This window comes from Elgaria multicarinata, chromosome 1, assembly GCF_023053635.1.
Source record: "Elgaria multicarinata webbii isolate HBS135686 ecotype San Diego chromosome 1, rElgMul1.1.pri, whole genome shotgun sequence".
In the NCBI taxonomy this organism is placed as follows: domain Eukaryota; kingdom Metazoa; phylum Chordata; class Lepidosauria; order Squamata; family Anguidae; genus Elgaria; species Elgaria multicarinata.
The window spans coordinates 140374148-140446236 of NC_086171.1; the positions used below are offsets into that span (position 1 = coordinate 140374148).

General features: G+C 41.2%; 1 protein-coding gene and 1 long non-coding RNA gene across 2 annotated transcripts in view; one reads left to right on the forward strand and one right to left on the reverse strand.

Annotated features, from left to right (window-relative positions):
• Nucleotides 1-1336: 1336 nt before the first annotated feature.
• Nucleotides 1337-33091, reverse strand: AK4 (adenylate kinase 4). The gene is made up of 7 exons (XM_063137825.1): nucleotides 33048-33091; nucleotides 32811-32965; nucleotides 18113-18232; nucleotides 9746-9918; nucleotides 7789-7907; nucleotides 4348-6084; nucleotides 1337-2697 (listed from the first exon to the last, which is right to left on the reverse strand). Exons 2-6 carry the CDS (start codon nucleotides 32953-32955, stop codon nucleotides 5970-5972), a joined length of 672 nt encoding a protein of 223 aa, XP_062993895.1. The 5' UTR covers nucleotides 32956-32965; nucleotides 33048-33091; the 3' UTR covers nucleotides 1337-2697; nucleotides 4348-5969.
• A 10647-nt stretch (nucleotides 33092-43738) lies between these two features.
• LOC134393152 (uncharacterized) overlaps nucleotides 43739-72089 on the forward strand; it is a 35229-nt gene continuing 6878 nt past the window's right edge. The window contains exons 1-2 of the long non-coding RNA XR_010025082.1: nucleotides 43739-43846; nucleotides 44439-44572. This is a non-coding gene — a long non-coding RNA (uncharacterized LOC134393152). The remainder of the gene's footprint in view (nucleotides 43847-44438; nucleotides 44573-72089) is intronic.

Sequence of the window (72089 nt, forward strand, 5' to 3'; positions counted from 1 at the left end):
CACTCTACAATTACTTTGCATTACAACAGGGATTACAGCTCTATATTGTTGCTGAGAAAAAATCTTTCTCCCACCCTGGTTACATGAGGATTGCAGCAAAACTCAGTGACTAGGAAATTCTGAGGGGTAGTGGTGGTGGCAGATAACAGCATTGCTGCTAATCTAGCAGATCAGTCCCAAGACCCATGTCATCATTAAGTCATTGGATGAGGACTTGCTGGTTGTACCTTAAGGTTGCCATCTGGCGGCAACCCAGAAGTGGACATTCTCCATGGTGGTGACCACCTTATGAAATTACCTTCCCCTGGTATCCAGGCGATGTCAACTCCAATTACTTTTAGGCTTGGCACCTAGCAAATGGGAATTGGTGTTGGATAAAAGGAACAACTTTGCATGGGGCAAACACTAAGGGGCAATAGAGAATGTCCTATAGCTTGGTCAGTTCCTATTTTCTGCTCCCTCCCCTTCCTTCTTCCTCTTGCCTTTGCAGCGAGTGCCGTGCAGTCTCTCCCTAAAGGAAGCAACAACCATATCTCATGCCTTTGCTCATTTACACTCACACACCCAGTGTTAGGGGGTGCTTGTAGTTAAACAGTGTTAGATAGCCTTCTCCAACAGTGTGTATACAAGCACTTATAAAGTTAGTTTGAACTGCTTTTAAACTGGCTCTAGCCTGCATTTATTTCTTCCAGTATTAAATACTGTGTTGTCACGCTTTCTCTGTATAAAGCAACTCTGCTGTATCTCACACCAGACTTTCCAACTATTAGTATCTACCCACAGTTCTGCTGCATCCTCTGCACATATCAAACACATTGTGTGTCAATTTCTTATGAAGATGGTAGGGTTGCATTAATGCAATCCATGGGAATAAGTTTCTTTAGAATGGCTAAGAGTGACAAAACACAAGTGTGCCAGCAAAAAATTGGCAACCCCACATTGCATTCTCCCCTTTTGCATGGATTAATGGACCAATGAAGTGATTGTTATGTCATGTGCTTATGTATTACCCTCCACAAGCTTGTCTACATTTGTTTTAGGGGGTTAGTATGACGTGATCCATAATGCTACACAAGTTCATTACTGCACACTACAATGAAGAGAAGGGTGAACTCAGAGTTTCTGTTTTTGACAGTAGTGTTCTTCATTGTGTCTCATTCCTCCATTATTGTGGGAGAAAGTTACAGTTTCTCTTCACTTATGTGATAACAGTTTAGAAAACTAGACTTGCCTTTTGTCATTTAAAGAAAAGGGAAAGCCATCTTTATTATTTTCAGAATTGGAGTGGACTAAAATAATTGGCTAACTATATGGAATACATTTGAGAAGACATGAAATAAGTCCAAGATAACTTTATTTACATATATCAAATGGTAGTACAGCTGTAGAATTTGGGGAGGCAGGAGGAGAGACTATTAAAAATGAAAGAACAAAATACCCCCACCTCCCTCTATTACAATACATACATACAAAAACTGTTGCCTAGAACTGGCTAAACAGAGAACCCCCTTTTACTCCCAAGATACAGTCATTACAAAAACAGGATCATAACTTCAAAAATGCATCAGATTCACAGTAAAGTGCCAACATCATGAGGTGAAAATTGTGGTGCATTAGGGAAGATTGTGATTCTGGGAAAAAGCTAAGACCAAAACAATAGACAGTAACTTCTGGATAGCCTCTGGTAGGAGTATTTTTGCTCAGCTACTCAGAGTAGCAAAGAGAAGGTGTTTTAAGCCTGGAATAAAAGTATACATATTTAAATACATATTTGAAGAAAATTCACACAGCAATATAGCAGTTTCATACTAGATCAATTTTCCATGTGCTACAAAAATGAGTTCTGGGACTGAAACCACAAGACATGTTTCTCAGAACTGTTATAGACCATTTCAAAGAGCATTTCAAAGCTCCTCCATGGGTCTTCTCCAATGTTATGCTTCCAACTACAGGTCATCAAGCTGCCTTGGATATTTCTCTAGAAAGTCCCCCAACTTATTTATGTAGCATTTAATCATACACTATACCTTACAAAAAAGAATGAAACTGCAAGCCATTCCCTATCCAAAGTGGCTTGCAATTTAAAAATGAGCAGACAGAAGAATTACAAGTACCACATTTCTACTGACATATAGACTTGTAACAGAAGTGGAGGATTTTTTGCATACTTCCAAAATGGTCTCCAACCAATCTGAAGCCATGCAGCAAAAATTGGTTAAATATATAGTTGTAGCTTTAAAAAAAATAGGAGAAAAGAAACAGAACAAATGAAAAATCTATCTATATCAGATTTCTGGCCTTCTCTCTAGAGGTTCAGAAGAATATGGAACATTATGGCATCATCTGTCTTTAAGTTTTCACTCTCAGCCTGTGGCACAGAAGAGATGTAGAAGACCACTCTTCTGCTCATATAGGCTAATTGCCATAAATTTGTAGATGTACAAGTGGACAGGAAATGTTTAGGAGAGAGCAATAACCTGGGCCAAATTGCATTAAAATGTAAAGTGGGGGGATGAATAAATGCACAACCCCTTAGAAAACATTTTAAAATTCTAATGGTATAAATAGGGAGAGGGTTCCCTGCAAACAGCCTAGGGTGCACCATTCCAATTGTCCACCCCGAGGCTGGAATGCTTAAGGTTTGGGTGGTTAAAAAACCTCCCCAGCAACAGCACCCCACCAAACCAAGGCTACGATCTGTACTGCTTTTCTGTCTTTTTCCTTAATGCAGAAAATTCATTGAGAGAGGGAGAGAGATAGAAAAGCTGCACAATGCCTTCAGATTTGTAGCACTAGTGCTCCTCCACCCATGCCTACATGGAGGCTTAGCAACTTCAATTGTTCAAACAGTAATGGCATTGCTACTTTTTCTTGTGTAGCCCCAAATGTAGCGCGTGTATAAAATGGCATCTCCAATCTTGCACCATTAAAGTCAAAGGGTATTTGTTCTATTTCACCCTGTGTGGCATTAACTAATGCAGAAGCCCATTCCCAATATAAGTCAGTATAATTTGGTTATTAAATGAGCATGGTTTAAGGCAGGGGGGCGGGGAGGATCTAATCAGTAGAATTCAGATTAATTTCACCAAAATTAATTCCCTCCCCCTTTTAAAAGTGCATCAAATAAGGCAACTTGAGACTTGGATCAAGATAGGCAAGTTCTTGTCTTCGAGCATGGGGTTGGACTTGATGGCCTTATAGGCCCCTTCCAACTCAACTATTCTATGATTCTGTATTACAAATTGAACAGTGTAACCCTAACGCCCCACAGACAGTCATCTGAGGGTGGTCAGGATGGGGTGGGGGTTCCTTTTCATGCTGGCAGCCCACACTATGCCCACAGAAGGTTCCATGGGTGTAGATCTACTGCTGGTGGGGACATGACTGGCGGGAGGCTCCAGTGGTGAATCAGAAAGTTGCAGTCTTTGCTTGCAGTTTAGGAAAGCTCCTAAACAAACTCTGCCCATTGCAAAATAGAGACAGGTTGTTTTTTCCTCTTCAAAATAGCACTTATGACCTTTAAAAACATGGACAACTCCTAAATAGTTTTAATTCATCCATTTAAAAATGAAATAGTTTTTAATTCTTAACTGACTGCAAGCCTTTACTGTTGTATTGACTACAGAATATGGCTGGAGGAAAGGAAGGCAAAACACAGGAAGTGGAAGGAACCATTTGATTATTTTTAGAGCAAGTTAATTGCACTTGTACCATTAATTTCAATGGGTTCTAAGTTAGCCACGTCTAACTTTTTGCTTTGATTTCAGTGGGCCTGTTCAGACAATATGCTAAGCCATGGTTAGGCCACTAGCCCCTTTGAAGCAAATGGTTAATGAGTTCAAACCATGGTTATGGAATAGTTCACACGACACGCTAACTCATGGTTCTCACAACACACTAAGCCATAATGTTTAGCTCAAAACGCTTAAGCACTGTGGCTTAGCATATTGTCTGAACAGAATTAATGGGATTTAAGTTGAATCAGATAACTGAGGCCAATTTTATTTGATGGGTTGAATCTACAACAGTGGTTTACCAACTGTGTTCTGGTAAACTCTGGGGTTACTTGAAAGCTTACTACAGGGTCTATTGTAAAAAGAACTGTAATGTTAGACCAGATTGCCCATCGCTACTGATCTTCCTGTGCAATGCACAGTCAGAGAGAGAGGGAAAAAAAGGAGAGACTGTGAGTGAGTTGGATAGACATGAGGCCTGGCTGGCACTCACATATACACTAAACAAGAGCCTAAATCCTATGCATGGTGCAAGGGGAGTTTCCGACATTCCTCATAAGTCAATTCAATACAGAAATTGGTTCATCCAGGAAAGGAAGTTTTAAACTACTACTTTAGAAAAAAGGATATTTCTGTTCTACTTTTGGTCTAGAATTATTTGGCAGGAATTTGTTCAATGCTCGTATTAGCTGCACTCTTAGTATATAACTTCAAGAACAATCTATAACAGAACAGCTATCAAAGAATACATATATAGCAGAATGTTTTGTTTTTATTCACAGACTGAAAGTGCTTGCTGACCTTCAGTTTAAGTCTGATTCTGGTGCATGACACATTGCAATGTACAAGGAAGGGTAAAATACATTGGAACTGCAAGATGAAGGGATAAAAGTAACTACTCTCACTTTATTATGTAGTCAAAAACTGACCAGGTAGTCCTTGAAAACTAGACAAAAGGGGAAAATGTAAAACAAAATAATCCTACTCAGGAGGGGAGAAAGGATCTCAGTTATAAAGCCAATACAAATCATCCTCTACAGAGGTGGTAAACAAAACAAGCAAACAAAAAGAGACCAATTGAACTCAGGATGCTCCCAACTGAGGTGGCCTACCACTAACAATCAGAGAGCATTATACAGCTATTCATTTGTACTTACTTAATGGATTTTCCATGGTAGGAAAAAAGATGGAAGCAGTGGAAAAATATGGGAGGGCTATGAATGGAAGTCCTCTGGGTCCTCGTAAAATTCCATGAATGAGGCAGGGTGATGGTGTGATAAAATCCTCGTTTGGAAGCACCCCAAGTCTTTGGTTCAGTATATGCAATACTAGTATGCACACATGAGCAATCCTGACACAACTTACATGGACAAACCTAACATGCACAGACCTAAGTCAGCAGCAACTTCTACAATTGCGGTGACATTTTTTTTCAGCCTCTGTAGTCATGGGAATTTGCTGTTTGCTATATCAGTGATCACCTGGATCTGATATTACGTTTGAACGCATGATCATTTCCTTGAAACAATTTTGCATGTACAGAAGTTACAGACTGCAATATTGAACAATATTAAAGCTATAGAAATACTAATCAAGTAGTGCAACTTTTCTTAAATCCAGAATAGGTCTCCTCTAGAAACCTGGCTTACAGGATGGCCTAAAGCCAGGCCACCAAGTTAAAAAAAAATAGTTCCATCATCCTACAGCAGCATTTTTATAATAGATATTCTTTAATGTTGGTTTTGTCTGAGAACCAAAACATTTAAACCATCATGAATTTCATTCTCCATTTCTTAAATACTCAAACATACATTTATTTGTCCTCTATAATGTACATATTTTCCAGAGTGCTTGTTGTATTGCACATACATTCAGGGTAGTGTGTGTACTTTTAAATTACCGTGGAGTGTTAGAAAAAGTTTCCAAATGTTCATAAAATGTGGAAAAAATTGTTGTGTCTGGAGGGATGGAATGAGCAACAGGTTCTATAGAATATCTGTTTCTGCATAGCCAATTACGATTACTTGAAGTCTATGCACAAATATTTTATATACTGAGAACTAGGAATCCATATATAGCAATCTTTCAAAGAAGACGTGTTTCCACAGCTATTCTCCAGTAAAACCAGGGAGAAAAGCAAGTTTCTAAAAAGGGCAGAACACAGATACAGCACACCATAAACAAAGCAAAAATTAAAAATGAGTATATTAACTCCTGTTCCTGTTTTGGAGATGCTCAATTTGCTTCTTCAGCCTGGATTGGAGGAATCTTGCTGGATACCAGAGTGTATACATAAGGCCAGATTTTGTTTGTCTCTGTCCCAGAGAATGAGTGTAGGATCCCTCTGTTTCTGAAAAGTGGGATAGAAATCTATATGAGCAAATGAAGATTTTAAAGAAAACCTAGCACTGCAGTTCTATAACATTTTCTAGTTAAAAATAAGGGAATAAAACAGAGGTGCTTCACAATAAGCTACCCCTAAGCCACCATGAGAATTGCAGCTAAGCTCAGAGGGAACAGGGAATTCTTAAGGGGGTTGAAGATGACATCAATGTCCCTGCTAATAATAATAAAAAAGTGCCAGTGCTGTGTCCCGTGAACCCTGGCTCCACTACACCACTGCCCCAGTTCTGCTGACCATGCCATTTCCATACATCTATTACTTCCATTAAAACTAATGGTGCCTTCAGGGCAGGATTTGGGGGTAAAAATTCAGGGTCCCACACAGCAGAATAAGCAGAAGCTCCCCAAACTCAGCAGGGCTGCCTTACAGCATTTTGAAGTAATATACATTGTCATCTAAAGGGGGTGGGGGGCATTGGAATTTTTTCTCCCTCTCCCATAATACTAGAATCCAAAAGGGTCATCCCATGAAGATGATTGGTGGCAGATTCAGGACAAATAAAAGGAAGTACTTCTTCACACAGTGCATAGTTAAACTATAGAATTCCAAGATGCAGTGATGACTGGCTTTAAAAGGGGGCTAGACAAATTCATGGAGCAGAAGGCTAACAATGGCTAACTAGTCCTGATGGCTCTTTGCTACCTCCAGAGCAGAATGCCTACGTACACCAATTGTAGGGGCAACTTGCGTGGGTGCTCCTGCACTCAGATCCTGCTTGTGAGTTTCCCATGGGCAGCTGGTTGGCTCTGTGTGAAGAGAATGCTGGACTAGACAAACCCTTGGTCTGATCCAGCAGGGCTCTTCTTATGTTCTTATGACCATTACGCCTAGAATCCAAAATTACCTAACTGTACCACTGATTAAAATGCTTAGGGAGATGACCCGGCTTCACCAGCATATTATAATACTAAGTCACTCGACAAGTTCAAGCCTTGTACACAATTAACCAGCCTTGTAAATTTGTCCACAATAATTACTAATCTGCCAAATTTTTTTTTACTAGCATGCCAAAAGACTAGTAGCTTGCATTTCCACATTGGCTGCAGAAGAGGTGAAGCCCAGAAACACAGGCTTCTAGCACTGGCTAGCTATTAAAAAAGAAACCGTTGTCTTTTATCAAAGAAACAATTCACTCCATCTTTCCTTCACCAGACCGCAGTGTTTCTGTGCTGGTCTTCCCTTCCTGCAGGCCTCACACAGAAACCAAGCAGGCTGACTGAGGAAAGATAGGTCAGTCTGTTCCTCCTCTGCCAGCTAATTCACTCACCTGAATAGAATTCCTGGTCACCAATGGCTACCAGGCAAAGTTGTTAAATTCAAGGCTGTTCTTAACAATAGTATATGAATTCTAAAAGGTGATGATCTCTCCAAACCAAAGGCCTGTAGGGCACTTCTCGCTAACGGCATGCAGACCGAACTCTTCTGTCAAATTAAAACCATTATACTTCTTTCATTCAACATACACAGTTGTGGACTGCACAGTTCCATTAGCCAAAGTTCAAACAAGCAAAATAAGTTTAATGGTTTTAGAAGGCAAGAAGTTGGGCAAAGAAAGAACTTTCTAATTAATATGAAAATTCTACTGACATGCTGCATACCTTTTTGTACCATTTTAATATATGCTTATATGGAGTTTGGACTTCAACTCACTTGTACAATTCCATTACAGGCTTTGCAGCATCTTTGTATTTTCTTAGCCTGGCAGCAACAGCTTCAGGTTGATCATCCTCTCGCTGGATTAATGGCTCACCAGTAATATCGTCAATCCCCTGCATAGTAAAATGACATGAAAAATCAAGAGCATGCAATGTATCTAGGGCTGTGGTCACTGTAGTGGAGAAAGGCATAAGGTTAATATGCCTGCCACTTAAAAAAAATCTTTTATCTTTGGCCCAGTGATCTATATCTCCATAATAGAGGACCTGTTTTTTCACATCACAAAACATCTTCATAGTACACAGGTGGGAATTTCCTTCTAATGCGTCATATCTACCAGGAGTAAAGAGAAAGTCCTACTTCTATCTTCCAGGAAAATGTTCATAGCCCATCTTCACAGACATTCTGTGCCTACATGCTGGATATATCAAGCTTTCTTGCCACTTCTGATTGGAGGCTTCCCCTCCCCAGGGTCTACAGGAATAAAAGTGGGGTTTATTCCCATTGCAATTTATCATTTTTGAGGCCATCATTATGTACTCAACTGAGCAACATGGATGACCCGTGCATCTTGTATATATGTTTTGGGACTCTTTAAGACTGTCTAGTTTAGGAAATAAACTCTTTCGTTTCTACCTAATTGCTTTCTTCTTCATCTCTTATCCCTCATGTTAACAAAGGCCTCTTAAATTTGGACCCTGGGTTTGACATTTGTCCACCCAAGGATTATTCTTCTTTATTGCGTTGGATCATTTGTTCATGCTGCACACTTTGCTAAAGGGAGGCAGAAAGTAAAGAGGCTGAATTTGACCAGAAGCAGCAGCTGCAGTATGAGCTAGCAGTTGCCTCTTTCGATATAATAACTCACAAATGTTGAAGTTCCCCTCACTCAAAATCTAGGGTCAAATAGAGGAGTAGTGGCAGTAATAAGACAGCTGGGAGCTTCTTCACACTTTACACTAAACATAAATCAGAATTCGCTAACATTCTGATCAAAACTATGGCACTTTTGAGCCTATTTTGCTGGCATATGAGTTTAGGAACTTGGAACAAAATCCGGCCAAACTCAAGCATCTTCACATCCTATTTATTTTAACTGGAAAAATTAAGTACAGACTTAAAATCTCTTTCATTGAAATCAATGGGATTTAGAAGTGCCTAGGTTAGGTGGGATTGTGCCCTTTCTTCAAATAACACAAAACAAACAAACAAAAATCCACAAGATGAAATGCTAAAACTTGTTTGACTCCAGCAGAAGGGAAATTACACCCCAATTTAGACCTCACCCTCTTTCCTTGCTTGCTGGGATAAGCCACCCTGAATGCCTGTTGACAGACAGCCTATTCTGCAGGAGAGCTACACACAAAAGGTTCTGAGACAAGATGCTTTACTCAAAAATTCCATCCGCAATTTGGCAATAAGAGCTTCACGCCTTTTGCCAACTGCTGGATAGAAGGCAGCATGCGTGTGAGCGTAGAACTGCAAGGGAGATTTGCCATGATAAAGATCAATGCCAAAATGCATTAGTAATTCTTATAATATTGGAACTACTTAATAGTATAAAACCACAACTTTTGTGCCCCCACTGGCTTGGCCTTTCCTGCCTCTCTCCAGTATTTGCACCCTTTTCACCACTTATTTAGTTAGATGTTATCTAGAAAATATAAGCACTAAGTTAATTCACCAATTATATTTATCTATTACTTTTTTATATATCCTACCTTCCTTCCTCTTGCAAGGAACCCAAGGCGGCTTACACTATCCTACTCCTCTCCATTTTATACTCACTACAACCCTGCGAGGTAGCTTAAGCTGGGAGTCAGTGACTAGCCCAAAGTCACCCTGCAATCTTAATGAGATTCAGTGTGGTTTAAAGTAGAAGACATCTTGACTCATGGATGAATTGCCCGTGCTTTCTCTTATCAAGTCACACTGTCATGGTAGGACTTACGTGTACATGAGGTGGGTTGAATTCCATATTATATACTCTCCCACTAGCTGGATGAATCCAACGTGTGCTTAGGCGGTCTTTTAGGGTCTCAAATGGGATGTTCAAACTTATGACTAGATCCAGTTCACATATTCTGTCAAGTGCTTCAGCTTGGCCTAATGTTCTAGGAAAACCTATATTCAAAAGAGATATATTTAAAACAAAAAAACAAAAAAACCTTTAACAAAAGTTTGGAGCAAGTTTGGAATTTATTAACAAAAGAAGACCCCAGTTTATAGAACTGCTATAGGATTCAGAAACAACATAATCAGCTTTGGATGGCTGCTCCCCACACCATTGATACAAAAGAATGAGGGTGCTTGAATTACCATGTGAAACTTATCTTGCCTCATATGCAATGAAATAAAAAAAATGGTATGTTGCTTTATCCATCATTGTCTGAAGAGCAGCAAATTCAAAGGAATAGCCACATTCAAAGATGACCTATTACTGTTTCGATCCTCACACCAAATGCAAAATCTCTTATATAAGAAGAGTCCAGACCAAAGGCCTATCAAGTCCAGCACCCTGTTTGCCACAAGTGACCAACCAAATGCCTCTGGGAAGACAACGAACAGTACAAGAGGGTGATAGCCCTCTCCCACTGTTGTTACCTATTCAGAGGCATGTTACACTCCGTGCCTAGTAAGAACTTCAGGCAGGAATCATCAGTCTCTAGAACTGGTTCATAACAGACTGCAGTTTTCTATACCACACCAAAATACTCAGTCATAGACTGAATGTACACATAAAGCAGGTGATGGTAAGACTAGTCTGTAACACTTTGGACTGAAGGTAGGGCATAACTAATTGGTATGTTTCTGCATCTTAAAGAAACACACACATACTTCCATTCAAACACACCAAAACTAATCTCAAGTAGAAAAGTAGCATAGCGGAGATAATTATTCTAGACTAGCCCAATCTCTGTAGCCTATTTCTACTTGGAGATTTGTTTTTCTATGCAAGAGAGCATTCCAAAATGTAGTTTCCCTTCTGAACTGGTAGAGCCCCATGAGTCCTTCATTCTACTACAAATCCAACCTTAAATCACACAAGAGCTGTACTTTTCCAACTGGAGGTATATTTTCCAGGCAGAAGACTATGTCACAGCAGCTGGGGTCTGTCTCTGAGCTTGGCCTGACATAGACCTCAAGGCCGAACAACTTATTACACAGAAATAAATAAAAAGTGCAAGTCTGTACTTATTGCACAGCCCACTTGATCTTGAGAAGAAAAAGTTAGCTGAAAGGGCATACTTACAATATTGCACTCGCTCAAGCATGGCTCTAAGGTCCATTGATCAACATGAAGTAAAAATCTAAGTCAGAAATCCTATACTCATTTACCTGAAAGTAAGTCCCATTTAATCTAATGGGTCTTATTTCTAAGTAGGCACGGATAGAATTGCACTCAAAATGATATTTGCTTAATGTTCAGAGCAGTAAAGAAATGCTAAGTAATCTTCAGTAGTCTAAATTCTGTTTGTTCTGTATTGGAAGCGAGCAGCCTCCGATACCTTTCAAAAACCGACCAGAGAGCTTCAGCTATAGGGCAGTATAGAAATGTAATAAGTAATAATAAATAATAATAAAAAAATCCAGGGCTATGAATCTTGCTTTGGGTGCAGGAGGTCCCCAATTTCATTGCCCAGACATGCCCAAGGGAAAGCGCATACTCAGTGGGAAAACAAATGCTTTGCATGCACCACCTCTAGATTCAATGCCTAGCATCTCAAGGTAGGACTGTGAAAGACCCTTGTCTGAAACTCTGCTGCCATCAGTGCAGATAATACTAAGCTACGCGGACTACTTGGTATATAGCAGATTCCTATGCTCCTATCTCGAATGTTACTCAATATCTGACTGATTACCATAATGTTTCCCAGATCAGATAGGCCAATGATACCAAGGGGTTTTCTGTCACCAGTACAGGCTGCTGACCTTGTACCTTCGATAGCTTCTTTAGAGTTCTGACCAGTTCTGATTGAAACCTGGAGCTGGATTCACCAACCCACTGAAATGGATCCACCAGTCTGCATGGTCTGGCAGCCTTTCCACCATAAAGTTCAATTTATGCCAGGGAGAACATCTTATAACAGTTGGTCTTAAAAAAAATCCTAGTTAATTTAGGGCTGCTTCACATGTTTCACTTCTAGAATATCTAAGGCATTTTAAATGTGAAGGTAAATCACAAAGGATTGGCTGCTGCTCCCTTTTAAAGTATACATTCTGCGGCAAACACAGGTTTGTATTTGCATGTGTGAAAGGGCCCACACATTCAAAAGGCAAGGATATACCACTTTATGATTGCATAACATCGACAAACTAGGAAGTTAATGGTGAAGCAAAGGTAAAACCACAGAGAGCTGGTGAAAGAACAAACGGATTTTTTCTTCGATAAATATACAGTGCTTTCTTTTTCTACCAGCAGGCTTGACTACATTTATACATTTCCTTTAAAACAGCGAACATCACTATAAGAGAGGTGAAGCTTTAGTTCATGTCATTCATAAGGAAACAACATGATCTTTCACAGAAGTACCACAAGCCATGTGCAACTGCGCCTGGGGCCTGAAGCCTACACTGCTTTCTTTATGTCGCAGGGTCGAACACTCTAGAACCTTGGCAACAATTTATTTCCCATTCCACAAACTGCAGTATTTCAAGAATGACACATTTATTCAAGTCACTGGCTGTTTCAGCCCATGCAAACCACCCCCTTTATATCACTGCCCGACAGATATGTAATTTAGTGGGGGATGTTTAAAAGAGGGGAGGCAAATATTGACTAAATCATAATCATGTAAAAATGAGCAAATAGTGTTTGTATAAATCCTGGCCATGCTCATGCTCAGATAGAACTCTTGCACTTGAACGCATTAGATCCTTCTAAGCTTCCATTTGGCACCAAAAAAATTCTCACAAGTACCTCTCCCTATTCCTGGCAGTAATAATAAATTAAATGACGAACAATTTGCTGCCACTTCATGGCATTTCCTTTTTAGACAATTGCCACTGCTGATGTTCCACCAATGAGACAAGGATACAAAGGAGTTTATTATTGGCTCTGCACCTTTGATAACAAACAGGTTCCTTAATTGGCTTCTGTTAAGACGGGGTTAGCAACCCAGTGCCCGCAGGTGCCAGTGTGCCCCCAGGCCCCTGCCAAGGCCCCTGTCAAAGCCCCTGAATTATCTTTTATTTTATTTTAAACACTCTTAAAATAAATATTTATTATCCCTTGACAGCCATTTTGTGATGGTGGACGCAACACTTAATATAAAAAGGCTCTGTTCAGGCAACATGACCGTTAAGCATTTTGAACTAAGCATTATGTCTTAGTGTGTCATGTGAACCATTCCTAACCATGGTGGCTACATAACCATGGTTGAAACATGCTCACTAACTACTTGCTGCAAAAGGGTTAGCAGCCTAACCATGGCTTTGCGTGTTGTCTGAACAGGCCCAGCAGGGAGACCCCTATCTATTTTAAGTTGACAACAATATATTGCCACTTGGTCTTTTTCTACTAGACTGATGTGTAGAGTAATCATTTCCAGAATCATTTTTTCCACAAATAATAATAATAATAATAATAATAATAATAATAATAATAATAATAATAATAATCCAGATTAACTGATCCCGAATTTTATTTCTTAGACCTGAAGTTTCTTTTATCAGTTCACAGTGACTCTAAAGGGCAAGCAAAATGCTGTGAACCCGAGAGAGGCAAAAATTAACTGTTGTGTTAGATCTCACAAAAGAGACTTGTTCATCATAAGCACTAAATCAAAAAAGTAATTAAATAAATTTAATTCCATGAGACATAACCCAGTACCCTGCCCAATTTGGGGCCATGAGTACAGACTCCAAGGGATCCTGCAGTCCAAAGGCAGGAAAGAAGCCCTTTCCACAACCTTTCCCATACAAAGCATGCAGTCCAATGTAGATATATTAAGCACCTTATACAGCTTCTGCCCAATGTACTATTTACACTAAGTAGCAGAAGTCCTTCCTAGCTTAGCTATCGCAGTTTCTTTCATCAAAGGTCCCTGGCCACAACAAAATAGTCTTTTTGATCTGATCTGCCTTCTTGGGCAGAACTGTTGTTCCTCCTCTGCCCAGTTTATTCAGCACCCTCATTGGAGAGGCAGAATGTGGACTTCTGCTTCTTTGGTATATTAATTCTGTTCAGCCAACATTCAGTTTCAGGCCTAGTTGTTAATATAGAAGGGATGGACAATCAGGCTTCCCAGAGCTGCTAGACAAGTTAAAACAGTTTTGATTTCTTGACAGATACCCTCAGCAGGAAGGATGGAAAATAATTCCTTTCTGTATCTCAGTGATTAAGCATGACAAGATAGATCTGTATCCTCACAGGTGCTACAGCTGTAACCTGTCAGGATTTCATTTAAGCTCACAAAACCAAGCCCTCTTGATTTCTTTTTCTATAAAAGACTCCTCTTAAGTCTTGTTCTCATTGGGTTAACTGTGTGCTTCTCTATTCCATCACACTCTTGCCATCAGTGCTCCACACAGTGTCTCATACTCATGAAGCCCCAATGTAGACTTCCCGTTTTTCCCAAGGACGAAGCTAACATACAGAGGTGAGTGAGTGAAGTGGTTATTATTTGAGGCCAAATACTACAGAATTTTCCACTGGGCCATTCAGGACACACTCTGGCCTATTTGCAGAATACTTTGTGTTTCAACAGTGCATAGCTGCAGGTTAGACTGGAGGTATAGGAAAGCCCCATTTTAATTCAACCAAATGTGCAGACATTTCCTGCTACCTCCAAATAGCTCTTGCGTAGAGCAAAGAGCAAAACAGACTAGGTCAGTGATCTTCACTATTTTTCAAGGAGTTAATAAATGAAAAAGCCTCCATTTACACCAATGAGGAACTGCTATGTGATTAATGTTTCATGTAATTTGGCTCTCTGTGAGTGAGAGTAGCCAGGGTTAATTTTTTTGTAGTAGAGAGAGAGAGGTATATCTATCTTTCTCTTCTCCTTTTGCTCCCTCCCTTTTCTGCTTCATTATGGAGTCAGGGTTTAGAAATACTAGCAGTCAACTGCCCCCATGGTAATTTGTCAAATTATCTGTATCATAGAAACTTCTTTTTAAAAATTAAAAAATAAAAATAAAAACCTTGGATCAAGTCTCTCTTGGGGGGGAAATTAGCAAAAGTGAGCCATGGCTCACACTGTTCATAGAGCACAGATGAAATTACTATAAGTGATTTATCTTGGCTCTGGTCTTTCCCTCCCACCTACCAGTTGCTACTTGTCATACTTCAGCAACACAGAGAGAGCACATTGTTTCATGTTAACAGAAGGCAGACTGAGGAGTCTCACAGCTTAGTCATACAGTAAGGAGACGAAAGCGAGCAAGACACCTATGTGCCACTTTTCACAGAGAAAGATTAAGCTGAAGCAGTGGTGGGAATCTCGAGGGCCACATGTTCTTTATCCCTGAGCTAAAGGCTTGGGTTTTTTTTCTGTCCAGTACTCTTTTCCAAGCACAATTCAAAGTCCTTAAAGTCCTAAACAGTTTGAGGCCTTGCTATCTAAAGGATTACCTTTTCCAACATGAACCTTCTCTTATGCCATGATAGTCTCCAGAGGCCCTGCTTTGGTGGTCTTGCCCTCTGAAGTGAAGTGGTTCCTGATGATGGTCCCCAATTGTAGAGTGACTATCCCAGGTATTTTCACCTGGTGTCTATTTTTATGTCCTTTAGGCACCTTTATAATTCCCCAGGCTTTTTAACTTTCAATTTTACTGTGGTTTTTTATCCTGACTTCTGCTATGTCTTGATTTATTGTTGTTTTATTATTGCTTTTGCCTTCTATTTGTTATTTTGTAAGCCATCCTACAAATATTTATATTGAAAGATGGCTTATTAATCTTTAAAATACATCCTCTTTATTTCCTGAAACATGGAAAGAATGAACGTAACAGTAACTGAAAAACAAGGCAAGGATGTACTTAAGCCAGAATAATAAGAAATAGCCCTTTTGAATCAAAATGGTAAAATATGACTAAGTATTCTGACAAAGCAATTAATTTAAATAGGGAAATATATTGGTGAGAATCAAACAGGGTTTAAAAAGGCTTCCCAATCACTAGTAAATATTGGGAAGTTAATCAGTATAATTCTGTAAGGCTATTGGAAGCACCGTATGGATTATTTTTCTTGATCCAAAAACAGCATTTGATTGCTTAGAATGGGAGTATTTATATCAAGTCCTTAATAAATATAGAATGCAGGTAAATTTATCAGATGGATTAAGATGACTTATACAAGCCCAACAGCATCAATATTTATGAATTAGATGCATTTTTGTTTGTACTTTCCATAGAGCCCATGGCTGAAGCTGTCAGAAATCAAGAAGAAAGGGAAGGAAACAAAGGATTTAAGTTAAATTTATGTGCATATTATATAGCATTGTTTGCATAGGATCCAGGGAAACATTTGATAAACTTTTAAAATTACTTGAAGAGTTCAGTTTATTTCTGGTATAAAATTAATTATTCAGAATCAAAGAAGACAGCATTTAAAATGGATAAGGTAGATAAAGAGATAGTAAGAAGGAAGTAGTTATTCCCCATGGGAGTTATTATAATTCAGTATGCTTATTGGGGAATGCTGGAGGTTGTAGGACTTCTGTCTAAACATACATAGGGTTGTGCTCTAAAATAAATAAATGCATTAATTGCATATGTATAAGTGAGTAAAGTGAATCCATGAAGAATAGCCAGAATTTAAACACAGCCTGATATGTTTGAAAACTATTTAAATCTATTCATAAAAACTTATTTTGTAACACCAAGTGCAAAGTGTTTTTCAATTATCCCAGTGTTTTTGCACTCATTGGCCATAATAGTGGAAGATGGGTGTATTGAGCAATTTGAAAGAACACACACTTTCCTTTATATCTTCACAATTAACAGAGCTATAGAGATTATAGGAGAAAAGGGTAGACCTTTTGATACAAGGTGTTCGTTAGCCTCCTGAAAAACCAAAGACATTTATTTATTTATTTATTTCATTTCATTTCATTTCTATACCACTCAATAGCCGAAGCTCTCTGGGCGGTTCACAAAAATTAAAAACATTCAAAGTATAAAACAACAGTATAAAACCATAATATAAAATACAACATAAAAGCTCAACCAGATAAAAACAGTAGCAATGCGAAATTACAAATTTAAAACACCAAGTTAAAATTTATTTATAGATTGTTAAAATGCTGGGAGAATAAAAAGGTCTTCACCTGGCGTCTAAAAACATATAATGTAGGTGCCAAGCGAACCTCCTTAGGGAGCTCATTCCACAGCCGGGGTGCCACAGCAGAGAAGGCCCTCCTCCTGGTAGCCACCTGCCTCAATTCCTTTGGCAGGGGCTCATGGAGAAGGACCCCTGAGGATGACCGGGCAGGTACATATGGGAGGAGGCGTTCCTTCAGATAGCCTGGCCCCAAGCCGTTTAGGGCTTTAAATGTTAATACCAGCACTTTGAATCGGGCCTGGACCTGGACTGGCATTAGAACCACCAAGGAGGCCATGTTGTGGTGTGTCACTCAGGTATAGGGAGAAGTCCGCACAAAGCTCATAAGGACTCAACCAGAGATGGAAGTGGAACCCACAGTTATAACACAGTGAAACACAGGATATCAAGAAGGGGATTATTTACCTCTAATAATATCTTTCAAAGAGGGGAGAGAACACACCAGGCTTTTATGCTTTCTTCATCAAGATTTCAGCTTTAGAAAATATGTGCTTGCTAGAAAATAATTGTGTGCTGGCCTTGCTAATCAAATCAATATTAGCCAATTGCCAGCTGCAAGTAGCACTGTTCCAGGGATGCCAAAGGAACACTTGAGGAAAAATCCAAATATATGCAGTTAGGAGAGGAATATTTCAACGTAATACTCCAAGCTTACTCAGGCAAGTAACTTTATTGATCCAAGCTCAGATGGCTTAGACTGTTGTCACTTTTCTTCTACCACTCAATAAATGCACCTTTGTGACAGAAACCCATACTTTTCCCAAACTTTATTCAATATTCATAGTTGGCAAAGGTTTGACTATGAATACTCTGTCCTTAGAAGTTCTCAAGATGCTTCCCCTTACCTCCTTACTCCACTGCCAGTTGCTAAAAATATTGGAAAGGCTCAGTGTGGTCTTGACTGTTTTCATGTTACATTACGCTTCCACAAATAGCATGTTATGTAAATCAAATTCAAAAGGGTTTGTAGAAGGTGGAGAGGGCATAACTGTTTCTGTTAGAACTCAAGCTAAAAAAAGAAAACTCTCTTACCATCAAGTAACCAAGGCTGAGTCTGCATTTTATCCAATTCTGTCATCATTACACGTGTGAAGACAAGATCTGGCACCAAAAGGTCTTTTTCAAGATACTGCTTTGCCAATCTGCCGACATCTGTTCAGAAAAACATTCACAAAATTCTCTTATCATTTAGTCAAGACATCTATAAAGCTCTATGTATACTCTGTATACTCATTCCCCACCACCACACTCCGGCAATCCAGACGCATAGAACCTAAGGCCAGTCAAATCATTTTCTCTCCTGATGCATACAGAAACACCTCACAAGCACATCTCCCTTTTCCTGGCAGTATAAAGACAATGTTTTATCGCCAATAACATCATCAAAATAATAAAACCCACAATTTGCTGCCATTTCATGATGCTCAAGATCAGATGCCCAAGGAAGAGCTGGCCCTGCATATTTCCTCCTCGGCTCGTCCAACCAATTAAACATCTCCTACGATGTGCTGTTTTCCTGAATACCCAGTAATTTTCTGACTCAATAGCAGCACAAGTGGACAGTAGTTAAAAAGGGCTGGAAACTTGACTGGATGAAAAAAGAAAACCTAAATAAGGCTGTCAGATAAGGGTAGTAGATATGTGGATATGTATACTAGTTGCTGGGGAACACAACAGGGAGAGTGCTATTGCACTCATGTCCTACTTGTGGGTTTCCCAAAAGCAGCTGGTAGGTCACTGTGTAAACAGAATGTTGGGCTAAAGTTGATCCTTGGAAACTCTGATCCAGAAAGGCTCCTATGTTCTTATGTAGTACATACCCCCAACCTCCTAGTACTCTATTTTATCTAACATATAGGTTATTAGAGTTGTCCCAATCTAGTTGATTGGGCCAAAAACCTAGAAGGTATAGGGCTGAGACCTGTCCAAACAACATTTATTATATTCTCTTATGTTCTAGAGCAGTGGTTCTCAACCTTCCTAATGCCGCGACCCTTTAATACAGTTCCTCATGTTGTGGTGACCCCCAACCATAAAATTATTTTCGTTCTTCTCTACACGATCCATTGTCATGGGATGGTTTGCTAATGAAAATAATACATAACAATAGCTTTAATAATACAAAAGATGATACATGACATAGTTCAGTCAATACAGTTTCCTAAGACCATTGGAAATATGTGTTTTCTGATGGTCTTAGGCGACCCCTGTGAAAGGGTCATTCGACCCCCAAAGGGGTCCCGACCCACAGGTTGAGAACCGCTGTTCTAGAGTCCTTCAGGCTGTCTGACTTGCATTCACTGGATCCCGTCTTATGGGAAAGGAAGACAGGTATTTGATGGCAGAGACTTCAGATAATAGACATATATCTGGTTGGTTTATTTTGATGATTTCATCCCAGAGAAATAATAGCTACTTTTAAGAAGACATCTATAACACAATATCACAAAAACACACAGGTCAGCTTTCACATTACTTATTAAAAACTACATATATGATATTGCAGGAAATAAATTATTTAAAATTGTATGCAACATATTGTCAGTATCCAGATACCTAAAGGTGAAGTAACCTGTAGCCCAGTTAACAAACATCCTTTAGCAGACCCTTTTTTGCAAAGTTCAGGGAACAATGTTGTATTCTTGAGCAATAAGCCTAAACAATGCTTTCTGCTGACCAATATTTTTACATATTAACTCAAGAATGTTGTGGAAAAGTACTCAACTCTTAAACTAGGTAAAAGACTAAATGTGGGGGAAACCATTTGTCTTCCCTCAACATACTTTTATTAGTATACAACCTAAAGAAAGCTTTTTGGTTTCTTCATAAAAATAGTTTCTGCAAAAACTGTTGGAATAAACTCTCCTTAGCAAACTGCAACCTCAGCTAAGTAAGCGATTTCAGAGACAATAGAAGCTGCATGCTTGACAGAAATGCCAAATTCAACCGCCTCTAAGCCTTTTCTGACAGGGGAAAAGCTAAACTCAGGACAGACAGGTCAAGAGAATGCATACCTTTAACATTAGTAGATGCCATAGAGATATAAATCCAGCTCTATACACTCCTACATGTCAACAGTGGAAAATCTTTGTCAGGCCAGCTCTAATGCTTACTAGCTAGACCTGTAAGCAATGGACAATTGCCAATACAGTAGGCCAAAATAGCACAGCCTACTTCAGCCTTTCTCATCTTGGGTCTCAGATTATGACCTAGTTCACACGATCAAACAACCCATAATTAACAAATGTTTGTGAGTAAATGGGACCAAGTGAGTGAGCTAGTTCTGTCCGCCTGCTTCAGTTTTATCGTTACACCCGAACCTGGAAACTCTTGGTTGTTTTGCAGTTAAACAACCCAGAGTCACCCAATAATAAATCATGGGTTAACTCCAAAACAACCCAGTTTCCAGGTTCGGACATAACAATAACAGGGCATTCCCTGTGTTGATTAGAAAAGTGGAAGTAATGAACATGCAGGGAGGCAGTGCATTCGCTTGCAGCCACAACTAACTATGGGTTAAATAACCCATAGCTAGCCATTCATTACATGTCACTGTTGGACTTTAACTCCTGTCATCTCCAACCACTGGCCATGTTGATGGCAATGATTGGAGCTATAGTGCAACATCATCTGGAGACCCAAAGTTGGGAGAGCCTGCCTAACTAATACATGTATATAGAACATATCTACCATCTCCATTGGAAAACATTGTCCAGAGGTGATACGCCTACTATCAGATCTGCAATGTCTGTTTCATCATTTGACACTTCTGTCAGCAAGTGATATAAGTACAGGTGAGAATTCACCTTAAATGCAAGTCACAGAGTAAATACTTTAAAAAGTACTATTGGTGAACATTTACAGAGGACTCAAAAGGAAGTTATTCCTAATTTGTATTTTGGGAAAAAGGAGTTTAGGGCACAATCCTATTGACTGCACGCTTGATGATTGGAAGCTTCTGAACTCGGAGGCTTCCAGTCTTTCAATGCAGAGCAGGAGAAACAGCAGAGTCAAACTTCACCTCCCCGTCCTTTTGCCCTTTTTTTTTTTTTTTTTTGCTAGATGGGGTTTCTAGTGACAGCACTTTGGAGATGGAGGTAAGAAGGCTGGACAGGCCTCAGGATAGCTCATACCCTGGCCTCTCCGGCCTCCTCCCCTCCCCACCTACTGAAATGCCTCCTTTTTCTGATCTAGGAGACTAGCCAGTGCAGTTCTTTTTACACCAGCTTCAAGGGGGCAAGGGCCTTGGATCCCCAACTCCCCTTCCGAAGTTGGAGCACTGTACCCAACCTCAGGGAGCAGGGGGGAGAGAAGAAACCCCAGAATCGTATAACCTCTCAGACAATGTCTGGGAACAATAGAATTGCTCCTTTAAGTACTTTTTCAATAATGTGAATAGAGTTATCACTTAAAGAGAAAGCTTTTAGAATGACAATAAATCTTCCAAAAGGAGCTCTTAATAAAGGGGAAATTAGCCTCTCTTAGGTCATTTTGTAAATTTTGATATAGAAGAACATGGCCCACACATTCTATTTCTCAGATACCACAGAGACAGAAGCACTATGCAGGTGTTGTAAAAGTGTGTGGTCTCTATATACTAGAACAGGGAGTGAGCAAGGAGCGTGCTAGTTCTGCTCACCCTCATCTCTGTTGGATACCCTCCACAAGCACAGGGAGGCTGCCTGAGGGGGGGTAGCCTCCTCTAGCCATGGAGGCTCTCTGCGCAAATTAGACCTGGCTTTATAAACATGAATAGCTGAAGGTATAAAACAGCTACCTCTGATAAAAATGTCCCCTGAAAAGGCCTCCTGACTGCAATCAATTGCCTGCTTTTGTTTTGCAGACCCAAGTTTTTTATGAGTTACTTGTTTTATTTAAGTCCCATCTGAAACTTTTATTGTCATTAGTAATCAGCTAGGAAGCACCACAAATTGATATACCAAAGTTCCCCTTCCAAAATAAAAAATAAAAAAATAAAGTCCTTCAGAAAAAAACTAATAATTATGCCAAGCAAATTGAGGGGGGAAACACCCCACATATCAAATCAGTAACATCAGCAGGTATTTGTAGTGATCAGTAACATTAGTAATGAAAAGTATGTCAAAGTTTAAGAACAGCTAAATCATAACTTCATTGCTAGGAATACATTTGTGATGCTTAATAGATCATTCTTTTTATTGGGTGTCTTGAAGGATTTGTTTCTCTCTGACAGAGTATATCAAAACATTTGATGCAGCTCATTCCAGATCATCACATTGATGTTGAAAATGGCACATCAAGAGAGAGTGGCAGACAAAGGAATCCATGTACTGGACTGCAAGAGAGTGGTTAAAATCAATAGGATATTTCACTAAAATAAGATCAGGGGGTTGATGTGCATACACTGAAGAACAATGGGATTTTTTTACTAATGAGATTACTGCGTACATACATATTAACATTCATCTCCCTCTTGCAGCGATACACACTCTTCGTTGCAACCTTCTTGCTGACCTTGGCTAAGATCCCTAAAGATAGCTAGCAAAACACAGTTATGCAATAAACCATTGCAGTTGACCTGTAATAGCACCTTTCCACAATCGGAATTTTTTAAACAACTTAGCTAAAAGCTTGCAAATTCACTGACTGTTGCTGGAAAGAGCCACTCCCCAACACAGCTGGTAATGTAAGCTGATTTGTACAACTATGTATTGCCTTTATTCAGACTCGGGCTGGTTTTTGTAGCTTCAGTATCTTTATATGGTTTAGGAATAGCACCTGCCTGCTTAGTTACAGCAAAGTGCTACCTCCTCAATAATAACAAAAACACAAATTATTGCGAACCTTTCATTGTACACTTAAAAGCACCCACACCTTTCATCATTGTCTACAGTAGGTTAATAGGAGGCGTTCAATTTGCATGATGAAGAAAACAAGTATATACACAACCTGGGAACTGGCTTTGGGATAAAAGAACTCTGGGGTTATGAGAAAGGCTTCACAATCCTCATTTCAACCTAAGAACTGCAGGAGGGGTGGAGAAGTGTAATATTCCTTAAACATCTTTCTCAGCCTGGTGGCAACAGACACTTTAGAAAGAAGGGAGCAGGCCACAAACCATCCATGGATTCAATAATGATTGGAAGATTTAATTAGAGCTGCCTTGGTACTACCTTACATCATTCAAGTACTCATGTTGAAAGGTCAGTGTGAAAGATGGGGTACGACTACAGTCCTGTCCTTTGTTCAGCTTTTGGAATTAGCAATACCAGAAAGAAGCTGTGATGATCAGGACTAATTTCATCATTATAAGATAAGGAGTTATGTACTTCTATGAAATAAAAAACATGGTATGACTAACCACAAGTCCTTGAATCAAGGCTTCATAATATCAGAATATGTATCCATAACTAACAGACAGCTGAGAATTAAGGCAATCATTTCTGGGTGTACAATCCTTGGTTTTTCCCTGACATGGCGGCATAGAGCAAAAGAGCCTTTCATCAAATCTAAAACCCATGCAAGGCCAAGCCATATTTGCTTAGTTATGCAACCAAAGGCCCTCAATAAATCTGAAATTTTGATAAACAAAACAAGTGAAAAGCAAGAGTTCTGAAATTATTCAGGCTGACCTAAAAACAAAGAAGAATCGCTGCTAAAATGGAAGTCAGAATCCTTGACCAACTATGTTTATTTTAACATCTAATGAGGCTAGTCATAAAATGAAGGAAATTATATCTGGAGCAAAGGGAGCCTAAGTAAAACAACCTTCCCCAAACTGCTTCACAGGATTTCCAGAACAAGTTTTCAAAAGGTTCAGAGCAGAAAAAGTAACTCTGGAGTTTAAATGATTGGGTCTGTAGGAATGGAGAGGGAAATAAGCCACGGTGTCTTATTTTCCCTCCCCATATGAGACGGTTGTGAGATGCATAATTAGCCTCACTGGGTGTGGGATGTCACGTTACCTGGAACTGAAAAGGGTGGGTGGCCGGGGTGGTGTAGAAACAACCCTGAAAACAATGGCTTGTTCTAGGACTTCAAGGCAGTTTGCAAAAAATACAAAACAAAAACTAGGTTCCGCCATTATAAGCCCCAAAATTCTACTGCTTGTAAAAATGACACCTGTTCAGCTAACACCATGAAACATAGCATCCGTAATCTACCCATTGTGGTCTATAATTGTATAAAATTTCAATGGGATCCACTAAACATTTCCAAATGAACAGCAAGTTAAAAAGTGCTGAAGATTGACAAATTCGTACTTTTTACTCCAAGCTGCAACTTGGCATATCATACTTCCCCCCCCCCCAAATTTTTGGTGAAAGTACTGATGTACTTTATTCAGCTTTGTCAAGTAAATATATCTTTAATTAGTTTGGTGAAATTATGAGCAGTGGTTCAAAGGTTTTTCTGCCCCATGAAAGCCAACGGCTGCAACTCCTGGCAAACACATCAGGCATGCTCGGTTTCACTCCAGGACTCTAGTGTTTTGAGAGGAATTCAGCATTTTGAGAGTTGGGGTGGTAGCACGAAACTGTCAACTAAGATAAGAGTGAGGTAATTTTGAAAGCTGAGGGAATTAACTTCACTGATTGATAGATTGCTTATGAAGAAGAGAGGATAGGAACTGAAAGGAAAAGAGTATGCTGGAATCCTGTGCAGGCTTTTTAGAAGTAATTTTTATTTATTTATTTATTTTTATTTTATTTATTACATTTTTATACTGCCCAATAGCTGAAGCTCTCTTCATCTTTCATTAACATACAGAAACACTTATTGGGGGTGCTCTGAGTCCAACAAATAAGAATAGTGAACAATTAAAAATGATGTTAAAAGTGTCTAGTGCATCCAAAATAATCATTTGTTGTATTTATTTTAGTTTCAAGTCAAGGGAGACAAATTACAGAGACAAGAACAGCTTCTCACTGTTTGCGTATGGGATGCTCCAATTCGTCTCCGATAAACAGCGTGTCAAATTTGGTCTTCTCCAACAAACATATAATTATGTTGTGGGGTTTAGTATACTTATGTGGCAGAGCAATCAGGTCTTCTAGCACTGGGGTGGTGGTACAGAAGCACCAAGAGATGATGGACCATAAATGGATGTTAAACATATTTTAATTTTAAGTATTGCCAATTAGTTGTATTTGGCATATTATATCTGCTTTAAACTCAAAGAAGGGCAAAGATTCTCCATCCTGTCCCACAAGTAATCCATTTTCCCCAAGCCGGTCTACTATTTTTACACCTGAGTTACACCAGATAGCCCTTGAGTCTGCAATGTGCCCATGGACATCTTCCTTGGTGGCTGCCAGGTTCCTGCCATCCTGATTTTTATTTTATTTCTTAAGATTTTTTTTAATTAACTTTTCTTAACTAGGAAGATGGCATAAAGCAAAGCAAAGCGCTTCCCTCCAACGTGATCTTTATTTGGCCCCATGAGAGTGATTTTATATTTGGAGCTCAGACCCCACCTATAACTTAAGATTCCTTTAAAAGTTACTTTTCTTTTAGTTCACCAGTTAACCTCCTGGTAAATGAGTGTTTTGTGACCAGCTATGTCCAGCATGGCAGTCATTCTCTGAATGGGCAAGCCCCCTAGGACAGTCATTTTGTGAGAGTGCCCACAACACGCTCAAATTCCAAATGTGTCCCACTAGTCCAAAAAGGTTGTGGACACCTGAGAGGGTTTATTTGGCATGTACATACAGATCAAACTGAAACTAACAAATTTTCCAGAGACTCATTTGTCCATGGAAATTTTTCCATTTCATAAGTTCATTCATAAAAATGCAAGCTTGATAATTTCAATGTTGTAATCCATGTTTTCAGGTGATTATCCCTATGAGAGAATACATTTATGTATTTAGAGTTAGATGAAACAAGTAAGCAATGACAGTGAAATTGAAAGTGCCCTAACACCCTTAATGGAAGAGAGTTGAATTACGAACATAGGAACATAAGAAGAGCCATCCTGGATCAGAACGAGGGTCCATCTAGTCCAGCACTCTGTTCACACAGTGGCCAAACAATGTCAACCAGGGACCAACGAAGTAGGACATGGTGCAACTGCACCCACCCACCCATTCTGTTGAAATAGATGAGTGGTTAATGTATCATGCACAGTTCTTTGGATTGATAAAATTAATTACCATATTTCTTCAATTCTAAGACGCACTTTTTTCCCATATAAACATCTCTAAAAATGGGGTGCATTTTAGAATCGCGGGTACGTTTATTATTTCTTAGAATCAAAGCTTTTTTCTGTTGATGGTACTGAAATTAGGCTGCGTCTTACAATCGATGGCGTCTTAGAATCAAAGAAATACGGTAGTATGTACCATTTAATTCAAATTAAGGGCGCTATAATTTTCTCTCTAAAATATTTCATGTCAAATATATGGGGTGTATTGGGAGAAAAAATCATGTAGGATATATTTTTATTTTCACTGTTTATTAAATACAAGTAAAATAAATATGCTAAGTAAGATTTATCTAGAGCCTCAGAAAAGTAAACTGACAATTTTCCTATGCAAATGAACCTCATTTGCACTGGAAACCCCTCATCACTGCATGCATAAGATGTCTGAAAGGGTTTTGGAGGGGGGGAGGGGGGAAAGAGATTGCAAAAGGATTGAGCAACCTTCTCTTCAGGCAGCACTTATACATGCTGGAGTAACAGAAGCAACACTTTTATAGATATAAGAAATATTTCCATTGGTCAACTGTACTCTGTCCATTATGACCAAGGCCAAAATCCTCACAATAAAACTTCTGATTTTCCTAGAATACAGCAATAGGAAGGTAATGATTTAACCAAAGGTTCTTACATTAATGAGGAAACACACATATTTACTGTAGTTAATTCAACACTAACCACAATTAATTATGCACCAGGATGGTTACAGTTCAACTGCCAAAACAAGTTTCTTCCAACTTCCGAAGCCGTAACAAGGTCTTCTGTACAAACTTTGCTTTTATCACAGTGAAGTAGAAAATAAAAGCAAATGGGACAGCTAAGAAAATATGTTAGAATTTGTTTTATGGAGAATCTCAGTTGGTTAATTCAGGAGAATTATAATTATGGTTGTGTGTACTTTTAAACTACAATTGGTTTAAGCGGCAGTTTTCCAAATCTGGTAAAATCACGATCAAAGTGGATTTTATGCTCAGATTATACTTTTTAATTAACTGTTGTGGTTTGTACTAAGGGAGTCTTGAAAGCATGGCAGATTATGATAAGTTTAAATAGGCTGGCAAGAAATCAAGTGTTACCACAGTAGTGCTGCAAAGGAGCAACAACAAAATGGAAATCTTTAGGAAAATATATGCCTAGAAGTCCAAACAACAAATGTTGTCCTTGGTTATTCCACTTCTCTATGGCATGATGGACAGCAGCATTATACACTTGTCATCCACCTCACTACCCTGGCTCACTTTGCAAGGATTGCAGAAAGCTACAAAATATGGCAGTAATTCCTAAAGCAATTTTTGATGACATGACATAGATACAGGATGAAATGCTGTATCTATGGCTCATCCTATTAATAAAATAGTCTCATTTGATGCAGTTGTCTCAAGGACATGCAAATTGTGGCAGCAGTGTTGCCTGTGAAGGCCCCAAGGATTATGGGACAGATTAGGATGGAGGAGTGGAAGCCACACAGAAGCAACGCTGGAAAAGGACCAGTGGCCAAAAAGAAGATGCTTTAAGATGAGGGCTGCAAGAGACAGAGATAAAATGATAGGGACCGTGACTTTTGGTCATATAAAATTTCTGTACATGGCGCTCAGCCTTATATTATATGATTGCCAGACTACAATATCATTTCAGCTAGAAGGTTAAGAGTGAAGTTTGAGGGCTTCTAACTAGTTGTGTAACACTGTTGTACTTGTGCCTCTCCTAGCGTAGAGAAAGGGACTCAGCTTTGCCCAGCCCAGAAGGTTGTCTACTTGGTTTCACAATATTGTTTCTCCATGTAAAGGAAAAAAGGGTGCATAATATGCAATTCCAAATAGTTTATTTTGGAATCAGGCCTTGCATTAAATATTTTGGTCCCACAGAGAACAAAAAATAAAACACACTGTAGTCAGATGTGACTGTGTAATCAAGCCTTTTCATTAAGAAAACAAATTCTTTTTCTAGGTCATTAAGTTCTTTTAGCCAGGAAGGATTATCCTTATGCCATAACCTCCTTTGTCTTGCAACTTTACCATTTTATTTCCTGTCCCAGTTTTGTGAGAATTTCAATGTACTTAGACTAATGTGCTGTAAAAATAGCCATTGTTCTCTACTACAAAAAGACGAGTAGATAGGAAAGTAATCTTTATATACAACTTTGACTACCCAATTTCTTCTAGCCAACAGTGCATGTAACACTTCTATTTCAGCTAAAATACTGAATTACAATTCACTCCAGTGTTTAAACGACTAGCTAAGAAGGCCTCAGTAACGGAGTGTTATTAACATCGCATCCTTGAAACAAGAAAAAGCTGACATACAGAGGTGAGTGAGTGAAGCGGCCACCTTTGATGGTAAACTTGAAGCACTACTGAAGGGAACGAATTTTTAGACTTTAAAATAACTTTTTAAACAGCAACAGGATAGCGCCTGGCATGCAGATAGGTTTCCTAAATGGTTAGGGTCATCATCTTGGACAATGAATCATTAATCTTAAGCAATTTTATTCTAGAGCATCTTTGCACAATGTCCATATCTAGGCCTACCCAGTTGAATTTTAAGATGCCTTTTAATAATGTATTAGTTCTATGTGTTTTTAATCAGTTTCATGTATTTTATGATGCTTTATATTTAGTGTTGTTCCCCGCCTCAATCCAGGAGGAGAGGCGGGTAAGAAATAAATAAATATTTATTATTTTGATGATGATGATGATGATGGATGCACTTCTGTGCTGCTGAAGGATGGGGTCATCTGGAACGGATAGTAATTGGAAGTGTTGGAGGGCAACTCAGCCATTTTATTGAGTGATAAAAGAGCTCAAGCTGGCCTTACTAATACATATCACAGGATGGATAAGATTTCAGCAATTTCAAAAAGTCCCCGAGTCTTATCAGGGATCCCAGAAACAATATATATTGATTTTAAATATCCATATCTAAACTGTAACTCTAAATTTTCTGAAAGTAAGTGCATTGGATTAAAAAGAGGATTTACTTGAGATTAGGATTATACTCCAGAAAAATAGAAAAGAAAAAGTATGAAATATTCAGAATTTCAAACATGCTCTTTCATCACTATATTGCATTCTTTCCTCACAGTCCTGTCATAACACAATGTTGTAGGCCAGGGGTGGATAACATCTTTCAGCTTGAGGGCTGGGGTGGCCACATGGAGAGGAGGACAGGGTTCCTGTATCTTTAACAGTTGTATAGAACAGGGAATTCCAGCAGGTGTTATTTTGTATGCATGCAGCACCTGGTGAAATTCCCTCTTCATCACAACAGTTAAAGCTGCAGGAGCCCTGTCCTGTTTTGTATTTGGTCAAGAGAGCAAGGCTCCCGAAGCTCAACTGTTGTGATGAAGAGGGAATTTCACCAAGTGCTGAATGCATACAAATGACATCTGCTGGAATTCCCTGTTCTATACAACTTTTACAGATAAAAGAGCCCTGTCCTCCTTTTCATATGGTCACCCTACTGAGGGCCAAATTGAATTTTGGAGAGGTTCTCAATTGCAGGTAGGGCCAAAGGCAAAAGAGGTCGAGTCAAAACCAAAATACTAGCATATTGTAGTTTAAAACTCTCACTGCCAGTATCTAAGTGTTTCAACCTTCTAGAATGGAGTAAACCTGCACAAAATGCTAGGAAGCCACCAAACAATCCATAGTTCAGGGGAAATGATGGGACAATCAAAAGGAGACATGGGACATCTGGTAAATCCTGAAGGGTCAGATAAGGATCCTTGGAGGGCCAGATTTGGCTCCCAGGCGTAAGGTTCCCCATCCCTCATCTCAGCAGTATGCCACTTTTTTCTGTAACATGATTTGTTTTAATTATGCAGATGAAGGTGTTAACATCCTAAAGTAAATAGGCAACGCATTCTGTAACTGTGAGATAAGACGCATTGCTTGTATTTTATTTTATTAGAAATAAAAAGAGCGTGCACATGAGTGCAATGCCCAGGCCACCCCACTTCTCTGCTGCTATTTTCAATTGGCAATAGCAGCAGGAGTGCAAGGATGCTTGGGCTTTCTCCACGATAGGAGGAGGCACAGTTCCATGCCTCCTTCCAGCACAAAGAGAAAAAAAAAGGGTGATGCCCGGAGGCAGAGCCACGCCCCCTGACATCATCCAGCCTGCAGGGTGCATGATGGGAGGAATCCTGCCCTCTTCTCTAAAACAGTTCTGCACCCCTGGTTTACACAAAGTGCAAATGGATACTTATTTTCTCTCCAGTTTAAGCAGATGTGCACAGTGAGAGTAGCACAGTATGCATATTACATGTTTCTGCCCATAATTTGCCAACAGCTGTGTAATTGCACATCCACTGGTCACAAGCGTTTACTTTCTCTCTTGGTCTCCCTTATCTCTGCTGAGAAAATATATAGGATTCAACTCCTTACATAGCCCAGCTTAACAATATACAGGTGCTAAAATTCCATTGTACTTCTATTCAATGAAACAGAGATTTATCCATGGAAAGCCATTCACAGAACAGCAATGATCCAGACTATCTTCTATAAATTCTTCATACCATTTTTCCTAAACCCATTATTCATAATGCTACTATTAAATACCATACAGCTAATCAGACAACAAATATTTACACCGTCTTCTTTCTTGTACATGTTTACTTGTGCAGGACAGGAGTAGTAGGCACAATACAGGCAGGTAATAATACATGCAATACATAACCCCAAACAAAGCTAACCGTTGGCTTTAGGCACAATCAACTGAATAATGACATGGTAGCAGAGTGGAGCAGAATAGCTTTATATTTAAATACTGAGTTTCAGCCCTGGAGCCCTTAGGGGTAAATACCAACAACAAATATGTAGAATGACATCTTTTAGTTATTGGTTCAAATTTCAGCTTTATACTAGCACATGCACAAGGGAGGGATTAGATAGGCAGCTTGTTCTAATCCCTTCTGAAATTGTTGTGATGCAAACATTTACAAGCAATATCTATCATGTGCAATGCAAGTGAGTTTAAGAAACCGCACAAAACTTCCTCAGCATTAGAAATGATGGTCCTCCTCTACAGATAGGAGCCAGTTCTGCTACCCTCTTTAAAACATAGAGAGTTGTTTTCAAAAGACATTCTAGTACCAAGTCAGGGCTCCATCTGCTCCTCGAATCATAAATGACAGCTGCTGGTGCCTGATGCTATGCTATGTACATCAGAACGTAGGATCAGTCTCTAAACTACTGCTATATACTCACCTTAATACAACAGTTTAAAGAGAAAACATAACAATTTAGGGAGCTGTGCAATGTTAACCCTTCTGTTTATCTGAAGGCTTGCCAAGCATGTCTTTTGCTCAAGCATCATCTGCACATTTTAACACAATAACAACTGATCAAATGGCAACAGTGGAGGATGCCTTAAGATAATTAATCATGTGATCAATGAAGCCAAAGTGAACATATGACAGTTACGATACAAGATAAGAACACTGCAGACACATAAAAATTAAGTGGCTAAGAACGAAGGCTCATAAGAATTTATTGCAGCTTAACAAAGCTTATTGTATGTGTATATATATGGAAACACACCACCACTATAGGACACTATTGGGATTTAAGTCAGTTTTAACAAATAAGCAACAGCATCTTTTTAATTTGCACAGCAATCCCCAAAAAACAACACCCCATGAGCTGAATGAATTTAGCTTAGTAAGCTTTGCATTTGTTTTGCCTCATGGGTAACATGACAGGGCTGATTAATTCCAAATTCTTTTCAACAAGGGAGAAAGAACATCACATGCGGAAGTAGTGGCTTTGGATACTTGTATCACAATCCTATGCAAGTCTACCCTAACCCATTGAGTTTGTTGCAGCCCAATTCCAGATAAATGGTTATTATCATTGCAGACTTAGTTGACCACTGACAAATAATAATATTAAGGATAGCACTATATAACGTGTGAAATTTCAACCAAACTTTGAAAGGGTATCCTTCCCTCCTTCTAAACGCACTATGGGAATATAACTAGAATGTAACTATGTTCCATTACATTGCTTCATTTAGAAGCACAATCCTACACATGTCTACTCAGAAGTAAACCCCACTGCACTCAGTGGGGCTTATTCCCAAATAAGGGGATGCAGGATTGCAGCCTTAATTAGATTAAACACTGGACTGCCACATCAACCCTTTCAATACCAGGGAAAGGTTGCTGCTCCAAGGGTGTAGTGGATTCTTAACATTGCCTCGCAGTGCTAATGCAATTTTTGTAAGAATCATCCATGTGACAGTAGGAAATTCAAGGTTGCTATGTTAAACCTTGGAGTAGTGAATGCCAGCAGTCAACCAGCTTCACTGTGGAGGAGCACAGGTTCCACTTGTGTAAGATAGCAGATGCCACCCACCTCACCAGCCCACAGACAACAACACGCCATCCGCTCGTTTCATAGAAGTGCTATAGATATACAGACATCATTTTGCACAAAGCCATACAATCTGCTAGAACGGATCTGTTCCAAATGTGATCTTTGCATGCAACGAGGCATGTACAAGATCACAAGCGGGGGGGGGCTCTTTCTCTCTTCTCTCCCACTTACTTACCGCTGTTTGCGCTGATGTTTTCCCTTAAGAACTGCCCACTGGAGAGATGCTGAAGGCCAAAGCTCTTGGCGATCCTCTCACACACAGTTCCTTTCCCGGAGCCTGGAGGACCCAAGACAACAGCTCGTAGAAGCTTGGAAGCCATTGCGATCTATCTAGGGAAAGAGTCATAGTCAAAACCACGATGTTCACTAAAACCTTCAGAGCAAACGCAGCCCCCATGACGTTGGGTCTTACTAGAGAGCCGTAGAACAACAAATCCTCTCCGTCACTGTTCCTAACTTCTTATTTCAAGACGCAGCTCCATACGGCAACATGGATAGTCCACATTTCAAATCATCCCTACCATAGGATAGAAGCAGCCAGGATGAAGCTCCATGGCGTGTCTGAATTCCGACAAGGTTGGTCTACAAAACTTTATTCCGCCCCACCCCCATCGCCACAGGAGACCAAAAAGGAATGTTCCCCACACTGGCGGGGGGCGGAGAGGAGAACTGAATGGTGGTTTGTCACTTCCTGATCCTTCCTCCCAAAACTAGGGAAATGCCTCTTCAAGGGAGAAGAACAGATGGAATATTGCAAACTTGGGAGTACAACTACGCTGTGCACTTTTTCTGGTATTGCACATGAACAAGTCTCCCCAAAAACCTCCTCAGAAGATTACATCGTTCTGATCCCAGGAAAATCAATAACAAAACTTCTTCTGGTGCTGGTATTGTGGAAGGCTAAACTTGTCATCTGCCAAAGCACCACACTACCGAATATCCCCAAACGCTGATTTGACTTACGGCTCCCTAAACACCTCCCCCCAAACTTCTGCTTACCAGTTGGAAAAAAGGAAGAGCAAGAAAGAACGCTGCCTATTATTATTTTCGGTCACTCAAATAAACTGTTCACTAGTGCACACACCCTGATTTAAACGGCCACCCTGTTATAGGAGAAGAGAAGGAAAAAGAAAGAAGTCAACTCACCACTTCTTTGAAGCGATACAAAAGAGGGGGGAAATTCCTAAGAAGAAAAATAAGCACGCAAAATGGCGTTTTTTAAAATGTTCAACTGATTGTTTCATATGTTACCTATCTATCCCCACCCAATAAAAAATAAAGATTGCAATGTTTCTCTCTGGCTATGTCACGGCTCCGCCTGCGCCTTTAAGAGAAGAGAGCGAGTCTCTTTGCAAATGCAAACTGCTGTTCTCAATTACTCAGCCCGTTCGCACGCAGGCGGTGGCGGCGGCAGCAGCAGCAGCAGCAGCAGCTCCAGCACATCATTAGGCAAAAAAAAAAAAAAAAAAACAGTTGTAGACAACACCAAACGAACTCCGCCCCCTAGGAAGCAAGGAATGTTGGGTTTTTTAGTCCTGAACTGTATTTTGTCATGTACCTTTTGTAAACGCTGCATGTCAATTGGACTACGTATCCCAGAAGCCCACTAAAAGTTAACTGTGTCCCGCCTTTCTCCCACCTTCTCGTAGGACTGGATGAATAAGCTGGAATGTAGGTGTAACTAGGAAATGTGTGGTTTTTAAAATGGGGTTTTTGAGACGTAGGTGCTATTTCATAATGTTGTAAAGTATTGGGAGGGGACTGTTGGTAGGAAACGTAGCGGACTTTTTAAAATTATTTTTATTATTCAACACAGTAAGAATCTAGAGGTGGTGGACCCAACCATTTCGGTTATTATGGTTTTATCAAAACATTTTTAATCAATTGAAACCTAGAAATTTCTTCTTCAAATATACGTAGTGATATTTATTCTTTGCAATTTTTTAAGGGTTGGAAACACGGCACTGAAAAGGAAACGGGTCCCCCTACTGGTACCAAATGAGAATAGAGAGGAAAGCTGTATAGCTGGAGTCATATTTACCTGGAAGTAAAGTCTAAGTCCTCTTGATATTTATAGGACTGGCTCCCAAGCTATCGTTTTACACATATTACAGTCTGAGTCTACTAAGAAGCAAGACCGCTAATTCATAGTTTTGCTAAGTATTGGGAGGGGACCCTATGAGTAGAGAGCATAGTGGAATTTTTAAGGAACAGCTACGAGTTTAGAGGCGGACCTAGCCTTTTTTAGATTATCCGAAAATACGATGCTGCCCAGCAATCCTTAAACTGGAAGAATTTACTTAGATGAATAGAAATTGTATATTTCTGCAGCTATTCCCCCCCCCCCCAGTAGTACTACTACTTCTTTAATGTTCTTTTTCAAATATTCTGATAAACTGCAACCTTCTGAGGAGAAGTTTTTGTGAACCGCCCAGAGAGCTCCGGCTATTGGGCGGTATAGAAATGTAATAAATAAAATAAGTGCAGATTCTGTTTCACCTCTCCTATTCACCACTTCCACACTAACTGATCCCAGCTGAACTTGCAGTCCAACCCACCTAATATGCCTCTCAGCTCCACAGTTAAACTTCCTTAGATGCAAAGCTACCAACTTGGGAAGCCATTCTGTCATCCTTAGATGTGCTTTCCTGGGAAGCCCCTTGCCTCTCAACTTAGCTAATACATGCATAACACTCCTACCCAGGCAGACACACTGTTCCTGAGATCCCATCAAAACTGTGACCAGAGCACCACCTTATGCCTAGATATATATGAGCAGACACATTCATGCCATGACTTGCCCACACCCATCATTAAACAGTTCTACTACTACCACAGTTTCAACCTATTTGAGGCATCATGCCAACAAAATGATGGAAGGGAAAGAGGAAAAGCCATTTCTCCTTAGAAAAAACGAACATCTGCAAAGGAACTCCATATTCAGTATCGCTCATCTGTCATCCATTAAACTTTTTGAAGAAAAAAAAAGCAAGGTCTGTATTCTATTTTAAGCTCATTTTAGGTTATGCAATCTGTGCCCTTCTGATGTTTTGGACTACAACTCCCATGGATCTTCATCATTGTCCATGCTGATGGGGCAGATAGGATTTTTTGTCCAAAATATCTGGAGGGCACAAGGTTGCCTACCCTTTATAGTACAATCCTATAAATGTTTCCTCTGAAGTAAGTCACATTTGAGTTCAGTTGGACTTACTTTACAGGGAAGTGGTTGTAGGGTTGTTGCCTTAGTTGACAATTGACAAATACTAACAAACTAACCACAGTACTATAAAATTTCCACCAAAACTAATTGGATACACCTCCATCACGGGGGGGGGGGGGACACACACGCTCCCTACTCCCTACCATCTCTTCTCTGCCTGTGTTTTCCTTCCTCAGTTACTTCCTCTTTCAAACAACAAGCACAGGCCCATTGAGTCCGCTGTTCTAATCGCGCTGCTTCTCCTGCACACAGCAGGAGAGAGCAACAATTCCGTGTTTAAAAATACATTGGACTTAACAAGAGAGTTTTTTTCATGAAAGGAAGGCCAGAAAGGGCGGAAGATGCGCAGGAGGCAGACAACAGCATCATGTGAGGGACCTGAGCAAACTCCGTGAGTGCCCAGTAACGAGCGTGCAATAAAATGCTCATTGGAGCTTTAGGTGACTATGGGAGCAATCCTATGGGCCTGAGACATTGTCTGAGGGGCCATAGGATACTGGAGATTCCCCCCTCTGAGATTGGAGACAGTGCTCCGACCTCAGACAGGGGTGTCAGAGATCCAATTGCCCTCCTCCACCCCCTTGCAGCTGATGTGGAAAAAACTATGCTGAGTATCTTCCAAAGTTGGAAAATTGACCTCGGTAAAGGGGCATTCTGGTGGGTGGGGAGGGGAGGAGACCAGAGATGCCAGGATACAAGTTATCCTGAGCCTCTGCCAGCATCTTTCACTCCCCCTCTGAAGCGCTCACACTAGATCGGCTAAAAAGCCCCACTAGTGGAATAAGAAGGGTGGGAGGACAGGGAGGCAAAGATCGCATCTGCTGCTCCACCTGACTAGCATAGGATGCTCATAAGCCTCTGAGTTTGGGGCCTTCTGATCTCTGAGTATGCAATCAATAGGACTACACCCTATTGATTGATGATTCACTGAATGTTTCACCCACAATAATATAAGAACCGAGCCCTTATATATTTAAAGAGCCATTTCTTCACTCTCTGGCCACTGATTACCCTCAGTGTTGGTTCTAAGCACATTTGGCAGATTGACATATCTCAGAGTATGATACATCTTAAATGTTAGTTACTGTGTATCCTTCTTCCTTAAACAAGTGCTCCCGTTCAGGGTTCTAGCCAGCCAATCCCTCCAATCACTCCCCTTGTACATTCCATTTTTCTTCTCCAACTAATCCTCACTGGACTGTTTTCAGGCTTTTTTGTTCCCTTAGGGCTTTTATTTTTAATGTAGTTCTGCAAACCTCAGGGTTCCACTGAGCATGCTAATACCTCCCTCTTATTTGTCAATGGTCCTGTTTTGGCTACAATCCTGTTGGCAACCACCAGCTGAGTTTGCTCTTAGGAGTGATGAATCCCTGCTTTAGGTGCAAAAACGCTATATACCAAATATTATTTATTTTATTTATTTATTTAATTACATTTATATACCGCCCCACAGCCGAAGCTCTCTGGGCGGTTTACAACATTTAAAAATAGTAAACATTAAAAGTATACAATTTAAAAACACACACACACACACACACACACACACATAAAAACAGTATAAAAACAACAGTATCCATTTAAAAAAACAACAATTGTGGGGTCCATTAAAAACAAACTTAACGTTGTTAAATGCTGTTAAAATGCTGTTAAAAATGCTGTTAAAAATGCCTGGGAGAAGAGAAAAGTCTTGACCTGGCGCCGAAAAGATAACAATGTTGGCGCCAGGCGAGCCTCATCGGGGAGATCATTCCACAGTCGGGGGGCCACCATTTAGTGGCTAAATGCCATAAGAAGGGAAAGAATAGTAACATGTTGTTTTTTAAATTATCTTCATTAATGAAAATTCTAAGAGCTTGCTTTATGCAAACCAATAGTCATATGTTTATTACAAGTGCGCTTGTTTATCACTTCGGTATCTTCCCCTGTAGCTTGAGCTAGGCTGTTATCTGCTAATGAATGACAACAATCTGCGGTCAATTCAATTCAGTATCTAGCGTCCAGATCAAATCCCACTTCATGCAATCCTATGCAGTAAGTCTGCATAGGATTGCACCCTAAACCATTTTGTCCCAAGCTACTGGAAAGGATTTTATCTCCAAATATGTTTACCAACTTCTAAGTTGGCCTCTGTAGCTGCGCTTTTGAACTGCATCAATTATTAGTTGAAAATATTTCTCTTGCTACCTGTAACAAAACTTCATTTACTAATCTCTGCAGTTAAAGGCACAGCTATAGAGGCTGACTGAAAATAGCAATAGTATACTCAGACAGGGCTGAGCATTTGTGAATGGCTTGACTTAGGAATTGCTAAAAGGACTCTTTGGATTTTATTATTTATTTATTTACAAGATTTATGTACTGCTCTACATCTAATAAAATATCCAAACAGTGAACAATAACAAGGGGAGAAAATAATACTAATCAAAATACAGAATTAAAACCGTTAAAATCAGATTGTAGCAATAAAACTGTGGCTGGTTAATCAGGGAAAGCTTGTTTAAATAGAAAATGGCTTCAGCAGGCACTGGAAACGAAACCATGTCGGTGCCTGCCTGCCTGCCTGACATCAACAGGCAGGGAATTCCATAGGTGAGGAAGCAATACATTAAAGGCTCTACTTGGAGTGGACTTCAAATGGACTGCAGGTCCATGCGGAACCACCAGGAATGCCTTATCTGATGACCTCACCAGCAGTGATTCTGCAGTACTGGTTAGATTTGGGGAAACATATAATGCCTGCTCAGCAATGCATAAAAAATAATATAATTATTACAAGGACATAGTTTGACTCCCAAAAGCTGTTTCCTCCCTATTTAGATTTTGTATTCTTTGTTTTATTTATTTGTTGGGGGAGGCACTTAAAAGAGAGGATATGATATATATTTGCAAACAAAGACTCCAGCACTCCTAAAATTGGTTCTTTTTCCAGTCTCATGGAGAACAAGCGGAGTAGAACTGAGTATTTTTCTTTTACGTCCACCATCACAGAAGTCCTGGCAGAAGTCATGCAAGATATGGAGAGATAGAAGTGAGAGGTCAGTGGACTGTCCATTATGATAGTGGGATTCTGACCTTGCAGGGATTGGGAAAAGGTAAAGGAGCCTGAACCTGCAACAGGAGGCTTGACCTAAACTTTCAGAAACCCTTCAGTGGAAGGTTTCAGTTTTATTAGTGCCGTTGATACCGCTTTGATTTAAGTGTGTGAAATTTTATTACATGAGCTGGGGGGGCGGGGGAGCGACTTAATTTGTTTTCTAAAATTGTTTTTATTTTTTATTGAAAATATAAAAGAGCTACAATGATAATAATAATAATCAAACAACAACACAGGAAACAAAAAGAAAAAAAAGGAAAAAGAGAATGTTAACTATTACAGGCCAATGGCTAATATTCCCTTTCTGGGTAAGGTGCTTGAGCTGGTGGTTGCAGGACAACTCCAGGCACTCTTGAATGAAACAGATTATCTAGATCTATTTCAGTTGGGCTTCAGGCCTGGTTTTGGAACAGAAACTGCCTTGGTCACCCTGTGGGATGACCTTTGCTGGGAGAGGGACAGGGTGTGTGTGACCTTGTTGATTCTCTTGGACCTCTCAGTGGCTTTTGATACCATTAACCATGGTATCCTTCTGGATATGTTGTCTGGGCTGGGAGTTGGAGGCACTGTGTTGTAGTGGTTCTGCTCCTACTTGGATGGCCGATTCCAGAAGGTGCTGGTGCTGGGGGTTTATTGCTCTGTGCCATGACATTTAGGCCATAGGGTTCCACAGGGCTCTATTTGATCCCCTATAACCTCTCCCAGCTCTAACATTTACATGAAACAGCTGGGAGAGGTTATCCGGAGATGTGGGCTGAGGTGTTATCAAGATTTATTTATTTATTTTATTTATTTATTACATTTTTATACCGCCCAATAGCCGAAGCTCTCTGGGCGGTTCACAAAAATTAAAACCATCATAAAACACCCAACAGGTTAAAAACACAAATACAATATACAGTATAAAAAGCACAACCAGGAGAAAACCACGCAGCAAAATTGATATAGGGTTAAAATACAGAGTTAAAACAGTATAATTTAAATTTAAGTTAAAATTAAGTGTTAAAATACTGAGTGAATAAAAAGGTCTTCAGCTGCCGACGAAAGGAGTACAGTGTAGGCGCCAGGCGGACCTTTCTAGGGAGCTCATTCCACAACCGGGGTGCCACAGTGGAGAAAGCCCTCCTCCTAGTAGCCACCTGCCTCACTTCCTTTGGCAGGGGCTCACGGAGAAGGGCCCCTGTAGATGATCTTAAGGTCCGGGTAGGTACATATGGGAGGAGGCGTTCCTTCAAATAACCTGGCCCCAACCGTTTAGGGCTTTAAATGTCAATACCAACACTTTGAATTGGGCCCGGACCTGGACTGGCAGCCAATGAAGTTGTAAAAGGACTGGCGTAATGTGATCTCGCCAGCCAGTCCCTGTTAGTAAACGGGCTGCCCTGTTTTGTACCAGCTGAAGCTTCCGGACCGTTTTCAAAGGCAGCCCCACATATAACGCATTGCAGTAATCCAAACGAGAGGTTATCAGAGCATGGATAACTGTAGCTAGGCTATCACTGTCCAGATAAGGGCGCAGTTGGTATATCAGCCTAAGCTGATAAAAGGTGCTCTTTGCCACTGAGTTCACCTGTGCCTCAAGTGACAGTTCTGGATCGAAGAGCACCCCCAAACTACGGACCCGATCCTTTAGGGAGAGTGCAACCCCGTCCAGGACAGGGCAAACATCACCTCGCCGGACAAATGAACCACCCGCTAACAGTACCTCCGTCTTGTCTGGATTGAGTCTCAGTTTGTTAGCCCTCATCCAGTCCATTACCGTGCCCAGGCACTGGTTCAGAACAGTCACTGCCTCACCTGGGTTTGATGAAAAGGAAAGGTAGAGCTGGGTATCATCCGCATATTGATGACACCTCAGTCCACATCTCCGGATAACCTCCCCCAGCGGCTTCATGTATATGTTAAACAGCATAGGGGATAAAATAGAGCCCTGTGGAACCCCATGGCTTAGGTGCCACGGCACAGAGCAATAATCCCCCAGCACCACCTTCTGGAATCGGCCATCCAAGTAGGAGCGGAACCACTGCAACGCAGTACCTCCAACTCCCAGCTCAGACAACCTATCCAGAAGGATACCATGGTCGATGGTATCGAAGGCCGCTGAGAGGTCTAGGAGAACCAACAGGGTCGCACTCCCCCTGTCTCTCTCCCGACAGAGGTCATCCCGCAGGGCGACCAAGGCAGTTTCTGTTCCAAAACCAGGCCTGAAACCCGATTGAAATGGATCTAGATAATCCGTTTCATTCAAGAGTGCCTGGAGTTGTCCTGCAACCACCAGCTCAAGCACCTTGCCCAGGAAAGGGATATTAGCCACTGGCCTGTAGTTGTTAACATCCTCCGGGTCCAGATTAGGCTTCTTCAGGAGTGGTCTAATTACCGCCTCTTTTAAAGAGGCCGGCACCACTCCCTCTCTCAAGGAGGCATTTACAACCTCCTGGACCCAGCCGGCGATCCCCTCCTTATTTGATGTAATGAGCCACGAGGGGCAAGGGTCAAGCACACAGGTGGACGACCGGACTTGGCCAAGCACCTTGTCCACATCCTCGGGCCTCAATAACTGAAACTCATCCAATAAAACTGAGCCGGACGGCGCTCTGAACGCCTCTACTAGTGGTGCTGCATTAAGTGTGGTGTCCAATTCATGACGAATCTGAGCGACTTTATCTTCAAAGTACCGTGCAAACAAATATGCAGATGACACCCAGCTCTACCTCTCCTTTTTATCAAACCCAGGTGAGGCAGTGGCTGTACTGAATCAGTACTGAGCACAGTAATGAACTGGATGAGGGGCAATAAATTGAGACTCAATCCAGACAAGACAGAGGTACTGTTAGCAGGTGGTTCGCCTGTCCGGCTAGGTAATGTTCACCCTGTTCTGGATGGGGTTGCACTCCCCCTAAAGGATCGGGTTTGTAGTTTGGGGGTGCTCTTGGATCCAGAACTGTCACTTGAAGCATAGGTGTACTTTTATCAGCTTAGGCTGATATACCAACTGCACCCTTATCTGGACTGAGATACTCTAGCTACAGTTATCCATGCTCTCATAACCTCTCATTTGGATTACTGCATTATACACAGGGCTGCCTTTGAAAATGGTCCTGAAACTTCAACTGGTACAAAACAGGGCAGCATGTTTACTAACAGGGACTGGCCAATGAGACCACATCATGCCAGTCCTTTTCCAACTTCACTGGCTGCCAGTCCAGGTCCGGGCCTGATTCAAAGTGCTGGTTGTTGTTTATTCGTTCAGTCACTTCCGACTCTTCGTAACTTCATGGACCAGCCCACGCCAGAGCTTTCTGTCAGCTGTCGCCACCCCTAGCTCCCCCAAGGTCAAGTCTGTCACCTCCAGAATATCATTCATCCATCTTGCCCTTGGTCGGCCCCTCTTCCTTTTGCCTTCCACTTTCCCTAGCATCAGCCTCTTCTCCAGGGTATCCTGTCTTCTCATTATGTGGCCAAAGTACTTCAGTTTTGCCTTTAATACCATTCCCTCAAGTGAGCAGTCTGGCTTTATTTCCTGGAGTATGGACTGGTTTGATCTTCTTGCAGTCCACGGCACTCTCAGAATTTTCCTCCAACACCACAGTTCAAAGTGCTGGTATTAACATTTAAAGACCTAAACAGCTTGGGGCCAGGCTATCTGAAGGAACGGCTCCTATATGCACCTGCCCAGACCCTAAGGTCAGCCTCAGGGGTCCTTCTCCGTGAGCCCCTGCCAAAGGAAGTGAGGCAGGTGGCTACCAGGAGGAGGGCCTTCTCTGCTGTGGAATGTGCTCCCTAAGGAGGTTCGCCTGGCACCTACACTATATTCTTTCAGTCACTAGGTGAAGACCTTTTTATTCTCTCAGCATTTTAACAGTCTATAAATTTAATTTTAACTTTGCTGTTTTAAATTTGTATTTCTGCACTGCTGCTGATTTTATCCTGCTTGTGCTTTTATATTGTATATCGTGTTTTTATACTGTTTGTTTTATACTTTGAATGGTTTTAATTTTTGTGAACCGCCCAGGGAGCTTCTGCTATTGGGCGGTATAAAAATACAATAAATAAATAAAAAGCCTTGTTTTAGTATTGTGCTTCCAACATCAGTGATTTTCCAAATTCAAGCAAGCAAATAAACAAGCCAAGCAATGGTGCTGAGAATCCTTAATGCATTTTTGGGGAGTGGTGAAATCAAATGAATAGTTTCCTGGGGTGTCAGGTTGCAGAATGTCAGGCATTTGATGAAGCAGAGCAGTTTTGTTTTCATACCATCTTAACTGTCACAGCCTCGGTGCTGATGGTAAGTGCGAGAAGCCTGCGTGGGATAGCGGTAGGCCACTTTCTCCAGCAGCTGATGATAACTTGTGTCGGGTAGGGAACGATGCCTCTCGTGTTCACTCTCCGTCTGGCAGCTGAGACTCTCTCGCTTGGGTAGAAGAGGGACCAAAGACGAAGTTGTTTCCCTCGTTTTTTATGTTTCGCTTTGCTCTTTTCTGGTCATGAGACCCGGAAGTTTGTGTGTGTGCGTGTGTGCCCGTCTCCCTTTCTCTGGTGGTTGGTGTGTGTGTTGTTGTTTTTTAATTTCTATCACATGGCAGTGTGTGAGAGATATAATAAAAACAGAAAAATGGCGACAGTCACGTTGTGGCGAGTCTATGCTGCGTCATTAGATAATCTTCATGCAAAGATCGCTAAGAACAAAGAAAAAAAGGAAGAGGGGGTAGAAAACGCGGCTGGAAAGGTGGGTGGGTAGAAGGCAGTGGCTTGCGGGAGCGCGGGGTGGGGGGAGACGAGCGGGGAGGGACGAGCGGCTGTGTGTTTATTGCAGGGCATCGCGATCTGCCATCCCAACTGCCGAGCCGTCCGTTCCCGATTCACCTTTAGACAGTCCTGGAAAGCCCAGCGGGAGGTTAGTGGATTTTGACGTGGCGGGGAATTGCTTCTCGAGGGTGCGATGACGGAGGGAGGGGCGGCGGAAGGCGCTTGGGGAGATTTTGATTCCTTTCCTCCTCCTCCCCCCACCCCGGTTTATTTTTCTTTAGTCAACGCGATCATCCGTGGCGGCGGCGGCGGCGGCGGCGGCGCGCAGCTGGACAGGCTGGGTTTTGTTTACACGCGTCCTGCCCGAACAGCTGGCTCTAACCATCACGCGCTCCGACCGCAGGCGCACTTTCGAGATGGAAGCTCCCGTTTGTTTTGTTTTGCTTCTCGCCTTGGGGCTGGGAAGGCAAATCAGATCGGGGGCTGATGTAAGGGGGGGGGAGGTTTCGAAGAGCGGAGCCGTGTCCTGTCGCTGCTCAATGTCTTTGGCCGAACGGGTTGTTTATAACGGGAGAAAGATTTCCATCGGGAGGGAGTTCTCCCGCTGCGTGGTGATGGGCAGGGGGCGCAGGGAAGGAGGTGTCGGGGCGTGGGGGGGGGGGGGGAGAGAGGCTGCTGCTCCGGAGGGCGTGTGCGCCTGTAGGGCTTTTAAAATGTTGCGCACTATTATTTTCCTTAAGAATCCTGGCGCTGCTCCCTTCCAGTCAAGTGATTGTAAATATAGCCTGGATGTTGTTTACATGAACCATCCGGAGGGAGGAGCGTAGGAAGGAGGAGAAAGAGGAAGAGCGAGGAACCTCCGAGGCTGGCTGGGGTGAGTATCCCAAAAGGAGGAGCTAGAGCTGGGGCTGGGGACTCGGGCAAGCCGCGGCTTGGGATGTCGCTTGTCACTGGCAGGTTCGCTCTTGGAAGAGCGCCTCCCCGGCCGCTGCCTGGCAGGCATCCGCACCGGGGCTCTCTTGCTGCTGGCATCGCCTAGTCTTCCCTGGCTGGACTTGCCTCCTGCCTGCCTGGTTCGCTCGCTAGCCAGGGGCGGGCAAGCAGGCGAGCTGGTTTCTCTGGCCTGTTGTTATACTACAAATGGATCTCGACGCCGTTCATTTCTCCAGCCCAGCAGGCTTATTGTTCCCCTTTCCTGTTTGGCGAGGCAGTGATGGCCTCCAAAACCAGCACCCCGCCATAACACAACCACACCAGGTGGAAGATGCCATGAGGGGGCAGCAACTTGTCACTTATTCAATGTAGTGTGTGTGTGTTTTATTGTATTTTGGAAATATTTTCGCCTTTCGCACCAAAATGTCTTTGAGCCTTTGGGATGGGTGATATTTCCAATTTCAGGGATATATATATTACCTTTCACATTATATAGCTGTAAGCCCAGAGATCATGCCTGTACCTTCAAAAGTGAGAAAAGGTGCCACTCTGTGCCCCCTGCCATATTTCTCCACTAGCCCCTTTGCCTACCTTTCTCATCCAACCAGCATAGGGCAAAATAAAGTTTGGCTTGTTAAAGCAGCCAAAGTAGGAAATTTATTGTTTGTTATTACATTTATGTCCCAACGTCTTTCCAAGGCAGCTTGCATGGCCCTTCTCCATTTTATCCTCACAACAACCTGGTGAGGTAGGTTAAGCTGAGAGTCAATGACTGGCCCAAAGTCACCCAGTGAGCTTCATAGCTGGGTGGGGAATAGAACCACTACCAGCTTTGGAGTCCTCAAAGGAATGGAAAAGGAGGCACAGTGGCTGCATCCCCCCACCCCTTGTGGAGGAAGAACTTTCAAGGGCCATGCATGACAGCTGACAATCCTTGGGATTCTTTTATTCTTAGGTATTTGCATTAACCAGAGGGGGGATTTGTGGCCCTCCAAATGTTTTGGCCTTTGACTCCCTTCATCCCTCACCATTGGCTATGCTGGCTCTGGGACTGATGTGAGTTGCAAGTCCACTGGAGGGCCACAAGTTGCCACCCCTGGCTTAACAAAGGGCTTTGGAAACATGGAGTTTAGCACGTCAGTACTGGAGCAGATGTGCGTATGTTCAAAGTTGCATCAGCCAAAATTCTCTCATCTACGCAATTGTTGAGGAACAAGGGTCCTGAATGTTAAATATTCCTGATGTAAGCTGCTTTAGCATTCATATTACATTTATTCTCATAACAACCCTCTAAGGTAGATCAGGCTGAGAGAGTTTCTTGCCCTAGGACATCCAGTGGGTTCATGGCTGAGCAGAGGCCAGGACTGCCCCCCCCCCCAAAAAAATGTTTTAATGTGCCACACTGGCTCTTTGAGACTTGCCTTCCTTTTCACAGGAAGAAACCAAGACATGCAGACCAATCCCAGGCATGTTTACTCAGACCTAAGTTCCATTGAATTCATTGGGGTTTGCCTGTAGTTAAGCATGTAGGATTGCAGCTTTAACTCCATACCTGTTTGCATTGCCCATGTATGCCCTGAGAACAAGAACATGGTGCCTTTGAGCATGGACAGAGTGGACTGAGTTGCTATCACCAGCTTCAATGTAGGAACCTGATTTCTAGACTTGAGCTCATCGCCTCTCATCTGAGAAATTAACTACTGGGGCAGATCAAGACTGGGATGTTCTGAAATGGGGGTTCCAGGAATATGAAGTGTACACAAAACTTTGTTAATGTAGAACACATTTAAAATAAGTAGCATCTTTAAAAATGAAGAATAACTGGTAACAACAATAAAGAATAGCTGATAGCTCTGAAGACAGCCAATTACTAAGAAGTCATTCCCACAAGTTCCAGGGGGCATTTCTCCTCTCTCCTGTTTCTCTGTGGCAATTTGTTCCTGAGCCCTCGCATGTCAAATGGCTGCTCACCAGCCCAGCTTCAAGGTCTTCCTCACCCACCCACACTAACAGTCTAATACATTATTAAGCTGCACCTGTCGTTGGATCCTAATTCTTTGCTTTGTAGAGGAGAACAGGATCCTTTAAATCTATTTAGCAAAATGAGAGGTTGTCCAGGGCCATAGTGATATGAACAAACAGAACGGCCCCAGTGCCAGGAGCAACCATTTGCTTCATGGTGACCGACTAGGTTATATTTTAACAAAGTATAGGGGTGTTTTCTCCCTCTGGCCAATAAGTGACAAAGGTCCAGGTCGATGGCCTTGGTTCCATCATCTGTGAACCTAGCATGTATTTTCTGTAAATACTTCTCCTCTCCTTATTGTTCAGTACTGTTAAGGGTTTTGGAAGATAAGTAATTCTAAAATTATTTGTGAACAACATGTGCCTCCCTTCCCCTACACTTATTACTCTTGTTTCTTTCCCCTTTACCCTCTGTTTCCTGTATAGGAGTTTCAGGATCAACATAGCTGTGATGTAACATGAGATCCTACATTATTATTATTTTAGTTTGTTTGTTTCTTACAAGGGGCCCGGCTTGTAATGTTGTTGGTCTTACATTTGTTTGTGAGTATGTGCTTGTAGATGTTTTGGAAAGGGCTGGACAGGCCATGAGTTTTCCAGAAAAAAATGACAGGACTATGTGCCTGTGAACCATGGCTGATGCATAACCTAAAAGATGCTTGGGAGATTTGTCCATTGAATTATTCATTTGTTTGGTGCTCTGGACAAGAGCAGTTATCACTCAGGGCGAATGAGGATGCTCCTTTCATACACATACTTCTAACCAACAGATATCTAAAGAATGGAAAAGAGGAGAATGGGATTTTAAAAAAATCAGCCACAGACAAGACCTATAGAAGAATGTAGAAAAGCTTTTTGCAGATTGATTGCATAGCTGAGATTTTGTTTATGGTGAATGTATGATTTGGTGGACTAACAATGTTTTATATGTTCAATTCTTAAGCCACAGACTATAGTCATTGTCATGCTGCAATCCTAACCAAACTTGCCTTATTTCTGAGTAAGCATGCATAGATTTGGGCTACGCAATCGTTATCATTTGGTATGATATAAAATACAGCTTGGTCATAGCTTCAACAAAATTGCATTATTACAACTGTCATCTGGAGAAAGAGAGAAGGAAAAGAGAGAGAGAAATAAGGGGAGAAGAAAGCAAGAAAGAGAGGTAGATCTAGAAAAATAGAGCTACAAAGACAGGTGGGGGGCAGGGTATGTATAAGTTAAAGAAAAATTAAAAGTGGGGCCAATATTGAAGATTGATCTAAAGAGGGGTCCTAGGTTCAGAAAGGTTGAAGGCCTGTGCTTTAAAATATTTAAATGAACTCAAAGAAAACAGAAGTCTGGCTCATTAGATGTATAGGGAAAATTTATTGGCTTTAACGGCACTTATTGAATGTCTGTTCTCAGAACTATGGTGTTGCTGTGGATAAATCTGCATTTTTCTTCCTCTACTAATTCATCAGTTTCAAATATATAGATTTTTTTCTTTCTTTCATAGTATCCATTGCACTTTGAGTTCTGCTTTTAGGGTAATTACATATAGCAGGCACAGTCCACTGGGAATTCTTCCTGCTCAAACCTCATTGAAATGAGCCACTAATTTCAATAGGCGTGTACTTAATATTTTTAATCAAGGTGGCAGTTAATTATTACTAATCATGGTTATGATGCATCTCTTTCTAGTAAGTGTAAAAACTGGTTAACCCAAAGGTTGTGCAAGCAGAAACTGCTCTGGATCCACACAACTGGAAAAGAAAAACATTTTGTAATAAGCTGAACTTGAGAGTGAATGCAGGTTACACAATGGGGGACAGGACATATTGTTGAAACAGCACATTATGCACACAAAAGTTAGAGGAGGTGCCATAGCTCAGGAATGGGCAGAAACTTGATCTCCAGATGTTTTGCAATTCAGTTCCCAGCATTCCTGACCATTGGCTATTCTGGCAGGGGCTTCTGGAAGTTAAAGTTCAAAACATCTGGAGATCTACCTTCTGCCCACCCCTGCCATAGATCATTGGCACAGCATATACTTTACACATCTAAGTTCAGCCAGAAGCACTATATCAAATTTCATTAGGAAGGGGAAAATGTTTAGGAAAACAAGAATGGAAAGATTCTCATCATATTTTAAAAGGTGGCTCCAAGGTTAAATATCCAAGATTAATTTTAAAAAAATGGTGTATTTTAAGAGCATTTGTTGTGGTTACTTTTTAATCTCCCATAATAACTATAGCAACATTATCAACAAACTCTAGTCAAAGAGTTCACATTTGTAGCAAATGGATTTGTCTTTGGCATATTCGCCTTCTACATTGGCCGATTTAATTGCTTATAGTAATAGTGTGAGGAGCCAGTGATTTGGCTAGAAATGTAGGTGTTCCTAAAAGAAGAATTACATGTGGTTGGTAGCCTGAGAGGTAAGAAAGAACTTTGCTTCTACAGGGGACAGGAACGGGAAGGACTTTGGCCTGAGACCTGAGAGAGCCAGAGCCAGTTGGAGAAGGCAGCACTTACCTAAATGAGTTGAAAGTCTGACTAGTTATAAGGCAGCTCCTTGTGCCTTATATTTTTTAGGCTCCGCAGACAATAGAAATGTGGACTTATGGATGCCTTATGAGACTCAAAGGCTTCATTGAGCTATAATGCTAAACTATGAATGAGCCTTGAGCTCCCCACTCCCTCCCCTCCAGAGGGCTTCAGCTATTGGGCGTTATAGAAATGCAATAAATAAATAAACAAACAAACAATCTATTAGGGGACCAGAAGCTTTTACTCCAGTTTTTAACTTTTGTTGTTGTTTATGTGTTCAGTCGCTTCTGACTCTTCGTGACTTCATGGACCAGCCCACGCCAGAGCCTTCTGTCATCCGTTGCCACCCCTAGCTCCCCCAAGGTCAAGTCTGTCACCTCCAGAATATCATCCATCCATCTTGCCCTTGGTCGGCCCCTCTTCCTTTTGCCTTCCACTTTCCCTAGCATCAGCCTCTTCTCCAGGGTGCCCTGTCTTCTCATTATGTGGCCAAAGTACTTCAGTTTTGCCTTTAATACCATTCCCTCAAGTGAGCAGTCTGGCTTTATTTCCTGGAGTATGGACTGGTTTGATCTTCTTGCAGTCCAAGGCACTCTCAGAATTTCCCTCCAACACCACAGTTCAAAAGCATCTATCTTCCTTCGCTCAGCTTTCCTTATGGTCCAGCTCTCGCAGCCATAGGTTACTACAGGGAATACCATTGCTTTAACTATGCGGACCTACAATGTCTCCAGTAACCTTTGCGCCCAGAAATACAAAGTCTGTCACTGCCTCAACGTTTTCTCCTTCTATTTGCCAGTTATCAATCAAGCTGGTTGCCATAATCTTGGTTTTTTTGAGGTTTAACTGCAACCCAGCTTTTGCACTTTCTTCTTTCACCTTTGTCATAAGGCTCCTCAGCTCCTCCTCGCTTTCATCCATCAAAGTGGTGTCATCTGCATATCTGAGATTGTTAATGTTTCTTCCTGTGATTTTAACTCCAGTCTTGGATTCGTCAAGCCCAGCACGTTGCATGATGTGTTCTGCATACAAGTTGAATAGGTAAGGTGAGAGTATACAACCCTGCCGTACTCCTTTCCCAATCTTAAACCAGTCTGTTGTTCCGTGGTCTGTTCTTACCGTTGCTACTTGTTCATTATACAGATTCCTCAGGAGGCAGACAAGATGACTTAGTATCCCCATACCACCAAGAACTTGCCACAGTTTGTTATGATCCACACAGTCAAAGGCTTTAGAATAGTCAATAAAACAGAAATAGATGTTTTTCTGGAACTCCCTGGCTTTCTCCATTATCCAGCGGATATTGGCAATTTGGTCTCTAGATCCTCTGCCTTTTCTAAACCCAGCTTGTACATCCCGCAATTCTCGTTCCATGAATTGCTGGAGTCTACCTTGCAGGATCTTGAGCATTACCTTACTGGCATGTGAAATAAGTGCCACTGTGTGATAGCTTGAACATTCTTTAGTGTTTCCCTGTTTTGGTATGGGGATATAAGTTGATTATTTCCAGTCTGATGGCCATTCTTGTGTTTTCCAAATTTGCTGCCATATGGCATGCATCACCTTGACAGCATCATCTTGCAATATTTTAAACAGTTCAGCTGGGATACCGTCGTCTCCTGCTGCCTTGTTATTAGCAATGCTTCTTAAGGCCCATTCAACCTCACTCTTCAGGATGTCTGGCTCTAACTCACTGACCACACCATCTGACCTAGTGGCTGAACATGAACTAACTGTACTTTTGCTTAAATGGGATTTACTGAAACAAGCCAAATTCAAAGTGTATGAAGCTGGCTTATTTTAATAAACCATAGTTAAGATTAACCACAGTTTAGGATGTCAGACATAATGCTAACCTGTGGTCAGATGAAAACAAGTGAAACGCTAAGCTGTGGTCGGCTGAAAATGGAAGTGGCAGCTTCTGATGTACTAGAGGAGAAGAGAAGTGGGAGCACATAAGCCTTAGGGTCAATGACATAATGCTAAACCATAGTCTAGCACAAGAAGTGGGCAACAAGCAACACACAGGCTGCATGTGCCCCCCATCTCCCTAGTGTGGCCACCACTGCAGCCACCCCAAAATTGGCCACTTTAGGATTCCAGAGTACTAAGTAGCTCTCTTGGGTTCCGCGCCGGAGCCTTCACCAGTAGGAGCCTTCTCCTACTTGAAGATCTCAGAGACTGGACCTGGGACCTTGTGTATGCAAAGCCTGTGCTCTTCCTCCAAGGAGCTCAAGAGCATACATGAAGATTATCCCATGTGATACACACAACTATACTATGAGCTAGGCTACACAGAAAGGTGATGACTGGCTGAGTGAAACTTTGTACCTCAGTCTACCCAGTACAACCAGAGTGCCATTTATGAACTAGGACCTTATAACAATACTGGTAATGAGAAATGATTATTTAATGATTTTCAATGAGTCAGTGACCTGGTTCAGACGACACGACAGCCCACTGGGTTTTATTTAACTGCCAGGGCACCGTGGTGATGGTGCTTGCTTTTAGGAATATGCAAGCCCCACCTGGAGGTTGCTGGGGGTTGTCATGTCATCTCAACCCAGGCAGTGGGGGTTATTTGATGGTTAAACAACTCTTGCATAATCCATGATGTGCTGCTGTGTCATGTGATACTTTTAAAGCGTTTTCCAGCAATTTTATAACTGCGTTCCTAAACTATATCTGTTTTTCACTTCAGTAAAGAGAAGTATTTTCATGAATATTATCACATTTTTTAAAGAAACTGCATTCTTTATTAAATATGGTTTAGTTGACTTCTAGAACATGGTACAGCTGTTTTCTCAAGACTCCTTGTGTAATTTAGCCTCTTTACAGCAAGCAGTTAATATTGTTCACTTTATTCTGTAGAGTTAGCTGCAGTCTGATTTATAAGAAAAATGGGATGTACAATCACTCTCAAACCTAAAAGGCATTAAGTGGCAAGGTTCATGACACTCAGTTCTTCACTTTAGTTTAATTGCTGTAGTCCAGAATATGAAGTTTACCAGTAAACTGTCTTTGTGATTCAGTCACAGCACATAGTTCATGTACACGTGCTAGATAATGCACAGATGAAGTGGAGGCTGGGGAAGGAAGGTGAAATCAATTGGCAAGATCATCTTGCTTTCAAGAAGAATTGGGCTTTCTTCAGAGAATTTCATTTGCAGAGTATAGTGTTGTAAAATTGACATTTATGTGAGGTTATTCAAAAAGCCTCTGTCTGTCTGTCTCTCTCTCTCTCTCTCTCTCTCTCTGGCAGTATTTTGGGTTCCCCCCCCCCCCTTGCTGCAGGTCTCATGTAACAATGCTCCTTCTTCCCCATCCAATTGTCAAACATTTCCATCTCCTGGTATAAGCTGGCAGAAAGGATGCATTGACAAAAACTGTAGGATGTGATTGAGGAGGTATCCAGTGAAAACACGAAAATTAAATCCATTGCTGACCAAACAAAAAGTATTACAGAAGCAAAGGGTAAGTGAAGACTTAAAGAGCAAATTAGGGCTTACCAGCAGCAGCTTTTTGCTGAGGAATGGAAGAAAAGCCTTACCTCGTGCCTCACCTACTTCTTGTTTTACTGTCCATTATAGACAGCATAAAACAATTTACCTGGTTTTGCCCATAGGCTTCCTAGTGACATATCTTGTAAATGAGTTTTCTTCTCCTTTTAGATCAGAATCTTCTGATATGCCAACCCATGTTTAAGCTTGTGCATATAATTCCTATACTAATTTGAAAACACGTTTGTACATTTTACAGTTGATCACTGTAGACGTAAAAATGCATATACTTTGACAGTATCAAAGATGAAATATTAAGGCATGGAAACAAACAGTGACAATCTGGAATCATATTTTCCTGAGGTTTATTTTTTAAAAAAATCTAAAAATATCTGTCAGTTACCTATTTATTTGCTTAGATTTCTAAAATGGCATTGCATTTTAAAGAAAATGCTGAAAGTATACTCAGAATAAAAGCACACACAAATGAGCAACTGATAGAAAGTGATTAGCCAGATCCAAAACAATCCTATTCAATCTCATTTATTTGCATGGGAATTCCAATTAATTGAAAATCAGAGGTTTGGTATTAAGGGGTTTTTACATACATGGGAATGACAATCATATTTACATATGCCCTGGTTCATCAAGGACAATCTGTATATGTGAACATCCTTCCATGTGTGAATCACTTCTCTGGATGCTGACAAGCATTAACACAAGACCCTGCACAAGAGGGGAATGTCTATATCCAACACCTGAAAGTGTGTATGTAGTACTGATTTGGGAGAAGGGGGTTGGCATGGGGGACTAATTGCATCACCCATCTGTTCCATGGTGATGAGTGAGGAAAATACATGCACCTAGCAAGTTATGCACTTCTATTTATACACAAGGGTCTCTAGATTGGGACTACTGTGTTACATGACTATCTCTTCTTATATTGACATTTGGGGAGGTCCTCAGAAAAACTGGGTGACTAGGTTTGTCAGTTCACTCCAGGTCCCAAGTAATCAAGTTTGGGTGATTCCGTGGATAGGGCTTCATAATCCACTGTGTAAATGGCCCTCTTCTTATGTAATGTTTTGTTTGTGATTTGCTTTTAAAATGTTAAAAGTATTTTTCCAAGACGTTTTTTCTCAGCATTGCCCTCTTGTGTTTAAAAAAGAAAAAAGCAGGATGTGTGTAAGCAAAAAAATATTTTAAAAATCAGTATAGGAATTTCTGTGTGGTACTTGATGACTCCTATGATTTCAGTATTGCGATGTACAACATTAACTGATCTTTACATAGTTTCCAAAATCAAATACAGTTATTTATTTATTTATTTGTATGTTTGTTTATTTGCAGCTCAGTGCCCTCATTTCTAGAGATACTAATTTAGCATTTTATATTCTAGATCTAAATGTCAAAGAATATTGTAGCCTGAGGTTACAGTCCGCATCCCACTGAAGTTAATGGCTAAGCAGCCGTTGATTTGAGTGGTTGGGTTGCATCCTAAATCACCACTTATATAAGCAGTCTCATTATGTAATTCTTCTTTAGCTTTTGTCTCGATATGTAAAATGTCAGAATTCTTCTGCAGGTTTTCTTTTCAATTCTGCTTCCTTTCCATTAATTGTTAATTTACTCTCTTCGGTGGAGACACAACTACCTCTGGTTTCTGTTAGTTAAGGCAAATTTGATAATGGCTATATTCCAGCCCAAGACAGGTATATTTGGCCCCCAAGACTGGGGTTCTGTATCTCTGGGCTAGATTATATGCTCTGAGCCCCCTGAGATGTCCAGAGGACTCTGGGATGCAGTCTTGATTTGTGGCAGGCACCCTTTGAATTCTTCTGCTTCAGGTGATTGGCAGAACTGGCTTAAGATAAACTGATCCTGGAGGCGGGAAATCCAACTTCTTCTGTTAAGAACACATTGTTTGCTCATTTGTTTATACAGAGCCATAAGTCTACATGGTGCTTTTCAGAGAAATATAAGCAAAGCATAGGTCCCTGCCCCAACAATCTTACAATATAAATTTGGAAAAGTGAGGAAAGAGATAACAAAGGGAAGGAGGGAAGTGAGGAGAGAGACAAAGGTAACAGAGTGAATGTGAACAAATGCAGTGTGTGTATGTGTGTATAAAGCTATAACTATATTGACAATTTGACACCCTTTAAATCTGAAACCTTGTTCTGCCTAATGAGGGCTGGACTGCCTTTATGATCAAGGAGCTCCTGAATGGGGATGAAACTAGGTAATAAGACTCAGTTGTACTAAATGTTCATCTATACCATAAGAACATTCTTAAATGTTTGTGAAGCAAAAGTCTTATACTTCACCTTTCTTATCACTGGTAATAATAGTGAAATATCAATAGTCATATGTGTTTTCTTTTTAATGGTTCATAAGCTTTTGAAGTATAGTGATTTGCTGTTTCCGCCAACTGAAATGGCCACAACGGCCTAACTCAGGGATGGCCAGCCTTTCAACATAATGGCTTGTGTATTTTTATTTATTTGTTCAGAGCATTTATATGCCACCTGCTGATCGAATGATTCTCAAGGCAGATTATAATGATACACACATACACACCAGCAGTGCTTAGTCCCCAGACCAGTGATTGTGGCCGGAGACTCCTCTCCCTTAGCTCTACAGTCCCAGGCAACTAGCAGTTGCAGTGGAGTGTAGGCTCCTTGCAGCTGCTCTTTCTCTGGCCAATATATATGGGAGCACGCTGGTCTCCCCCTTGCTGTGATGATTTTCTGGGAGACAGGGGGTTCAATTTCCCAGCAGCCTTTGGTTCACTTGACGATGGCGGAAGCCAAAGTGTGCTTTCCTTCTGGTCTACAGGCCCAGAGCTCTGTATCTTTGTTATGACAGAATGTCAGCAGGAGCATTTTCTAAGTCAAGATGCTGTAGGCCGTGGTGGAGAACTTGTAGGCTGAAACATCTAGAGGACCACAAGTTGCCCACCCTTGCTGTAGCAGGTTAGAATAAAATGCTTGTGCCCAATATTGACAACTACTAGTGATGACTACTAATGTCATCATGAGCACTAGTAGTTCTGCTTCTTTTCTTTCTTTCTTTCTTTCTTTTTTTTTTTTTTTTTTTTGCCCCTTGATCCCCTCATCATAGAGGGGCTCATGAATAATGCAAATATGGCTCATGCATAGTGAATCCCCCCTCTGAAATTTGCATGCAATCAGCCCCACCCCCTCCCTCATGCAACCCAATTGACAGCCTCCATTTCCTTTCTCCTCCCCGCTTGCAGTGACAGCTTAACTGCATGTTTGGGCTCAGGGCCTGCCATCATGCCACACTGAGTGGCTGTGCAGGGCTGTCTGTCATCCTGCTGGCATAGAGGCTGCCCTGCCTGTTTGGCATGGGGGAAATTACTTGCTATTAAAGCTCGAACTTTGCGGTTTTTCAAACTTTCAAAATTTTCTGCATGTCTACACTGCTCAAGCTTCTGCTTAAAATAAAAGTGAACAAAATTGGTTTGGTAGATCTCAATATGCTTTACACTACTGTATTCTTATAAAAGGTTATAGCAGTAGAAGTTGCAATAGCGAAAATATGGCAACTCTTGCCTAACATTTTTAAGATAGAAAGTACACTACAGTCCCAGAATATTTTCACACCATTTCCTGTTTCATCAACCAGGGCCTTGGGCTTATGAAATGGGATGGGATATTTATCACCTCTGTAGCACTTTTGAATGTTCAAGGCACTTTTCATACTTTACCTCAGTAGTCCTTTGTGGTGTTCCTATAAGGTAGGTCACTATTATTATATCCATGTTGCAGATGGAGGGAGGAAGCTAAGAAATAGCTTACTTAAGGCCACTTGTTGAATTTACTGTCTCTAATGATGCAATCCTATGCATTTTTAGAAAGAAAGTTCTCCAACTCCCAGCATGCCTCAGCCACATTTTTCTGTCAAACATGCATAGGACTGTACCCTTAGTCACTGTGCTAAGAGTAGGGACTATCTCCGATCTCTCATCTAACATTTGAATTAACACTCATATCAAGTTCAACATATCAGTTGCTGATATGCATTACTCTTTCGGGAGTAATGCTAAAGATTGAGTTCTATTGGGAGTGCTTCCTGAGAGTTTTGCAGAAAATAGTTCCTCATGGAAGGGCTTTTGATTGTGGAAATTGCTTTCTGTACCAGGTCAAATAGCAACAGTATTAGAACTGCAGTTTAAAAGTACAGTACATTTTTATGTTAGCATAGCTTTACTATATTTTATTTTTGTGAGCTTCCTGGTTAACTTTTTGTTGCACTAAAAATAATGCAAATAAACAAATAAATTGGTGTCAGAAACTAACATGGTTGGGAACTTGCTAAAGCCCATTCTCCTAGAGGGGGAATTATATTTCTTATTTTAATATGTGCCCATTCTGAGCCCCAAAACAACTTTTTAAAATTGGGGTTGTGTAAAAACATGGTTTGGTGTGAGAAGCTATTTGAGAGAAATAGCATAACAAAGCCCAGTGTGAATGCGGAGCACACTTCATTCAATCATGGCCGACATCTTAGTCCATTTCATCAGCGCTGTGAAAGAATATTCGGACTATATTGTCTGTGTGTGAATAGTTGTAGTTGTTCTGCTGTTTTGCTTTTCGTACTCTCTCTGGAATGATTTAAGTACTATTTTTAAAAAAAACCTGCAATGTACATTTGTTTGTTTGCTTGTTTTATTTTTGGTTTCTTGTACAGTTTGTATTCAGTCATACAATGCAAAATTAACTAGAGTGCCTGCAGTTCTGTGGATGACTTATGAAATCAACCTCCAGGTAGAATTTCTTTTTGTGTAATATTGATTATGTATGCATCAGATTCAACTATCAACCCAGCAATAGCATTCAAGAGCCAAGCATCAGTGTTCACTGTGATCTTCTTTTTGGAATTACAACTGGATAGATAAAGCCTTTGACTCTTGGGAAACTCTACATCCAGTAAATAGAAATACATTTATCCCAAGTATAGAGGTAGGCAATGACTGACAGGCTGCCCTGGCTCAGTTATCACTGTGCTGATGCTGTCTATACTAAAGGTACAGTACTGTGATAACTGAAGGATGGCAGCCATCTTAGCTTCACAGGAACTTGACAAGTGGAGATCAAAGACAACGATGTTTTTCTGTTCTGAAAAGCTGGCTATGCTTTATTGATGAAAACAAAGCAAGCACTACTGAAGCTGTAGAATGTATGTTAACAATTTTGTAGCTTAATAGTTTAAGGGAAAATACTGATTACTGGTTTGTTGTACAATAAAATTTTGAAAGAAAAAGAGACGCTCATCTGTTGTTATAACTTGCGTTTGCTATTTGGAGTTTCTTCCAGAAGTTGTAAAGTAATGTGATTCTTGGATGGGATGGAGCCCTCTCCAGAAGCTGAACATCATACACTTTAAACTAGTAATATTCAACTTTTCAACATTTTAACAATCCTGCAGACCAAGTGCAGGATGTCATGTCACATTTTGAAATTCAGGACCTGCCATGATTCCCTAGTCTACCCAATTATTAAAGGTATAAGGGCCTAGGGTTGAAAGTGTGGACATTCTGTTCTAAGGCCATAGCTAGACAGGGCGATATCCCGGGGATCACCCCTGTGCATTCACATGACTCACAGGGGATCCTGGGAACAGGGAGGGATGATCCCTCCCTTTCCCGTGTTCTCGCCCTACACTTCTAGCTCACTTTCCCCACGGTCCTGGGCTGATCCCGAGACCGTGAGACGTGTGGGCGGGCATCGTGGGTTCTCCCAGCTCCTCGCGAGTAACTGCAAGGAGCCAGGCATCGGGAGGAGCAGGATATTAAATTCTTTAAAAAACACCCTTTTCCACACGAGCGCTCATGCGCTCCGTCCCCTTTTTTAAAAAAATGGCAGGTGCGACATCCTGTTCCTCCTCGGACGTTGTGCGCTGTGCGTAGAGGGGAGATCTCACGATAACCACATTGCAAGATCCTCACCCCTCTGTCACACTAGACCAGGTAGGTCTAGCCATGGCCTAAGTGATCTCTGCTTCCCAGGGTGGCTAATTCAGTCATTTAAAATTAATGTGTCCTTTCTATATGTTGTGGAAAGGAAGAAGACACTATGGTCTCTGCAGACATTGCGTTAGGTGTGGTACTGACTTCATGCTGCCTATTGCTTAACCATGGTTATCCAATTTGGTTGGGCCACAATATATTGTTTCCCTTCAATACCTTCTGGAAAATTGTGTTTCGCTTGCCAGTCTCGCCAGCAGCAACATTAACTGAGATTAAGACTAACCTAAATTCCATTTAACACAGGCTCCAAAGCTATGGCTTAAAGCTGGCTTCAGATCCTAAATTAAGCAGAAAACCTTAATCACTTCAGTGTCTTTGCTTTCTGATTACTCTTCCTTGACTGAATCCTACATTATTGTGTGTTTGATGTACCTTGTTTCTGTCTGTTAAAACTACCCGGCATGGGTTTTTTTCCCGCTTTGTTTGTTTTACACAATAAAGCAAAGAGTTCCTGATAAGTCTGAGGCTATTATCCACCACTTTTCAGCCATAGTGCCTTGTCTGTAACTTTGTGTACTGCCCAGGTCAGCAATGCCATACATTTCCAAACCAAATCAAGCCACCCTGGGCTCTTTGTGAGTAAGGGCAGGATATCGACACAATAAGTAAAGTAGCCATTCTACATTGAACAAGGAGCGAGTGCATCAACACACAACAAAAGTCATCCGAGAGCCTTTCTGTAATAACAAGCAAGTAAGTAAGAGACTTTTTTGTGTGTGTGTTTCATGTGCTTTCTACAATCAAGCTTGTAGAAAGCATATGATGGTACATTATCCTATTTGTGTTGTGGAAATGGGTTTAGGAAAGAGATCAGAATATAATAATAAAATAATAATAATAATAATAATAATAATTCTTACCCGCCTATCCATCTTGATCGAGGCAGGGGACAACAATAAATGATAAAATACAGAAAACTGAATTAAAACATAATATACATTGTTAAAAACATTCTAAAAACATCTTAAAATTCCACTGGATAATCTAATAATGGACAGAAATGTTGAATGTTATAACGTCAAAGGTAATAGGTGGTGAGAGCCTGTTCACATATGGGGGTGGGTGGGGGTGGAGAGAGACTGCCAAATTCTTTGAGTTGTTTGAGAAGGTCCTTGGAACTTTGCTTGATAGATGACCATAGGGTGACTCCAATCCATGTCCAATTTGGGCAGCACCACAGACACTGTGAGGAAGCACTGCTTCCCTGTTTTATCTCCAGGGAAGTATGTGTTTGGTTGTTTTGTCAGTGGATGAAAGAAGAGGGGAAATAAAGGAGCACAGAAAGAAGACAAACTGCTTTCTCACAGTCCCCATTTCAATGGATGTTTGACCATCCAAAACTGCTCTGAAATTTAACGAGAGTTTCTAAACTGTAAGTGATACTGGAAACCTGAAAGTACCTTCGGTTCCTAGCAAAAGCTGCAGTGTTTAAAATGTCACGCTAGAGGGGGGCAGAGTATTTTTATTTTGAGCTTGGCAAGAAATCTACCTTTTACAGGGAAGAATCTGGAGAATGCTTAGCAGTTTCTGATGGTCTCCAGTGTTATAGAATCATAGAATAGCAGAGTTGGAAGGGGCCTACAAGGCCATCGAGTCCAACCCCCTGCTCAATGCAGGAATCCACCCTAAAGCATCCCTGACAGATGGTTGTCCATCTGTCAGGGATGAACAACCATCTTTGTTCTTTACCTTGTTCTTTAGGTAAAGGCTACAGACTTTGTTCCATGCACAAATGAAGATTAAAAGCAGATAATACAGTATTATCTCTGTTTAGCACATATTTTATTAAGATTGTCTTTGTTCCAGTCTTCACTAAACAACCTAGAATCATTATAAACTTGTCTAACTCAAGATAAATGATTGTTTCCAACTATTAAATCAGCCATGAGTACCATTCCAGAGATGACATACCCATTTAGAGTCTAATTTAAAAAATCCGTATTTTATACTGCAATAGATTACTTTACTTATAGCAATAGCTAATTAATTACTTTGTTAGAGTATGGATAGAGTTCCAAGAACTAGCCCTAGACTTTGAAAGGGTACTAGTTTCTTTTGGAATTATATAGAAATGGGATTCTCCTAGGTATACCTTTTATTCATAGAACTTAAAACATGGAGAAACCACATCTGGTAGTTTTTCTCCTAACCATTGCTATCAGAGAACTATGTTATGGGTTGATTAATAAATATAAATAATAAATAATAGCAAACAATTTATTTCTCAGCTCCTTTAATTTTTTATCCATTTCCCTCCCCCCTTTAAGTTTCTAGCTTCTACTGGCTGTTACAATACATCAGTCTTTGGACCTATCTGGATAATTAAATATATGACCCATCAGTGTTTCAGAAGACAAAACTATAATCAGCAGTGGTCAAAACAAAAATATTCTTTCTGAATTTTCAGGACCTTTTGCCAGAAATGAATTTTATAAAATAATCCTCTTTTCTTCTTGGAACTTCCATTACCTACTCTGTGAGCGGGTTCACGCAATCACAGAGGGAAAATAAACCACAGGTTTCAGGGTGGTTTTTAAATCACCACAGCCACCTAACTTCACCAGTTTGGACATCATGACAACCCACACTTGGTGTGGTAATTATGCTAATTAGGTGGCTTATGAATGGCATGCACAGGGAGGGAAAATAAGCTATCATGGCTTATTTTCCCCTCTCTGATCATGTGAACCAGAATCACAGAACAGTAGAGTTGGAAGGGGCTCATAAGGCCATCAAGTCCAACCCATCAGCTAAGGCTGCTAGGATGATTCTGTTTTAGCGATTCCTTGTTGAAGTTCCCTCTGGTCATATCTCTGCCTAGGGTGGCCACATATGCATCACCCAAAAAAGAGAACACCAATTTGCAATTTGCACAAGCTAATTGATTTTTACAGAAGCAAATTTAGAAATTGTTATTATTTAAACAGAAATACAGTACATCTCACAATAGTTTAGAAGACTGTGACCTGTGTGCCTTGCTGCTGTCCAGGTGCTGATGGTGAGCAATTTCAAGGCCCAACTCTTCATTCCGACTATTCTTTATCTTTAAACCTGACTTAAATTTGACAGCCCTACAAATAGAGGACAGACACCTTCAAAATAGAAGACAGTCATCTGGAAGTCCTTCAACTAGGGAATTGTCCTCTGTAAGAGGACACATGGCCACCCTCCAGCTCTGCCTGAACCCTTTTGATGCTGGGCTGTGCCTACTTGAAGCTTCCCCATCTCACCGCATGACTTCCTCCTCCCCCCAGCCACCACTTCTGGTATTCAGATCTCCAGTAGGGTTCCCTGAGACCACGAGGCTTCCTCTGCCTCCATCTCTGAGCTCTCTCTCTCTTCAGCCACCAGCTGTCTTCCAACCCACACACCAACTTTTTCCAACCTCCTAACCAATTGACTTTTGACCAACCTCTGACCAATCAAAGAAAGGCAGCTACTCCCCCTAGCCATTTTCAAATTGTCAGCTTGGAGCCTCCCTTCCACATCTGCCTTAACTAAGGCAGCCACAGTTGTGTTAGGCCCAATGCAGAGTAGCAACCCTAGGCTTCTAGCCTACTCAGTTACATTAAAATTCACTCAAACAATGTAAACATTACAAAACAAACAGATGAAAATATAGCTTCTTCACACAGGTACAAGCAGCACGGAGAGGCTATTGTAACACTGGAACCTTACATGGAGGGGGTGAGGCGAGCATACCAGACTCGCCAGAGGGTCCAGAGCAGAACTGGTCAAACTTTTTCTTCCTTTAATAACCCAATCCTGAAAGGAGAAGAACTGTGCTGGGCAGCTGCAGCAGGTACCATCATCCCCCCCCTGCCCAAATCCAGTATCTGACCTGTTGTTGCTTTGTTGGGAGAAGAGCCCAGAGGCATTTGAAGGTGAACCATGCTTGCTATTTTGTCCAGCACTTTGCTTGCATTGCAAATCCCTTAACATTTGTATAGACAAAAACACACATATTACGGCATCTGCCTTGGTGGGCCCACTTCAGCCCATAGGCCCCAGCATTTATCCACCATGTTGCTTCTGACACTAGGACTGGTTGGCTATATCCGAATATACCTGGACCATTGTCTTCCCAACATCTGAGTCCTTGGAGGTCAGCATTTGACACAGATCAAGAAAAATATTGACTACATAAGGGCAGTCAATCACATGGTCTGATTTGGCATGCCTTTATTCCCTTCTGTGCCTGAAGAACACCGTGAAGGTCTGAGCACTCACACTCATGCATGTATGTGAAAGAGAGAGAGAGAGAACAGTCAGTTTGTAGCCACAACTCAGGTATAAGGGCAGTATTTCCTGTTTTTACAAATTCTCTTATGTTGCACTCTTCCACTCTTATCCATGTCATGTTTGCACAGGGATCACTTATTTCATTGGTGCTAAGATTCATGCATATTGGAAAGGTGTTGTTTGACACCCTCAAGCAATGCAAAGTAGGAGCATTCTTTCTGACTGCAGAAAAGAAAACCTTTATGTTTATGAGGGTGCTGGAAAAGAAACAAAACCTGCCAAGGTAATAGCTACAGATAGTAAATGTGACATATTTGTTGCTTAGGATAATACCAACAATAAAAAGCTAAACTAAAATTATAGCCCACAGTAATTATCTCAAAGTAAATAACCTAAAGCTATAAAGAACTTATAATAGCCTTATTAAAAAAAAAACATAAAAATTACTAGCCTGCTGGGGGCTGGCAGACGGGAAACAGAAAGGTCTTTCCCTCCAGCAGCATGTTTATACCGGGTGCGTTATTCCTTATTCGAAACTGCTCACTCACCTAAATGTAATTCCCTTTATACCTATGATAGGAGTGGGGATACTCAGCTCCAGGGGCCAACTCCACCCCTCCTGGGGCCCTCATCCAGCCACCCTGATCCCTTCCTACCCACCCCTGGGAAAAGACAATGGTTTCCCTCTTTTGCATGGTTGTTCCTCCATCCTAAGGCTTAGTATCTGGCAGTAAGAGCATTAAACTATGATACATTGGTAGTCTTTGTTCTATCCCTATTGCCCATGGCTCCCGAAAGATTTCCCAAATTGAATTTGCCAAAGTGAAAACATGGCTTTTTAACAAAGCTTTTAATGGTTGAATTCACTAAGTTGGCACATTGTTTTAACTGTTTTAATAGTTTTACTGCTTTTAAATTATATATTGTTTTAACTTGGTTTATGGTTTAATTTGTTTTTAGCTGTGTATATTTACTGTTTTATACTGTATGTTTTTATCTGTATGCTGCCCTGAGATCTTATTGATATAGGGCGGAATATAAGTGTTTTAAACAAACAAACAAATAAATAATTTGCACCCCTTTCAGGAGTGAAAGAAGCTCTCCACTCCTGATCTATGGCTACCAGACTAGTGCTTAAATGCAGGGCCGACCTCGTTAAATGATGTGATCACTGAGGATGGGCAATTAGCTTCTATCGTAGGGTTATAAAATAATGAACAGAATGAATAACTTGACTATATAAGTGGTGTGCTAATGTAGTGTGGCTAGCAGTGCAGTCCTTTAATATCTACTCAGAAGTAACTCCACTCAGTTCTATAGGGCTTGTAAGTAGATACAGATCACCTAAAACTCATGCTGTAAAGGAGTCTTTTTCAAGACCTTCCACTCTTTCCTGGGATGAGGTTGTGCTCTGGAATCAAGCCAGGGACCTCCAGCATGTAAACCAGAAGCTGTACTGCCTGGCGAGGTTCCTCCTGCACTCCTTGTGCTCCTAGTGTCTATGATATGTTAGGGACTGGGGGAGGGGAGAGAAATGCCTCATGATGTGACTGATGGCTGACTAGTAAGGGGCCTGTTACGTGGTGTCTGTAGTGTGGATTCAAGTCTCAGGGGTTCCCTCTCTTTTGCCCTTGGCATGACTTTAATTTTTTTCCAGGCATACAAAAAGTGAAGGGTATGTTTGCCCTTTTCCCCCTGATGGTGCTCCAACTCCAATTTCCTTATTTCCTACCCTATTCAGTGGCCGGGTTCACAGGACCAGTGGGGGAAACAGTGCATTATAAGCTATTTCCTCTGCCCCCATGTGTGCCCCTTATGCAATCTGCATTTACCTAATTACCCACACTGCACCTCGGGTTGCCATGTCATCCAAACAGGGTGTGCAGTGCAGCAGTTAGAAGCCACCCCACTATCCATGGCTTGTTCTAGGGATTGTGGGGTGAGTTAGAAGCTGCCACAACCACATCCCATGCCGGGTTGGTATGAGATGGCAACCCATGGGCACAGCTCATGTAAATGCTGGTCACTTGATCGGCACATGCAGGGGTGAAGGAAACAACACATAGTGCGTTGTCTCCACCCCCGGTGATCATGCAAACCCGGCCAGTGAATCAATGGAATTCACTATTGTCCGCAGCTGCACTTGTAGCATACAAATGCCACTCTCCTTGGCTGCTTGGCAAAACTATTTTCTGCCCTGGATATGTCTTGATCTTAGGGTCTGGGCAGATATATATGGGAAGGGACAATTCTTCAGCTAACCTGGTCCTAAACCATTTGTAATGAATGTTAATACCAACACTTCGAGTTGGGCCTGGAAACGGACTGGCAGCCAGTGCAGATGGAAAAGCACTAGCATAATGTATGATCACGTTGACCCGTTTCCATTTGATATAAATCAGTGATACATAAAATTAGGGGAGGGGGAACCTAGTTTATGCTGCAATCCTATGCTGTACACACTTCCCTGGGAGTAAGCCCCATTGAACCTAAGTAGATATGCATAGGTTTGCACTGTTTATGACTCAGTGAACAGAGCAGTGGCATCAGGCCAGTTTTTATATATAATGTTAATGAGTTCAGGTGAAAATTTTCCTGTAGGAAGTGCTCTTTTGTCAATGAATTCACTCCCATCCCTACTTAAGGATTGCCCATGCACATGTAATGTACCTGTTACTGGAATAAGGCAAGAAAACTGAAGCTGTGGTACTCATCGTTTTTCTCAGAATATACTTCATGGTAATAAAATGCATGTAGTTCTTTATTCCTTGAGGAATCTGAAGCTTTTAAGGAAACTGACTAAAATGGAAAGTCCTTCTGTACACTGTAGGAACGGAAGATGTTTGCAATTTGTATGCCTCCAGGGATAATGTCTCCCCAGGAGCAGGCAACACTAGAGTAATTTGTTCCAGGAAATTAAAGATTGGCAGTGGGCTTTTCTGAGGATGTAAGGAGTCGGTTGCTTTATTTCCATTCTATTGAAAAAATGAATTTCTATTATTATTATTATTTGCTTGACATGCTTTTGGAATATGGGAAATATTCGGACATATAGCATCCCTAAGTACTATTCTTGTCTTCTTTTGGCCTGACATTAACACTAGCAATGCTATGGGAGGAGGAAGCCACATCCATAGCTAGGATAGTATTATGGGAATAAATGGCTTATATGTACTTTGCTAAAAAGTGAAGTCTGAACCAGAAAACTTTTTAAAAGACATTAAAAGAGGTAGATGACTAATGGGATTATTTGTGATCGTTCATTGTAAGAAATATTTAACCATTCAGAAAATATATGCACTCATAGATAATACTGTTTCTACTTAGGAACATAGGAAGCTGCCTTATACTGAGTTAGCCCAGTATCGTCCATCTAGCCCAGTATTGTCAACACTGACTGGCAGTGGCTCCCTACGGTTTCAGGCAGGAGATTTTCCTGCCCTACCTGGAGATGCTGAGGCTTGAACCAGGGATTTTCTGCATGCGAAGCAGAGTAACAGGGCAAAACTGGAATAAACCTGACTTATAAAAGTGGGGATGGTAAAATAATCAACTACCTCCCCTTAGTTATAGATCTGAGAGAGGTCAAGAGAACAAGTAGGAGTAGAAGGGCTGTTCTTGAGACATAACGAGTTGCCGTTATAATGGAGGTTTTATTTAAATAATCAGAAAATGTGAACGACACCATTCTTGAGTCTATACCTTTTCAAAATGCAGCTCAGGAACTGCACAATTTTCTGCTCCCAAATATCAAAACCTTGCTGCCTGTGACAAGCTTAGCTAATGAGGACATTGGTTTCCTTCTAGCCTTCTCTGTGATTTCCTGGCTTTCCACGTGCAGAATGGTTTTTATCAGAGAACATGGGATCCTTTGTGAATTCTGACATGGTTACATCCCCAGGAGGACTGTCATTTGTGTAGGTGTGTTCTGAGTCGAATCAGAGGTTCATCTATCCCGTAATGTTTAGCCTGAGCGGCAGAGATGCTGTCAGACATATTTCCCAGCCTTTCTACCATGTATCATTCTGACTGGAAATTATAATGATTAAATCTAGGGCATTTATGCCCCCAGAATAAGCAATGCCCCTGCTCTGTCTGCCTTAACTTTATTTATTTATTTATGCTTTAGCAAAGGGCATTCTCAAGAGGGTGAGCGTATAGCATGACTTTGTATCCAATAACACTGTTGAGCAGCCAATCTAGCAAGCTTTGAATGTCTTGAACACTGGTGCAATCTGACAATTGTTTTATGAAATGAGCTGTTACTAGTTAATCCAATTTTTATTGGATGTCCATTACTAGAGGAAAGGCACAAAGATCTAGGATGCTAAGTGAAACACTTTTAAAACTCCTGATATTTATTGTTACTGGCACAGTATTTTAAATTACCATTTAAACACGCAAAGTTTTAAAAAATGGTTACTAAAAATGACTATGAAATTAAACATACAATAAAAATTGGCATCAAGAGTTGTCTGCCGCACATTCTAAGTTCAGGGAGACCACTATCTCAGCACAAAAAGGGACGATGCAATGCTGACAAAGAGAGGGAATGCCATTCACTGTCCTTAATTTTTGCTTTCTTATAGTATAAGATTTCTTACACTGTGAATATAACATGTGAACATAAAAACAGCCATGCTGGATCAGACCAAGAGTCCATTATAGTTGTGGCTACAATACTCTGTTCACGCAGTGGCCAACCAGCTGTCACCAGGAACCCACCTGTAACAACACCCTACCATCTATGTTGCCTAGCAACTGTATATATAGGCTTTCTCCCCAGATACTGGAGGTAGCGCATAGCCATCACGTCTAGTAGCTATTGATAGCCTTTTCCTCCAGATCCTGACACGTGGAAGCAGTTGGAAATGTTTCTGCATAACCACTGCATAGTGTTCCAGTTGTGAGAACCAGTTGCTAAGTGGAATACCTATGAGTCCACAGCCATGCAGAAGCACTTCCTGTGCCATTCATTTAGTGGCTGTAATGTCAGAATTGGTTCAAATTCAGAGCATGCCAAGATGCCTTTGAATTACAGTGATGCCATCATGACACATGTTCTGAAGAATAGCTGAAATCCAGTTCCAATTGAACTTCAGTCCATGCAGGAAAAGTTATGCTAAACTCAAGATACATTGTTGCCACTTTGCACCTCTGATCTGTCTAATAAATAGGCTACTATAGTTTGTAGTATTGTGTTGTTCTTAAATTCAGGCATTTCTCCACTGGCTAGCTTGCAATGCTCCCTGTTCTATTCCTTAAATAGAAAAGACTTGGCAAAGTCTAGTTGGCTAATTTGATTATCTTTATTGTTATCATAGTTAAGCTGTTTCAAACAATGCTCTTTACTGCTTTACAACTAAAACAACTAGAGGCAGAGCTTTATCCCACATACCTGCTTCCTTCGGATTATCCCCATAACGCTAAGCTTTAGCCGTTGTTGTTGTTTTTGTTAGTGGGCGACAGCGATCCTTTGCATACCAGGAAGTGAGTTTAAGGGGGGAAATGTAAAAAAAACACACATAAAAAATCAATGGATGACCCAAATCAATTCAAATTTGGTATGCTTAAAGCTCTTCCTAATATCTATTACTGTGCCAATTTTGGTGTCTTTATCTTTAAAGCTTAGGCAGATGTAAGCATTTCTTTAAAATCCTGCTCCTGAGCCCCAGCGGCGGCTTGGAAGATACGCTCGAAAAGTACGGCGAATCTTTTGGCTTTATAGCACAATTAAGGCAGGATGCATGGGAGTACTTCACAATCAAAGCAGTTTATAAGGTGGAAAACTTCTGAGTCCTTTGCATGCAATTTGCAGTGATTGCACAGTATAACGCTGGTGTGATAAAGCTCACAGTCAGGCCAAGGACTAAAAGAAAATAATGTAGGGTGCAGTCCCATATATGTTTAGACAAAGAAGACCTACAACTCCACCAGCCATCTATTCTGGCATGGGGATGCTGGAAGTTGTAGGAAATTTTTTATGTCTAAACATGCGTAGGATCATACCCTTAATAGCCCGAGGTTTTTCCTGTAAAAATTAGGTTCATATCTACTAGTAAAAGACAGAGCATGTATAGTAGCTCAATAAAGGTCAGACTGGCAGGAGAGGAAAGCTGAGTGACCTGATCTCGATGATCTCCTTCCCTGAACTTCTCTTAATTCTAGTCAATAGTTTAGTACAGCCTTCCCCAATCCCCAGCATGCCTCAGCAAGCCTGACCCAGGGATGCTGGAAGTCCAACACATTTGGCAAACACCGGGATGGAAAGGCAAATATTGTTATTTATTTGTAATTCTTTCTACCTTTCCACAAACGTGGTGTGCAACAATAAAACTAAACTACAATAATTGCATAAAATGGTGCATACAAATACACCATTTTAAAACATTAAAACACTTAAAAACCACTCATTAAATATGATCCAACCTTCTCATTTTCCAGACAGCAAGTGCAAAAGCAGTAGCATGATTAACAAGCACATCAATGCACCACATTTTCTAAACAAATTCAGAAATTTAATAAACATAAACTACTTGGATAGGGTTTTATACTGGCTTACAATGCTGCTACTGCTGCCATCCCAGTATTCATTTATTTATTTATTTATTTATTACATTTCTATACCGCCCAACAGCCGAAGCTCTCTGGACGGTTCACAAAAACTAAAACCATAGTAAGACAACCAACAGGTTAAAAGCACAAATACAAAATACAATATAAAAAGCACAACCAGAATGACTACAGGTTCCCTTACCTGAAAATGCCATGAACTTGTTGGTCCAAATTATTTCTAGTTTTCAAAGACTACAAATGACCAACCAGGACAAATATGAACCTTTACCATCGTATGTTTTACTTGGGTTATTTCATGGGTTTGCTCTGAACACAAAAGCTTGCAAAACCAATATGCAAAATCTACCATATTCCCCTTCTGTCACAGAGATGGCCAGGGTATCAGTGAGTGCAGGCTCTTAACTGGGCTCTGAGAACAACATGAAGTGTCAATCAGTTCATCTGAGCTGCCTAAAGAAAGGATGCTTCCAGATGGAACGTCCTAGCACTACCCATGAGAAGGTATTGTGCAGCTATTCCACCTTTTTCTTCTTAACAGATTTTCTGCAGTAAGAAAAAAGATGGAAGAATCTGTGGGGAAATTCTGTGAATGAAACGGTGTGCCTTGTATGGAAGCACCCGAAGTTGTACATACAGTAGCTATAAAATTGTGACACGAGTAAACACTATGGTCAGGATCCAAGTCGGCATGAGCACTAACATGAAGTACATTGCGCTGGCAAAAGGGACCTCTAATACAACACCAACAGCATTAGCTGGCACAATGGGTTTTCTGAGGAATCCTGTTGCACCAGCTAACACTGTTGGTGTTGCACTGGAGGTCCCTCATGCTATAACAATGTCATTTATATTATTGCTCATGTTGACTTGGATACTGCCCCATGGCTACACAGGTCTCTAGATGCCAACCCTTGGGTCCCGTGCAAGTTTCATGAGTTGCAAATTAGCAGTGCCCTGTAGTGAAACAAAAGTGCTGTTTAGCCAACAGGTTAGCACAGTTCCTAAAGCCTTATATTCTCTTCTGTCACTGGCTCATTTAAATTCCTATTCTGATAGATGACAAGAGCTCCTTTTTAAGTCTGTGGTATGTGGAAGGCAGACATTGACTCTTTGTGCTTCGATTTTTAAGCTAAAAGAACCTGGCTCTCATGTAAAACTTTAAACGCTTCCATTCTTTCTGCCCATTTTGAATTATTTAGGTTTTCCTGTCTACTTATAGAGTTAATTAAGGCAGAAGGCAGTCAATATTCAGCTTTTCATGCAAAGCAAAAGAGTCACTCGGAAGAAGACAACTGAACTCTCCCCCACCGGGCCAACCTTCCTTTGTCCTTCTAAGTCAGAGGCACTATACCACGTTGGTGGTAATGATAACCATCTACTGAACAGGGGAGGGAGGCATAGCAAGAATGCCTTCATTCAAAGTGAAATGTGAACACAGTGATGCTACCCAAGTTTATCACACAGCAAGTGGTAACAAAGGAATCCTCAGAAACAAGGATCATTTCTGTACCAAGTAAGTAAAAATGTTGACATGCTTTATAAATCCAGAAGAGTGGCCCAGTTATAGATTTTCTTAAAATAAAAAACCCCAAAAGCCTCAGTCGCCCCTCTACCTATCTCCATTATTCGAGGCAGTAAGTCTGTTTGCACAAGTTGCCGGGGAACATGGGTGGGAGGATGCTGTTGCACCATGTCCTGCTTGTTCATCCATGGCCGATGGCTGGTTGGCCACTATGGGCCTTACTAGCCGGCCTGGAGGCGGGGCGACGGTGCGCTAACTTTAACGCACGCCGCCCAGCCTCCTAGACGGCCGACGCGCAGGGACGACGGAAGCCCTGCAGCGTCGGCCATTTTTTTGTTTTGTTTTAAAGGGGCCACGTGCGCCCCGAAGACTGGGGACAAGGTAAGCCTGTTTTTTTAATTAAGCCCCCTGCCCCCTCTTTCCCCACCCTCTCTCCCCCTCCGCCTCGTCGCGTTGTGCCAGCTCTCCCTCCCCCTTGTCGCGTTGTGCCAGCTCTCCCTCCCCTCGTTGCATTGTGCTAGCTCTCCCTCCCCCTTGTCGCGTTGTGCCAGCTCTCCCTCCCCTCGTCGCGTTGTGCCAGCTCTCCCTCCCCCTCTCATGTGTCGCCCCCGGGATCCCGCCCCTGGCCTGATGGTAAGCGAGTAAGCGAGTAAGCGAGTAGCCGCAAAAAGCCACAGAAGTCTCTAGACGTTCCTCAGGCTGGGGCTGCGAAAAAGGCGCGTTAGAGGAGGCCTCAGTGCGGCCTGGGGCCGGATTCCCCTGTGCGTCATGTGGACGCACAGCAGGGAAACCGGCTCTCAAAGCACGCTAAGGCCTCGTCTAGCAAGACCCTATGTGAACAGAGTGCTGGACTAGATGGCCCCTTGGTCTGATCCAGCACGGCACTTATGTTCTTACCTTAACAGTAGTTTGATCTGCAGAAATAAGTAGGTGAAGCATGGAGATAAACATGATAATTTGCTGCTGTTTGCAGACCAAGCTACAGTTAAATGGCACAGGAGCAGCA

Coding starts and splice junctions, on each gene's coding strand:
- AK4 (XM_063137825.1), bottom strand. CDS start 32,955: ATGGCTTCCAAGCTTCTACGAGCTGTTGTCTTGGGTCCTCCAGGCTCC. Junction 18,233..32,810: donor AAACATCAGCGCAAACAGCG/GTAAGTAAGTGG, acceptor TTTTCTGAACAG/ATGTCGGCAGATTGGCAAAG. Junction 7,908..9,745: donor TCAACCCACCTCATGTACAC/GTAAGTCCTACC, acceptor TTTACTATGCAG/GGGATTGACGATATTACTGG.